Raw genomic sequence first — 72,089 nt, 5'->3', positions numbered from 1 at the left:
ACGCCTTTGTTTATATTATTATTTGAGTATGTTTCACTTTGCAGTTCTTATTATTTTTTTCTTGAAACTTATGTGAATTCTACTCTATGTTTGTTTGCTTGTAAAGCAAAGGAAAGAAGATTCAATCCCGAATTAATTTCTGTTAGAATGGTTCCTGGAATTGGTAGAATGAACTCAAACATTCTCTCTTGGGAGTTTGGTTTTAACATGTGATGACTGTATGTAAAGAAAAGATATTTCTTTCCAAAACTATAACGCTCAGTGGAGGATTTAGCTTATTTAGACTTTTTAGACCAAGCAGCTAAATTGGCTGCTTGTGTTGGAGCTAGATTGTAAACCGTTGCCTTGTCCATCTATCCTGAAAAGAACTTCAAAGTTCAGAAAAAATATGTTTTTGATTGCGAAGCTTACTCCAAGCTGTATTTGGAGAAAAGAAAAGTGAATTCTACGGCATAACCTTCCTTAAATAATGGATTTCACATTATTAGGCGCATGAAGAAGGGCTGCTTTGGTAGGTTAATATTTATTAAGTCTTGCCGCTGATGTAAGCCTTGTGAAATAACTTCTGAACAACACCATCTCGCTACTTTTTTTTTTTTTTGATAACTAAGAAGATATTTTATTGATATTGAAGTAGTCATAGTCCAAGTACATAGGAAGTATACATGAGATTACACCTAGTTAGGAACTTGAAACAGATACAAGGAAATCATGAAAGTTGAGACCATTAAAGTCTATAATGATGGCCTACATAAATAAAGACTTCTAGAAAAAACTCTTAAAACTCTTCTCTATCCTCAAAATCTCGGTCATTTATTTCCCTCCAAATGCACCACAGTAGACAAATGGGAGCCATCTTCCACACAACTGCAATCTGTGGTATCCCTTTGATCCGTCTCCAACTAGCTAGTAGGTCAACCACACTCCCCGGCATAACCCATGTGAATCCCATTTTGCTAAAAAGGTAATTCCATGAGGCCCTTGTAAGCTCACAATGCCATCTGGCTACTTAATATGAGAAGCACTTGGGCGGCCCACATGTACATGTATATTAATCACAAATTGGCAAGCAATTTCTTAGGCAAGTGATCATCTCTCTCTCTCTCTCTCTCTCTCTCTCTCTCTCTCTCTAACACGCGTGCTTTCTGGTGCATGAGGTAGACTTTTGTTGCTAAATAGTTAGCCAGTGCGCACAAACACACACTGTACATATAGATGTAGATAGAAAAATTCAAGCAGCTGCTGCTATTGCTTGTTTAATGATCAAGAAGAACCTCTTGGCGCACCAGCTTCTCATTCAATACAATATATTCATATAGTTGCTACCATGAAGCTGTGATTGGTCTGCATATAGATGTTAGTCCCACCCCGTTTGTGTTGTATAAAACATGCACAATGCGGGTTCCATGTGTGAGTCTTTGTTCATTCAACCATCAGCCATGTACACACATGTAGAGAGAGAGGGAGCAGTCAATATTTTTGCCAAATGATTTGTTGTTGCCTTTCCTTAGCAATTGTAAGTAATATTATGTCTACACTTGAAATTTGGATATCATGAAGCTTAATTGAAATACTATAGTCATTACAAACATTCTTTTTTTTTTTTGCTAGCTATTGGAGCCTTCATTGTTGTCGAAATGCTGTTTACCTCCAGTCTTCTTGCAATCGTTGGAGCTGGTGAACAGGTGCTTGGGCCATGTTACTTATAGAGGTCGTACTGTATCTGTTGTCTTACTTTCTTGTTACTTACTTTGGTTGTTTCTGACTTCAACAGCCATCTTTATCACCTCGTCGTCTTTGTTTGTTCAATATAACAACTGGAACTGCTCTCCGAGAATTGAATTTTTTAACTTCAATACTTGCTGTTCGCATGAATAAGGAAAGGTAAAAGATCTCAGATAGAATCTGAATTGTGTTGGAGATTATTGTTTTGATGTTCTGTTTCCATGTTTCATGGCAATAATTATTCTGATAATCTTTACTGATGTTAATTATTAAAAGAGGTTTTTCTGGGGGGGGTGCGGTGTTTGATATATGAAGCTAATGTGCTTGATAGTGGCCTGAATAACTTAGGGTTATTTTTAAACAACATAAATCATGGCTGTCACAGAGAATTGATCTTCTCCTTAGATGGACGACAAATAATGATGTGCTCAGATTTTCGAAATGGTTCTGCCTAATAAATTGGCATCTTAGACACTTCTTCACATCTATAACCTGTTAGGATTTATATGCCTTGTCAACGTCTCTTCAATACATGCTTGTACAGGAGCAATTCTATAGTGCCCTTTTTTTAGGAGTATAATTCCATATAGGTTTTTTCTTTGTTCTTTTGCTCTTTTGATTCTTCTTGATGCATAAAAAACATAGTAGATTAAGAAAGACACATTGATAAAAAAACATAAAGACAAGTCGATATTGCCTAAATACGCAATTTGTATGGGGGTATAGGTCTATTTGGATATATTTTTATGGTCTATTTGGATATATTCAATCCTTCTTTCAAACTGGAAACAAAAGTGGTTCCAATAATAATATTATGTGGTTATTCCCATTGGTTCACTCTGTTTCTGTCATGTTATCCGCACACTTTTGGACTCTAGCTCTGTGTGCTTCTTACTCGAGGATGCTTAACCTCAGTTGTATTTTCTTAGAATATCCCATTTATCTAATTTAGTCAGACTTAAACGGTGTATGAGTACAAAACAATGTCAGAAGTGATCTGTTTATGTTGTGTAACATTATTGTGTTCAAAGTTAGAATTTATTAGGTTATTGAGAGTCAGGACTCTTGTTTCTGATCTTTGCCATTAAACATTTTTTAGTTAATATAAATCTAGCCTTGCGATTAGATATTTTTACTCTTTTACGAAGAGAGCTCTTAATTTGTTTTGTTATTCATTATTTATATTGAGATGCAATCTTGGTAAATGCAGGCTCATTGTCATTTTGCAAGATAAAACGTATGTGTATGACATAAATAAAGTAAAAATATTGGACGCTATTGATACAGTGCCAAATCCAAAAGGTTGGTTGAAAATACTCTGTTGTTCCTATAACATCATTCATAAATTGTTCATGATTTATAATTGTTTTCATAGAATTCTGTTCATTGTTTATCTTTGTCTTCACTTTTTTTTTTAAAAAAAAAAAAAAAATCATTTTAGGAAAAGAATAACAAAAACGTTCTAATATTTGTTTGGTAACTAACCCCAAGGGGTTGGCCAAAGTGGTGAAGACCTTGGTCTTGGGGTATCACTCCCTTTGGGCTCACACCCCGTAGTGAAACTTCCGAGGTGTGGCCACACCCCTGGTGAAAAACCAGCGATTTAACTAGTTTTGTATAGGGAAACTTCTGAGGGTGCGGTGCATGAGTCAGGTTTTACTCTATAGGGGTGGGTCTGAAGGACCCTTGCCTTGGAGAGGCTCCCTGATGTCAAAAAAATAAAAAATAAAAAATTGTTTGGTAACTACAATCGAAGTGGAACCCAATCCAAAGGGTCTTTTGGAGGTGGAAATCAAAAGGTCCTCTGGGAATTAAAAATTGAAGGGTCTTTTATGCAACAAATGGCCGTTTAAGTTGTAGGGGGAGTGTAAGAGATGGGTAAGTGAATGATCACAAGGGGTGAAGTGAAAATCTTGGCATTGTCGTTAAGAGCATAATAAAATTATGTAACCGACATAAGGGTGAAAAAAATTAAGGTAATTAGGAAAATGATGAAGTGGCTCAATTAGAGTAAAAAAAATGCTTCAAAAACTATATAGGTCATAAACTCAAACAGTAGATAAAATCTGGAAATGATTTTTTTTATCGAATTACCATTAATTAGTTCTATAGGGATGAGAGTAATTTCTGTGGAGACTTGGAGAGAATCTTTATCTGTGGTATGTTTCACATGTTTCCTCTAACAATTCCTTCAATATTTATTTTGGAGTTGATTGAATATTGTATTGATTGAAAATATATGGGCTTATTCTGGTGTGCTGCATCTATCATGGAGCATATATAACACTTGTACTTTAGTGTTACTCTTCCTGTAAGCCTTCTTATTTTTAAAATAAGTCCTCCTGCCATGTGATACATTTTCTATGGTCATCAATTTAACTCCACCAAACTTGAGATCAAGATTTCATGACTATCAGGAACAAAGGCATACCTCTTCAATTTCTGACTTTCTTTCTTTTTAATAGAATTGATTTTGTAATTTCAGAAACAAAATCATACCTCTTCATCAAATACTTTTATTTCATAGCATATAATAGTCACAGTTTTTTTTATAAGTAAGTTAATGTAATTATTAAAGAAAAGCTATAAGGATGCTACCCAAATACACAGGAATGTATAGGAGATGCACCTAAAAGCATCTAATGGTCACATAAAATAGAATCTCTAGAACTTTCTATGTCGCTCTAAAATTTTGAGTTCTGCAGACCTGACATCATGTTAGATGCTTAAATTTCTAAATGTTGTTTTCCCACTTTTGTCTTATTTTGCAGGGCTCTGTGGGTTCTCTCCCAGTTTAGATGGTTGCTTCTTAGCTCTTCCTGCCAGCATCACCAAAGGTTCTGTGTTGTTGTACAATGTCATGGAGCTCCAATCACACTGTGAGGTTACAGAGCTAATATTTCTCCCTTATGAGTGATGAAATAAATTAAAAAACCTGAACTCCACCTCAGTATATTTATCTATCATGATCAAATGCTTTTTTTAGTTGTCATCATTCTCTCCTTTTTCACATGATGAGAGGGAACTTTCTAAAAGTGCAGCTTTTGTGTTTGTAGCCATGCAATGGGCAACATGATAATCTAGGATCTGCCTTTTAGTTGTTAACATAGAAAGTTCATCTCTCTCTCTCCCCCCTTTCTTCTGTCTCTTAATCCATACTTGTGCTATTGTTTTCAAAATTTTGAAAGTTCAGGAAAGCAGTCACAAGAATTAACACGAACTATTATAAGCCTTAGGACATGCAAGATCTTATTTTTGCAGTCTTGATGCATTTTAGGACTAGTGGGCCAGCCATATTAATTGCCTTTGAGGCATGAAATGTGGTGAGCTTTAGGAAAAATCTCTCATTGTAAGTTTGGATAATGATTTGAGTTAATCTTATTATATTCATGAAGGAGCAGATATTCTGGATTTTGTGCATTTATTTGCTTGTTATTATATTTGAAACAAACTTTTTTCCTTATGCACTATCTAGTTCATTTAATTTGTATTCTTAATCAAATTGAATTTCAGATAGATGCTCATCGTGCACCTCTGGCTGCAATTGTGCTATGTTCCAATGGGATGTACATAGCAACTGCTTCTGAACAGGGAACCATAATCAGAGTCCATTTGGTTTCTGATGCAACTAAGGTGGGAGTGGCACAGCATCCATTCATTAGGACTTCATACACGAGTATCTATGGTACTTGATTTATCTATTTAAAGCAGGTTTTCAGAGGCTGCCATTACAGATGGTCCACAAGAAAGGCAGAAAGCACTTTGAGTCTAATGTGACCCTCACTTTAAAACTCAAAAGAAAATTAACTACTGCAAATTCTTTAACCTAGAGAGGCTTTCGAGATTAAAATAATTATTTTGTTCCTGCTGTGAAATAGAATTTTCTAAATCAGAAAATAAATCTTAGAAGTGAATCCATCAAATGGGAAAACCAACTTTTTTGTGGCTGGATGCAGTCTCTCAATATTATTTATGACTTGTGATCAATTGTGCCTGAGATTTCCCTTTAGCCCTTTACTCAAAATAAACTAGATTCCTGGAAGCTATATAATACCACTATCACTAATTAATATCTTATGTTGGGTTGGAATCTAACTCGTCTTTCTTTGGCAGTCGTATAGTTTTCGAAGGGGGACATACCCATCAACAATATTTTCCTTGTCATTTGCACCATCTAAGCAAATTCCAGATATTCTTGTGGCCACAAGTTCGTCAGGTTCTCTTCATGTTTTCTCTCTGGGGTTTGCTTTAAATCAAAGGTGAGGACTACAACCTAGTGTTTTCTCCTTTCTACTTTTACGATTAGAAATGGAATATGTAAATAGCCAAATATTGTAGGACGTTAACTTTTAATATTTTGTTATACACGTGATCTATGAGATCAAACAGGCAGGAAGACTTCCATTTTTTTCGTCAGTGTGCTTTATGGTTGCTTTAAAAATAGTTTTTCTATTTCTTTTTAAAAATTTTTATGGGGTATTATGTTGCTAGAGGGAGAATCCAAACTATTGGGTCAAATGCCAACTAAAAAGTAGAGAGTTGATTGTCACAGTTACTAAAAGTGATTTGAGTGAGGGTTGACAAACAACTTAAATTTTACAACAGATTATATTGAGTTTTAGGACTTTGTCATCTGGATAGAAATTTTTTTTTTCATTTCATATTACAAATCTAGTAGGTATTTTTGCTTGATTAGTTTATGTAAAGGTCTATTTAGTATTTCTTCATCCAAAAAGAATCTTATTGTCTTGTTGGTGGAAGGATTATGCCTTTTATCGAAATTTTGCTTAGCAAAAAATAAAATCCAATTTCATTAATAAGTTTTCTGTCTGCTTACCACTATTAAGCAATAATACTTCAAAGCCCTGGAGTATCAAGGTTGGATGCAGATACAGCTCAAACCTGTTTTACCCAGACCCATTGGTCCTGACCTTTTGCCTGGCCTTAACTCAACCCAAAGGTCCTTTGCTTCTTTCTTTCTTCTCTTCTTTCTCTTAGCCCAACCAACCACCACTAGAGGTGGTTAATTATGAATATTCATGAGGTCCTAGTTATTTTCCATCATTTATGGATAGTCAACCAATGGAGGGATATCCAAATGAAGAATAAGCATTGAGGGAAATTCTGAAAACGTATAGGGAATGTCTTGCAATGGTTAGAAACTCTGGAAGGTAGCATATTTCCCTTATCTTCTAACGAACACAATCCTTCTCTTTCACAAAGTCTTGCTTGTTATATTATTTTAGTATTATGCTAGGAATGCATTCTTTTCTATTTGCAAAAATTCATGATCTTTTTTTCTATGGGACTCTCACTCTTAACAGAAGCAGGAAATCAAGTACTATTCTTGGATCAATAATTCCCAACTCCATTACTGATGCACTGGATCCAGCTCACCGTCATGTACTTCATAATGCTGTTACAGCAGGAGTCAAAAGGTGAAGCAGCTTGTAACCTATGTAATGTACACTTTAGTGGACTAGATGACTGACATGGCAAAATTATAGCATGATATAATTATTCAATTCTGATTTGAGACCCATGATGAGGCTTCTGCTTGGCCGAGATTCAACAAAATATGTTCTTTTTCATGTTCTACCTTTCCTTCTAATCAATATCTTCAGATAAACTAAATAAATAAGAATGAAAAATAAGTGGATTAGTAGGCCTATGACATTCTGATTTATATCTGATTTATTTCCATGAAAAAGAATAACAAACAAAAGAAAACTTTACCAGTAGATTTTTCGGATGTATTCATTTGCTAATGTCATTTTTATATAGAAATTTGTTTTTACAAGTTATATAATTCTTTTAGCCCATTTACTTATGCAATCAGTTTTATGGTTCAGCAATGCAGTAATTCGCAAAGTTGACAAGGTTGCCGATGCATCTACACCTGGAATTGCATTTTGCAAGTGAGTTTTCTGACATGCCAGTTCTTAAAAATGTCTCTTTAGGGTGTTTGTGTTTTTTTCTTCCCAAATGTTGGATTTTGTGCTTGTTTTTAGTTTTTTGAGCAAGATAGGATTAGTGCTGTTGCCTACGTATTTTAATATCATTTTTTCTGAATGAAAAAGGGCCTATGAAATTCATCAATTCCCCTAGCAAAAGGTGTGTACCTTGTGCTAAAAAACCTCCTTTATGGTTGTTGCCCTCACCATTGCTCAAAGCCCACCTCAAACTGATGCAAGTGGTTTCAGAGTATCATTTGTGATGAATGTTAAATGTGTCCCTTCGTGCCTTAAGCTGATACCTTCAACCCTATCACTTGATGCTTCTTGTGATTTCCTAGATCCATGTTATTGTGATTTTTCTGATGCTGCTGTTGACAACTTTTATGTTATCACAGTTCTGTTAGCAAGTTGATGCTGTATGTTGTTTTTTATGTCAATGTGTCCCCTTGACATCCCTTCACATTATTACCATACAGTGATTGTTGGTTTAAATGAATTGTTTTATATGTCGTCATTCTAAATTGCTTGCACTTGGTCATACAAGCGTGGTGTTGATGTCATGTGAGCTTATGTTTGTTTGTTTGTTTTATTTTGTTTTTATCAGTGTATGTTTGTTTTATGAAGGTCCATCCCTGCTCTAGATATATTCCTAGAGCAAGGATCGGTATATTTTTCACTCACCCCTTCCCCATGTAACCCTACCCAGCTCTTATACCCCATCCTACTCACTCCATACACTGATTGGGCACCAATGTTACCACTGCCCATTAATTTCGAAAGGAATTTTGAAATTGGATCTGAACATGCAGAGGTCATCTTTGTTAGTCTTACCATATTTCATCACCTTCATATCTATTGGTCTAATTTATCATAGCATGCAATTGTTATGTCAATTCTCTGTTTTAAATTAAGCAATGATCTTTTTTTTCCTGAGCCTATGAAATGATATCCAAAGAATTATCTTTAGTGAAGTCCATGATTATTTGTTTGCTATGAGCTTCCAAATGGATTTTGATGTAATAAAGATGAACAATTTCTCTAGCCTCCTGGATATACCGCAGAATTCTGTCTATAATCTGCTGAATTTATTGTAGGAATCATCCTATCGCCTTATGTTCTTTCTGCTTTGGATTCTCCAGGGCTACGATATCTATAATAACCTACAACGGGTACTTCCAGGAATACAGCTTTAGGCTGAACTATCAAAATGAGCCTTTGTGGACTTTGGAGCATGAATTTAATCTTTTATCACCAGTCTCAGATAATGCCAGCTCGTGAACAAATGTCACACAGACACATCCATGCTCAAAGCTTGGTAAAGTGCACACATGTTACCATATGCTATTCCCCCTTTATAGAATGAATGTTTCATCTTTCTTGTTTTTGTTTAATATCTACTCCTGCTTACATAACAAATACCATTCATTGTGACTGAATAGAAAGAACTGTTGCTAAAATTCTCCAGCAGTATAGTGAGAAACCGTGATGGACAACAAAGACTTCAAGAAACGATTATGCCACATATGTTGATATGGTTACATTGTAGTGCTCCTTTGGTTAAGATATTGGTCTGTTAGCCCTAACTTTGTGCGGAAGTAGGAATTCATATTAAAGATTGTCCATGTAAATATTACTCATTCTATGATAATTTACATGTTACTCACTCAATTCTATGATAATTTTATGTACCCTCGTTATCATTTACTTCTTATTCTTTGGCTTTTGTGAAATTGAAGCACTGTGTTATTGTCTTGTTATTGACTCTGTTCGGATTAAGAAAAAACAGAATGTGTCAGCTTATTCACATTCTAAATGGGCAATATTTGTAGCTATTTGGAATCTGAAAATTCAGAAATTATGAACAAGCAAGATTCCTGCAATATTATGGGATAGAAGCCTATTTCAACCCACAAATTAACACAATGACACACAATTACATTAAACATTAATTTTTAAAGGTTATCAAACAGTAGTTGTTATAACATAGCATTATATGAGTAATTATTAATATTTAGTAAAGGGAATCACATTCTTCAACTTATAGATGAGAGAGACTGCTTGTTATATGTATATGTACGTATATGTACCATTGGCCTTGGTGGTTGCCCCGAAAGTAATAAAAGAAAAAACTATGCCTTCGTGGATGATATATGTACCGTGCAAGAAAAGTTCAAAATATGGAAAATCCAAGGATGTACAGGAACTACTCGTTTTTGGCAAAAGTTAAACAGGGTTCCAGACATAACAGAAGCACCAAGGTATTATTTGTGTCGAGTCATACAATTGCCTTACTTGTATCGAGTCATTTTATCCATTCGCGCATTGAATGATAATAAATTTATATAATTTTACATTTAAGGGTGTTTTACGATACCATACATTGGAGTAAATTGCAAATATTTGGCGGAAATGTAATTGGTAAAACATAAAACAAGGCAGTTCAACACTCCAAATGTGAGGTATACATACGCATTACACAGACATTCTTGTCTATTACTAGTTCGGCAACAGAATCCGTTAAAAAAATAAAACCAAAACCAACAGTTCTTATCGTAATATCAGTTCTTGAACGTGATAAATACACAAGGCTAACATACAAATCATTTTGCTCATTCCCTTCTTCCCAGTTATCCATTTCTTCTCTTGTTTCTGATCTTGCAGCTGTTGTTTTGTTCAATCAATTTTTTGGGATCAATCTGCAGTCATTGGTTGGACCATACAACACCTAAAACGGGCCTTGCGGACTGTTGTCATGATCTCATTTTCTGCATTTTCAAGCATCCTGACAACGTCGGTGAAGGGTGGCCTGACATCGGGGTTGGCATCCCAGCATCTAGTCATGATCTCACTTAGAATGGGTAAGCAGTCATGTGGGATGACCGGTCGGACACCTTTGTTGACAACTGCAAATGCTGCCTGCACTGCAGTCATGTTCTGGAAAGGAAGCAGTCCAGTTATGAGTTCCCAGAGAACAATCCCAAAGCTATAGACATCTACTTTCTGTGTGTAAGGCCTATGCTGGATCATCTCCCTGCAGAGTCACATAAAAAAGGCAAGTAAACCACATTATAAATATGAATATTTAAAGAAGCAGAAATAAGAAATAATATATCATAATCAGCTCTGATACAACTAAGCTAGCATCCAACGGATCCCCCAATCGGCCAACCTGATCGATTGACATCTTTGGCATTCTAGGCTCACCAAACAACAATTAGGTTCTAAGCAGAGTACATTGTCTGCGGCTCTAAAATATGATAAAATCCTAACACAAGTTTGTTGTAGACTAAAATCATATCAATTATGAAAGCCAGATTGTCAAGAATTTCATAACGGTACATGATTTCAAACATAGCCAAGTTGAAAATCATGCTATAACATTAACAAACCCGCTATACTTTTCCAGACAAGATAGAAATTTGATTGGAAGAGTACAATTTCAGACCTTAATTGCCTAACCAAACCCAAGAACCTTAAAGTTTATGCATGGTTAAGAGTCAGCGACGCCACCTTCACACCAACGTTCCAAAACATATGAATGTGCGTGCTTTGCACTAATCTTGAAAAACCATATCTAACCAGCTATGAACAATGCTGTAATCTTAATGTTGTAATCAATGAAGAATGCATTAAGTTCTTTGTATGGTTCTCACAGAAAATCAGATCTAGCTCCAGGGCTATTGAGTGAATAATCTTACATAATTTCAAAGTTAAAACAATCACAACTAAACCAAAAAAAAATTCAGGCATCAGATCCCTATCAGCTGACCACAAACCTACATATGGCACCACGGAAAAAAAAACATATTTAAAAATCACAAGAATATGTATAACCATTTAGCTGTAGAAAATGTCAGACAGAGAGAGACCTTATATTGGTACCTATGGGTGTACTAATCAGAAGATGCACAGCATTTCTACCTCCAGAAAAGATGTGAAACTTTGATGGGTATTGGAAGTTGAAATATAGGATGACGATATTAATTATACAAACCTATCAGAATTGAGTGAGTAAAAAGTAAAAGGGAAAATAAACATTCATGTGACGGATGCCAATTAATTTATTACTGAAAAAGGTTATTACAATATTTATAGAAAATTGAACTAATGTTGATTTTTAAGTGCCAGAACACTTTAGAAGCATCATCTGATACAAGGATACAAAAATTAAAAATTACCAACGCAATGATACAACACCAACCAGAACACTAAGGAAGTCACAAACAGATTGATAAGTACCAGAGAGAGAGAGAGAGAGAGATTAGACAGCTAAAAGGTCAGAAGTCTTACGGAGCCATCCAGCGGTATGTCCCTGTCTCTGGTGTCATTCCTTCAGTCTGCACCTCAATCCGGGCAACTCCAAAATCTGCAATCTTAATGGATTTATCTGCATTAATCAACAGATTGTCAGATTTCAAATCCCTGTGAATCAATCCAAGCCGATGCACATATTCCATCCCCCTTGCAACATCCAAGGCCTGTTTGACTGCCAGTTTCAATGGAACAGCTCGATTATGGCGCTTTGTCAAAAACTGCCGGACAGAGCCCCCTTTTGCATACTCTGTCACAATACACCATACCATGGGTTTCCTACAGCCGCCAATAAATCGAACTATATTTGGATGCTTCAATGTGGCCAGCATCATAACCTCTTGCTGAAATTGTTGCTCCATCAACTGAGCCTTTTCTGGATTATTTTCTGGCCTCTCCAAGATCTTGATAGCAACATCCTCACCATTATAAGTACCTCGGTAGAGTTTACCAAAAGCCCCTTGAGCAAAAGGTGCTCCCATGTTGAGCATCCTTAAATCAATCGTCCACTCATCAAAGTTCTCAAGCCCCAAAGTAGGTGAATTGCTATCCATCAATGCTTGGGCCAGTGCATCGTCACTCAATGCATGTGTTACTCTTCCTCTTCGATTAACACTTAAAGCAACGGAATGATTGTCAGTAGCACGCCGCCGTAACCCTTGGTGGTTTAAAATGCGAGTGTGGGAGCCATTTGAACCTACACTGCTGTTATCTATAGACATAGCAACAGAGCCTCCACCGTTGCTTGTTTGCAGGCTTCCAGAACTGTCAATGGACATGTTGGAACCCTCACCAAGTTTATGGTAAAATCCTTGTGAAAAATCATCATAGTTATTGTCATGCTTGTTCAAGCCTATTATTCCAGTGAACTTTGGACCACCTTCCAACATTTTCCTTTCTGGGCAGCAAAACCTTCAAGTCTCTTATTTCTTCAACATTAGAAATCCCAAACTCAAAACACCCTCAGCAACACCTTAAAACTACAACATTCCACAAGATTTCAACATCAATCCATGATTTTAATAAACAAAACTCCTTACTTCATGTGGGACTTACAGTTTAAAGGTTTTCTAAATTATTGCTGTCTACAGAAAATTTAAATTTCCACAAAACAAAGAACACTTCATTTGATTGCTGGACAGGGAAAAAAAAAAGGAGGAAAAACAAAAATACAAAAGTTCGGATAAAGCACCTCCACCTAACATTCGAACTGCGCTTACTAAATTTGGTTTGAGAAGATCAGCTGTGAGTTCTTGATAAACAAAACAACATAAAGCATAAGAGTCAAACTTCCATATTCCCTTCCTATAATTGGTTTCCTTAGCAATTTATAAGTATATAGCTAGAAAATAATTAAATAAATAAATAACAGAATGGAACAATTACTTGTTAAAAAGGGGGAACAAATTGCTCAAAACAAACAATCACCTACAGAACGGCCAGATTTTAGCCACATGTTTTGCTCAACTGAATTTTCCCACTAAATTCTCAAAACACGAAACGAAAACCGAAACTACTCATATGGAAATAAATATATAAACCCTAAAGAGATGAGACATCTGAAAGCCCCAAAACGAAGCCGAATTCTCAGCAAACCCCAACGAAATCACACATCGGAGTATTGACATTTATTTGAATTAAACTTCAACTCACCGACTATGACGGAAATTACATAGCCCAAAAAAGTATATCCCCAAAAAAAATGCGACAATTTTGTTCAACCAAAGCACCCGAGAAACAGGAAAGAACAAAAATTGAGATTTTAAAAAACCCCAAAAACCAAAGATTTATTTTTTTTCTTCTTCTTTTTGTTGTCCCTATTTAACTTAGAGCTTCAATCGAAGAATACTCGCGAAACTTACCTCGATCAAGAGCGCTGGGCCTTGCGACTCCGATTCCGATCGAATCGGAGAGAGAGAGCCCAACGATGGACGGTCAAGAGTGCGCCTTAGACCCTCTCTAGCTCTGTCTCTATCTATATCTGCGTGTGGGAATGTAGAAAACGAAGACCGAGACGACCAACAGGAAAACAAAGAGGGGGGTGAGGGGTTTTATCACTTCTAATTTTAATTAATTAATGACTTTTTGTTTAGCCATTGGCCATTGCTTTCCTCCGCTTCTGTTTTTACTGCTCCAACTCCTTTCTTCTTACTTAATTCCCTTTTCTTTTCTTTTCTTAAATTCACATAATTTAGACATTTTTATCATCCTTCAATTGTTTAACAAAATAAAATACCCAACTTGGAATTCTATTGGAATGGGAGAAATTAGACTTATTTTTTCTTGTCCACAGTGGTAAAGTTCAACACAAAAGCCAATTTGTGGGACATGGATGAGATTTCACAATTCATTCTCTTTAACGTGTAGTTTTGATAATAAAATGAGATAAGATAAAATAATTTTAAATATAAATTAAAAAAGTATAATTATTTATTATATTTTGTACAGAATTTAAAAAAATTATAATGATAAAATGAGATAAGATGAAACTGTTTCTATTTTCAAATGGGCAAAGAATACTTCATATATTTCCATAGTCATTTTGGGTATCAAATATTAGGTCTGATCTTATTAATTAATTGCATGGATTAGCTATGTTTATCAAGCCATTGATTCCAAGATCCATAAAGAAAAGCAAATTGGACTAAGGATGTTTCAGGCCAATTCTGAACTTCTTTGTTGGTTTAGATCTATCCAAATTTGATTGAGCTTAGCTACTTTGAGGATTAGATCAAAGGTTAGTAAGATAAGTTAGTACTGGATATAGTTTTAAGATCTGCAGGTTTTATTTATGTTTTTTTAAAAAGTGTACAGTCTATTATTAAAAAATTAATTTTTTATATAAGTATTAGACTTACCTACTTTTTTCAAAATGGCGACTGGACTTGAATACATTAAAACTATAAATATCATTTATTAAATACACATTGATTCAAATAAACTACAATATTTTATGTTATTTAAAGAGTTCATGGTTAAAAAAAATCACTTAAGCACAAATCTCTCTACTCTTCTTCTCAATACTCATAAATTCATATAAAATTCATGACTTGAATACTCATACCATTTATGAAATATATTCTCGTACAAAACTTTCCTTGTTTGTTTGTTTATGTATATACTATGTAGGTATAATTATTAAGGATGTATATTATACATATGAGTTGTATAATATATAATTATTTTTATATATTTCTTGCACACTTCACTAATGTGATTAATCAATATATTTTTTTTTATATTAAAAAAAATGATGCAACCAATCACATTAGTAAAATGCGTAAAAGAGTATACAAAAGTGACTAGATATAGAATTTTTGTATATAAAAAATTATATTTACAGTTATTGGATATGCAAATATTGTGCACTCATTTTGAAAAAAGTGACTAAATCTGGCGCGTACATAAAAAAATTATTATTTTTAATTATAGATTCAATTTTTTTTTTTTTTGTCAAAATGAATGCAATTTAGGTATTTTAAAACTATATCTAACATTAATTGAGTAAATAAATATAAACCTCACGACTTTTGAATGTCACATAACAACTTGACTCTATTCATTTGGCTCTCGTGCCCAATTACTTTAATTATTTATGAGAAATTTGTATTGTTTTAAATATAATGAGCCTATCCTCCCTTCTATTCATATTGAAAAAATATCAAAACTGATCACTAATATAAGACCAGAATATTCATAGGACTCCCCTGACCAAACAAATAATTGTCAGCAACGTTGTGTTTTTTTTTTTTTTTTTTTTTTTAAACCCAAAGAATTATTATTAATTTATACGTAAGCCATCGATTCAGCATTAGATAAAAAAGAGGGATTGAAAATACTAATAATTTTTTTTAATAAATAAATTGAAAAAATAAAAATATCAAAATAAAGGGTTCAAATCATTTCATCGATAGGATTGAATAACAACAATTGCATGACTTATAATTTAGTTTAAAATTATATGCATGACTCCTACCTAATTTGTTCAAAAAATTCATGATCATGTAGAAATCCTTACAAATCGTATGACTCATGCCTCTAAAATCAGTGAATTCTGTCGCTATGCCTTATAATTTTCACCTTTAGTTTTTCTTGTTGATCTTCTAGCTAGCTTGAACTCCATGGCAGAGCCAAGTGATCACACATGGACCTTGAAAGAAATTAAAGTTTTTGAGAATGCTCTTGGAACGTACTCGGAGTACCTTGATACCGAACAACTACAGGAAGAACTATGGGAGAAAATTGCTTTATTAATCCCAACCAAAACCACTGCCCAAATAAGCTTACACTACAGACAACTTGTCGAGGACCTCGAGTTAATCGAATCCGGTCGTCCACCACTCCGAAATTATTCGAAGAAGTATGCAGAAAAAAAAGAACCGAACGAGGATGATCAAGATGATGATGATGATGATGATGATGATGATGATGATGATGATGATGATGATAATCAAGATGATGATGATGATAATCACAACGGGGGAGGGGGCCAATCTTCTACAACAATTAAATAAATGTTACGAACTTAAATTAAGTAGCATGATTTTCTTACTAGAATATCTAATTTCTGCAAAATAATTGTCATATGGTTATTGCTCTTGTAAGAGTTTCTCAAGGAGTCAAAAATTTAATTTCAATGCAAAATTTGCTACAATATTTCATGGAATTATGTATCAGCCTTTAGGTTATGGAGGTCCACCAACATATTTAAATCTCTTCAAGTTTTCTGCATTCTCATAGAAATATTTCTTTAGACTCTTTTTATCTGCAGATCCTCTTAAGCTTTCAATCTGGACAGTCTTCAGGCAATGCCGCCAACATGGAAATGGTAGAAGTTTGCAACAGTTGGTATTCTCCACTTTATATATAGGCTTTTTATAGGAGAACTGTAAGAAGAGCACATGTACAGTTAATTGTTTACACCAAGTTTTAGATTGTAGGGATTTATCAAAATGAGAAATGATATTTACAGTCTTATAATGTGCAAGTCTCGTGCACTCTCATCGAGAAAAATAAATAAATTTGAGACTCACATGAAAAAATTATTTTTTTAATAGTGGATCTCACTTTTTTCTAAAGGGAATGCACGAGACTTACATACTCTAGGATTGTATCTATTATATAATACCTTGAAAGATATGTTGTCCATGCAGCTTGTTACCGGACCAAGCCCCCACTCTATAATTAAACCATCAAGATGAGGAGAAATCCAAAGCAATACATCCACAAGTTTGTTCATTCCTGACATAATAGGTGGCTCGTTTAGTTGCAGCTTCAGTTGCTTGACATTATATGATGGGGAAGGTAGGGTTTGCCTCAGTTCTTTTGGAATAATTGCATCCTAATTGGCACATTAAACATAAAAAATTTAGTATGTTAGAAAGAACAAAACAAGAAAAAAAAAAGGGACAAATTAAAGAAATCAATGAGAGAATCACATAAAGGGAACCAGAAGACACCTCGGCAGTGCTAATATCCAATGTCAATGATTTTGGATCACTTGATTTTCTGAGGAACTCGATCATTTTATCATGCGAGGCTGTCTCAGGGAATGAACCAACAAAAGTGAGGCAAACTTTCAATACTTTCAAAGCCTTCAAAGAGAATGATATAATCTGGCCATTATAGGAAAGATTGTCTAAATTAGGAGTGTCAATGTCAACTTCAACAAGATTCTGGCAGCTGTAAAAAGACAAGCTCTTCATACAATGACCTGAAATCTTAATCCTTTCCAACATGAAGCAACGAAGTAGGCACAGTTCTTCAACCAGTAGAAGTTCAGAAAGAAGTTTATGCAACCACCTATCTGTTACAGCATTTGTTGAATATAGCAGTAACTTCTTTAGATTTTTACAAGTCACCATGTTGAAGATCCGCCATGGTTCAGGATACTTGAGACTGCTCTTGATTTTCAAAGATTGAAGACTTGATGCTTGAAGCACAACAGTCTTAAGTTTACGATTAAATCCTAGCTCAAGAGCCATTAGTTTAGAAATCCCAGATAATTTAATGCTTTCTAAACCATCACAAGATGAAAATCTCACATCTTCCACCACAGGACAACCATCAACTAGATTTTGGATTATTTGATCATTTACAGGAATTGTGTCAAATACCAGCTTTTTCAAATTGGGTAAGTTGATATCTCCAGAGTTAATTAACTTTAAGTTGCACCCATATAAACACAACTCAGTTATGGATTTTGAAACTAGAACATTCTGGTGCAAGCTATAGTGAGAAAAATGCCCTGATTCAGTGTAAAGGTTCAACTCTTTGACATTAAGCTCGATCGCATAGCCAATGCAACTGTTCACAAGAGCCAAGAGTCCTTGCTGATGTAAGGTTTGTAAGGGTATGTAAAGTTCAAACTTTTGTATATATAGCTCCTGTCTATGGCGGTTGAGTACAATTCTCTCAATAAAATTATATAATTCATTGATTCTCTGTTGCTTGGGCTCTGTGTCATGAAAGAATTCTCTGTCAAATTTCAGAAATGGGAATGAAGTCCAGGCCATGTTCCATGTCTTGGACACTATACTAGATTGAGCTATTTGCTTAAAAGGAATGAATGAGAGAATGTGCTGCAGAATAGGTTCCGGCAATGCGGATATTCTATCATCGAGTTCCTGCTCCATTATGATAATTTATAACAACATTTGCTTCCCTGCACAATGACTATTGCTCATCAGTCTCTCCATTTACTTAATGCCTCTCTAAATTTATAATTTTCAATATATCATACACAGAGAGATAGTCTCCAACATTTTTTTATGCCCTCTTTTTATAAGAGACAAACGTTTCTAAGATTCCATATTAATGATATGAGAAATGATATTTGAGTCTTAAAGTATATAAGTCTTACGCATTCTCATTGAAAAAAGTAGATAAATATGAACCCACATGAAAATTTTATTTTTTTAAACAGTGGACAACATTTAAAAAAAAAAATGCTCGGAATTTACAAACCCTAAAACCGTACCTAACATTACTCAATAGGATATATTCTATGATGACACCAACAACAATGAAGCCAGGAAGAAACAAAACGAGAGAGGAGACCAAAAAGTACAGAATTTAGAACAAAAAGTGGAGAAACGTTCTATGTGATTTGATTTTATAGGATCGATGATTATGAAACTCTTTTTACTAAGTACCACATCAAAACATGCAAACTTTCTTTTGGTAATTCTCTTTACAGACGCAGCACTCTTCAAGATTAGATGGGAGGCCAAAAGTACTGAACTTAGGAACCAAAAGGGAACCAAAAAAAAAAAACATTCTACTAATATTATATAGGAACAAAGAGTAAGCTTTTAGGTTGTAGGATAGGTAAATAACAAACAAAAGTACCTTGGAGAACAGGACCATGAACCAGCAGCAGGAACAGTACACGGTTTTGTGAAATTCTCGGAATGGTGGCAAAACCCAAAAGAAATTTGCTTCTTTCTAATAATACTTCTAGAGCTTATATATATAGGGTGAGAAAGAGAGTTCCTTTTGCAATAGAATTCTATGACATCAGAATCCTTGTTGAATAGTGGGATTTTTTCCGGTAGAAATCCTTGTTGATATCAGAATCCGATTACTTAGCATTGAGATACATTCACGTTTTCCTTATTAATAGTGCTATATTTACTATTTTACTCACAATATGATACTATATGTACTACTAATAGTCACATTCTATTAGTATTTTTTTTTCTCAATCAAGGTTACATAAATAAAATCATATTTATATATAGCATTTTTTTTTTCTTCTTTTTGAATCTATATTTGAGTAGTGTTACATATACATATAATTTTATATAAAATATTATACGTATTGAGTATCATTTCAAGAGTTGATACCTGCGTATCATTGTGTTATGTTAGTAAAATTATAAGTATGTATAGATAGTATTTTTTTTTTTTATATACTTTTTCACATTCCACTCTTTATATATATAATCAACTAGAAAATTAGATTTGAAGTTAAACAGCAAATAACCGAAACTGTTTGCATCGTAAATTTCAAAAACTAATATACATTTATTTAACTAATAATCCTATTTAAAAGTTTTTATACCACGTACCATCAGCCATACATGACTATATATATACATGTACACACATAAATATATAAATATACATATACATATATATATATATATATATACTAGTAATTGGGCAATGTCTAAGGGACGTTCGCCCATTGTATAGAAATATTATTTTTAAGAATTAATATTATTTTTATAAAGGAAAAAATTTTGATTAATAATGTAATGCTTTTAGAAAAAAAAATATATAATTTCTAACATCAAATAGTAAGAGAGACTTAAATCGGTTTTAAAGAATTTAGAATTAAAATTTTATTATTTACTACTGCATGTGCTCATTGGTATAACTGGAAACAATAAATATGTGGAAAAAAAAAAGAACCTTGAACCAAAACTGTGCAGTGCAGGAGACAAACCGTTCACAATAAATCAACGTGCAGAGCACGTTTTCTTAGTTTAATAAAGTGATTATTTTTAAAAAGTGATATAATTTTTATGAAGAAATAAAATACTAAGGTTTTTATAAGATAATATTATTTGATTTTAATGTTTTATAATGAATTTAAATTGATAAATAAATAATATTTTATTAGAATAATTGTATTCGTAAATGTAGTTGGTAAATAGATTTAAACTTAACTATTTTACATTTCTCTTTGTTTATATAAGGAATGAATAGAAATTTTAAATCACATATAAATTATAATTTATATAAAATATCATATATATATATAATAGAATATAGAATATATAAAATTTACATAGACATATATAATAGAATATATATATATCTAATATACCTCATAAATAAATGATCATCAATACATGGATTCCATAATCGATACATGCTGCATAAACTTTGATAATTATGAATTTATTCATAAGTGATTGTAGAGAGAGAGATTAAAAAAATAAGAACTTTTAGGAAGAGAGAGAGGGGTGGGCCTGTGATTACCGAAATCACGCAAGAAAATAATTAACTTTATTATAATTCATGTAACTAACGGTGTTAATTTTAACGGTAAAACAATAAAAACTTTTAAACCAACAAAATTCCGTTTGATAGCTACTTTATATATATAAAGATATATATATATATAGAGAGAGAGAGAGAGAGAGAGAGAGAGAGAGAGAGAGAGAGAGAGAGAGAGAGAGAGAGAGAGTTTCTTTTTCAATAGAATTCTATGATGAGAACCGCTTTGAAGTAGTACCATCCGCTTTTGTGGTGAAACTAGCAGCCAATAGACAACTGCCACATCAACAATGTAGTAAAAATTTCTATGAGGACCACTCGATCATATTTTTCTCCAAAATATCCTAAACCTATTCTCACTCTAGCATTTCATTCCAACATTTTCAAGTTCATCCATCTTAGATTTTGTTTCACTGTGTGCTTCAATTACTCCTCTTTCGCTACTCTTCAAGATGCTAGTGCAAGAGTTCCAGCAACTTTTCACTTCTCGACCTTTTCACAATCATAAGGAGTAGACTACTTATATCGGGAACAAACTTAGATCTGGTAGAGCGGTAAATTTTTTAAGTCTTTGCAGACTTAAAAGAATGGAGACCACATGTTGGACTCTTCTCCTGACAGCTTGTCAACAAATTGCCAAATGGTTACTCATTTTCATGCTTTGATTTCAATCCCACCACTTTAGCCATTAAAGAATATGCTTTTGACTAACATGCCAAGAAAAAGGGAAAAAAAAATACCTGATGATGCGTCAAATCAATAGGAGTTCGGAGCCCAGGAGGGTGAGGATGTAGAAGTCCAATGAAGGCATCAATGAAGTTTTGGGATTTGGGGCGAGGGAGTGAGGATCTGGTCTTTTTCGGTGAGAGAGAGACGAGGGTGAGGGAGGTGAGGGATCTGGCTTTGGCGAGAGAGAGAGAGACAAGGGTGGGAGAAAGTGTTGGCTTCGGTGCAGTGCGGACGCATGCTAGCTCTAATCAATGGGCTACGTGGCAGGAGCATATTGGTGGTTGATTTCAGCCCTTTAATAGATGTACTGGTTAGAAGTTAATATTAGGAATCCTTGTTGAAGAGGAGGACTTCTACCTAACTAATCGGGTTGAGATACATGCACATTTTTCTTACTAGTAGTGATATATCTACGATTTTATGCACAATATGATACTATATGTACTACTAACAGTCACAAGAAAAACATATTAGTCTTTAATTGCCTTTATTAGTCTTTAATATTGTATCTTTAAAAAGAATTTGTTCGAAATCCGTTGACTGTACTTAGTCAACCCATGAGTTATCATTTTACTTTAATCACTCCAGAGTGGACATGAAAGTTCTACTAAGATATTCCTCTATCGTAGTATTGGAGGTCATGTCAAAACGTGTTAAATGAACAACTAGAAACATGGGATGTAATCATGGTGTGGCATGTGAACTTAACTTATAATCATGGCATGACATATGATCATAGCATATAATCATACTCAATATTCAGTAAATGCAACATGTGAATGGCTTGAAATAATTAGAACATTCAGACATATAACACATGGGCAAAACATATGATGATTCAATATGACACTTAACAAAATTTAAAATGGCCAAACATATTATATAGGCAAAATTCCAGCAAGCATATAATCAAACATATAATGACAATCAAACATAAGCATACATTAATATGACATGAAATTGAACATACAATGTAACATTTAAGGACTTATAATCATGAATCAATACAAACAACACATGCAACGTTTACACAAAAATATGATAATATTATATAAGGGTAAGTTAGAGACTAACTTACAAAACTCTGAAATTTAATAATAATGCCAACAAACAAGCAAGTTATAACATATGTTCCAAGGGTTAGGTTCTTGAAGGAGAATTTTTTATTTATTTTTTAAATATAAGCATTTAGCCCGTACACTAAGGGGATAAAAAATCTTAACCCTAGTTCGGTTTTAGGGGCCATCTGACCTTTCAATATCATCTCTTGTTATTGCTTTTATTTTTAATTCACATAAATACTTACCCACAATAAGAGGCCTTAATGGGGCCAAATGAAAATGAACTTGTCACCAAGCTTTATCTTCATAATGGACAAAATCCTAATAGCTGAATGTGTAACAAATCATACTTGTGTAACCCTAGTGGTAGATGTACTAGGAGTGTACCCATCATTCTAGGTCTTGTATTCTCACTTGGTAACTCAATGACAATATTCCATGAAACCCTAGTGATGGTCGACTATCACTCATGCATGCAAAGCGTTTTCTCCAAACCATTTTTTTTTTCAAGTGGTTTTAAGAAACCCTAATTCAAGACCATACTTAAATTGGTTTCAAGCATGACCCATTTTTTCATGGCTGAAGCCACACTATCCTTCATTTCTCCTTTCATGCTTCTTACAACACATGAAAGCACACCAACCACTTCTTACTCTCATAATGCGAGACCTCCAGACTTATTCCCCCTTGAATTTTTCTGATGTGCACTAGAAGAAGGAGTAGGGTTTTGAGTTTCCTTATCGTACTAGGCTCCACAAGATGCTTGGATCTTCCTACACCGATTCTTTTAGGAAGTGAGGCATGTGTGTCAGTTGGATGGGTGGAATAATCAATTAGGATTCTCCCTTTAGAGGTTGACGTGAGAGTGGAGGAGGATACGAGAAAAATCTTAGGGATGACACAATGATTTTTCGATTTCTCCTTAGGTGGTGCAACCAGGTGCCATAAATATTCCCCCTTAAATACCCTCTCACCCACCATTTCTCACTCTCTTACATCCTCGTGATTACTTATATAGGGAATACTAAGAGTTTCATTGCATGTGTGCCATGTGTCATCATGCCTTCTCTCTTACTTAGTGTTGGATATTTTCGGAACCCCAAGCCCTTCCACCAAAAGTCTCATTTGTCTCTTATTTTTCCCTCCTCATTTCTATTTTAAATGCTAGGAACCATGGCATGGATGCCATGTGGTGTGACCTTAATCCAAAACGTGCACCTCTTATTCTTCTTCCTATGACTGTCTTCTAAAAACCTTAAAAGTATTTTTGCATGAATGCCAAATAACGTTGGGCTTACCAAAACCTTTTTTTTTTTCCTGCGCATGATTGCATTCTAGAATCCTTAAAAGTCTTCTTGCATGAATGCCAAGTGGCGTGGACTTTTAAGAAACTAAATCTCACTTCCTCTTCCTCATAATTATTCTTCTTTGGGAACTAAAGAGTCATCTTGCATGTATGCCAAGTGGCACTAGCCGAAACTTTCTTATGTCATCTTTTAGATTATTCCTTTGGGAACACAAGAGTCTCTTATGCAAATGGCGCCAAGTAACAAATCCTTGCCATTACCAAAACTCTAATTCTCCCTTCTAGGATTGAGCTCCGAATCCAAAAGAGTTGAAATGCCCAACTCCGATTCGGACCAAAATTGAAGGCCAAATTGAATTTCGAATTGAAGCAAATTTTGACTCCAATCAGAGTTGCCAGAGTTGGAGTTGGCATCAAAGCCACATAAAGAGAGCAGTAGAGAGAGATAGGAAGTTTAGCGGGAGTTAAAATTCCTCAAATATTAATCTGAAATCCAAACAATGCCCAGATCATATGTATAATGTGGGGAATCTTCTATGGCTAAGGTTTCTTTGTTTTCAAACTTTTCATTATGTAGCTTACTTGAATCTAGGCCCCCTCCATTTAAGCATACCCCGTAATAAATACTAGTGACTCTCTCATTCTCTCCTTTCATCAACCAAATAAAAAAATTCAAGTTGTTTCTCAAGACCACCCGTGCCCCCAACTCCCTTTTCCAAATGCCGAATCTTTTAATCTGTGACAGGTGTGGTAGTATTTTTCATCATGAAGAAGATCAAGGCAAACCATGGACCAATAGTTCTTGTTCATTAACAACAAAATCAAGAAAGAACATGAGTGATTAGAAGAACAACAAGAACCCATATTCCACTTGTGGGCTTGACAAATTTTTTGCACATTTGAATGATCTTGAAGAGAAGAGGAACAAGATTTACTCACAAGTGAACTCCCTAGAAATCTCTATGGTGCCTTTGTGTACTTGAACTCAAACGATTGCGTTCCGATTCCGATGAAGTCCAAGAACAACAAGAAAACTAGAATTAGGGATGGAAAAAATGACAAAGACACACTTTGTGAAATCTTTAACGTAGATTCGAAAGAAGAAGTGAGTAGAAGAAGAAGAGGAAGAGATTGAGGAGAATGAAATGAGTAAGGTTAGGATTAGCAAAAAGGAAAAAGATGAATATAAAAGAAGAGAAAAATGACATCGTTTTGATGACTTTCTTAAAAAAGGCTAAATGAATTCGGTCTTGTCGCCATGGGGGCTCGAATGCATCATGTGGGGTTTACAAAATAATACCCCAACCATTAGGTTACTCAACCTTCTATTATTTATATTACAATATAAAATATATCAAGTATATTAATCGGAGTCTTGTTCAACTTTAAACTACAACTCTGAATTTTGAATTTTCTGACTCTGTCGGAGTTGGAGCGGGTATCGACCATAGTTTTTGCCCACCTCTAGTCCCTTCATCATTGTTTCCTTGAAACTCAAGAGACACCCCATGTGTGGGTGCCATGTGGCACCATCCCTACGTTAGTCTAATCACTCCTTCCTCTCACTTATCATTATTTGCTGCTGGGATCTCAAAGTGTCACTGACCCACTAGTGCATGGTTGCCAAGTGGTGTAGACCATGAGGGTGGCGTGTGCCTTTTTTTTCCCCACTCAATCAAAACTCACATCATCTTGTCATTAAGGAGTGGGTTGGTCGAAACCCTAATATGATGGCTCCTCCTTGTGACATGAGTGGGTCTCCTTCCATAGATCTCATCATTCGTTTATTGGGACCCTAAGTAACTTGTAGTACGCCATGTGTCCTTCTTTTCTAGATTGCTGAAAATCACACGCGGCTAAAGCCTTGATGTTGGGTGACTACCTTCTTCCTAATGTAGGGTAAATAAACCTATTTTCAAACAAGGTTTTGACTATAAGGGCCCTAGGTCCAATAGCTCTACATTCACCCAGGCCCAATAGTGACCTAACATTACCTCCAAGTCCTAGCCTTAAGTTGGGGTGTCACATAAGATGTATAAATCTCATGTACTTTTTTTGAAAAAGGTGAATAAATCTAAAATCCATATGAAAAATTTTACTTTTTTTTTTTATTTTTTATTTTTTTTTATTTATTTTTTAACGATGGATCCAGTTTTTTTTTTTTTTTCAAAGGAATGTGTGAGACTTGCGCACTCTAGGATTTATTTAGCATTACTAAAAAAATTCAATTTCTCTTTTCTTAATGGTGGATGGTCCATCTATGGTTTTCGAGATTCTAAAGAGCTTCCCAAGATTCTAAAGAGCTTCCTATACTCTACCATTGTCTTCACTAGTTGCTGATTTACCATAAGCCGCTTATGTTCCATAAAGTTATGCATGGGCCTTACGTCTCATGGTTGCTGCCCACGTATTGCTTGGGATCTATGTGGGATCTACGTGCCACTGCACCTTTGTCGCTCCATTGCCCATACCCACCTCACTCTTGTGTTCCTTGGTTATCGATCTACCCATTTCAACCATCATCGTCCCATAATCTCCAGCATGAAGTAATTTTACATACAATTATGAAGTGCGTAAACGTCGCGTAATCATTTTGAAAAAGAGTGAGATCTACTATTAAAAAATTAATTTTTTTCATATGAATCCTATATGTTATTCACTTTTTTTAAAATAATTACATAACGATTACATAATTTCCAGTTGAAAATATCTTTTCTCTTTTACTAAAGATGAAGAAAGAGAGTTCCATGTAGCAGACAAACTACGGCTTCCATAATACTTTAGTTAGACAATTAAATCAACTATTTTAACAATGATCCTTTTTTTGATACCTAATCAGATAAGAAAATGTAGGACGAAACCATTAATTTCGCTTCATTTTTATTTTATTTTATTTTTCAGTAATGCTATTATACCCTCTAATTTATATTACTTATTTTGTCCCTCAACATGGCATCACACGTGGCTTATTAAAAATATTTAAATATATATATATATATAAATATATATATATATATATATATCTTAAAAACAAAATGGCGTTTAAAAACACAAAAAGATGAATGTTAAAAGTTAAAACTCCATATTCCCAATACCGTTTTATGTTGATGTTTTATTTTACTTTTTAATTTTTTGATGTCAAATCAAGTGAGCAAAATGAGTAGCATTAACTAGGAGGAATAATAGCATCATCCTTTATTTTTCTTTATGCACTTATGTGTGGTATTGTAATGTGGTTATTGTTGGGCTCCCACTGTTAACTCTTTTAATTAATACAAATTTACCTTAAAAAAACAAAGCAATGTCTTCAATTCTCAGGTCATTCTATAAGCTAACTGGAGTCAATTTTTTTTTAATCAAATTTTTTTGGAGCTTATGCAAGCATTTTATTATTACTTTAGGGCTTCTTATTATATCATGCAAATCCTTTATTAGATGTGTTCTATACACCGACTTGATAATAAAATTTGGCATGTAAGCATTTTATTATTACTTTAGGGCTTCTTATTATATCATGCAAACCCTTTATTAGATGTGTTCTATACACCGACTTGATAATAAAATTTGGCATGTAAGCATTTTATTATTACTTTAACTTATGCAAGCATCAATTAAAAGAATTTTGCCATGCAAATATTTTATTAGGTATGCTCTAAATTTCGGCTTGGGAATAGAATTATATATAAGTTGAAATTATATTTCCTTATAGTTTTTAATTTATTGACACCGAATGTTTAAGAACAATATCCCAACTAATTTCATTGGTACACGGACCCTCGGCATATATTTCTAGATAGTTAAGTGTTAACGTTGTGTGTATTTATTTTTTAATTTTTTGTGTTTGTGGCCTGATTGACATTATCCCAAGTCTCCAAATTAATGGAGGTCTGGAGTTTGAAACCTACCTCCCCTAAATGTATTTAAAAAAAAAAATGTTGTGTTTTTTTCCTTGCTACATTGTTTTACATTTTATTTCAAAATTAATGATGAAGTAAAGGAAAATTCTTCTTATCATCCTCACACTTCACACACTACACTTATTTTAATTTTTTTTTCATTTTTTCTATAATAAATATATAGTGTGTAGATGATAAATAGAATAATTTAATTAGTTTAATAAGAATAAAATGAAATAAAAAATAAAAATAATAAAAAATATTATTTTAATATATAAAGTGTGTGGTGTGGGATGATGTGTAGCATTTCTCTTAAGTAAATTGATCCGAAATTAATTTAGTTTTAAACAATAATAATTAAAAACTCAAAACGACGTTCGTTTACAAACAAAACGATTTTTTTAATGCTCGAGAAATTGCCGTTGGCAGAAAATGGTTGTTCTTGTTCATTCCTCTCCGCTTGACTGCTTACCCACAGACATATAATAGATCCTTCCTTTTCTCCGATCACAAGTTCTCACAGAGAACTACTATGGCGGTAATTAGCTTCCTCAGATCCCAAAATCCTATTCCCATTTCTCTGTTTTAGAGAATTTTATATTTTACTTTGATCTGCCGTTGTGGCAGGATTCGACGGGGATGACGCTGATGGATCTGATAACGGCGGACCCTACTCCTGCTCTGGCGTCTTCCAGTGCGTCAGCTGCTCCGACTCCGGGTCCTTCTTCGGCTCCGCCCACAGCGCTGGGGAAGCCGGCCACGGAGAAGAAGTCCAAAAGAGCCACGCTCATGCAGATCCACAACGACACCGTTTCCGTTGCCAAGGCCGCCCTTAATCCGGTCCGCACCAACATCATGCCCCAGAAGCAGAAGAAAAAGGTGCTCCCTTTTTCATATCTCTTACTCTTGCCCTCGCTGGTAGCTGAGGAAGTGTGGAAAATCGGGATGTGTCATAGTTTATGCCGAATTCCGTGGAACGTTGAATGCTCTTGTTTAAATTCTATCTTTCTTTGCCTATTATGTACTTTTATGCTCTGTTTAATCACTGACAAAACGCTGGATAACTGGATTTCTTGTGCTTGTTACTTATCGGAAAAAAGAAGATCTTTGAAATATCACAGGTTAAATGATTGCAGATTTATCTTGTTAGTAAAATTTTCTTTTTGGTTGGATTGAATTGGTGCTTAATGCAGTTTGCTTCATCTTTATAGCCTGTTTCGTATTCACAACTGGCGAGGAGTATTCACGAATTGGCTGCAACATCTGATCAAGTAAATATCACCCTCCTAATATTTCTTAAGCTGATTTTTCTTTGGCTTGGAAATTCCTGAGTTTTTTATTGTTTTCTTCGTTTACCGTGACAAATTTGTGCGTAGAAAAGCTCTCAGAAGCAGTTGGTGCATCATGTATTTCCTAAACTTGCAGTTTACAACTCAGTGGACCCTTCATTGGCACCATCTCTTCTCATGGTATGAGTGATTCCTTGTTAGATTTCATTTCTTGTTTCTTTCTGTTGCAATTATTTTTTTCAAGCATATCATTTTTATCTTTTAGCATAACTTAGGTCTATTACAGTTTCTTCAATTGCCTGTTCCATCTTTTGTTGCGTGATGTGATATTGTTGAAACATATGATTCACAATGAACCACAGTTTTAGGTGTCTTGGTACGTTTGACCATTTATTAGTTTGGATATCTCTATATGACATTTTTTTTTTGATAAGTAAAAATATTACATATATATTAATAGTAGTAACCAAGTACACTGGACGTATACAAGAAAACACTTGCCCATCTTAGAGTGCCCCGAATCACCCAAAAGCCCATGAAAACTACCTTAAATACACCAAACCCGAATTGGAATGGAACACACCTCCCCAACTCCAGCCCCTTGTTTCCCATACAACGAATTCAAATCCCTCTACAAGACCGTCTTGACAATGCCCTCCCTTTAGTTTTCCTTCGACTTGAACTATCTCCCTTAGCATCGTAGTTAATTGCCCATGAAAGACACTTTAACTCCCTGCTTTTCTTGAAACTTGATTTGGTTTCAAGTGCGTGGCTTGCCTCAATCAAGTGAATAGAGCTTTAATTTGGTCTTCATATGTATCATTTGAAATCCCCATGATTTCCTTAAACCTGTTAACTTTATTAAGAACCCAATCCGATGGTGAAAATGCTATATTATTCAATGGAGGAAGAGAAACTTAGGGAGCAACATTATCCCCATACACAGTACCCAACTGCACTCCCAACTTTAAGCCTTCCTCCACACTAGGCACCAATGACAAATCCCGAGTCTCCTCGACAGCTAGAAGGTGGTTGTCCATTGTTTCTGTCACCATAAAAGGTTCCTCCCCTCCATCAATGATGGCATTGTTGAAATTTGCTTCACCCCCCGACAACCCTTGTAGTTCCGCTTTGTCAGACCCTACTGCTCCCTTAAGAAAAGAATAGATAGGGGATGCACTACCTTTTGTTACTGCATTTTTGTCTTATGAAAGAGGCTCGTTTGATTCTTCCGAAGTACTTAGGACCTTGGAGGGACCCGCATCTTCAACTGAAAGTGAATCCTTGACAACAATACCAGCCCCATCTTGAGGGCCTACTGCTCGCTCAGGAGGCTTAGTTGACAAGTTGCCAATGTCCTGAGTGATACTGGCATGGACGATGCTGACGTCTGGACCTATTTGTGACGACGAAGAAACACCCTTTGCTGGCACACTTGAGGCCTTCATCTTTGACCCACCTCTGAAACCCGCGACTAGCTCCAGCCCCTTATCCACTTTAATCATCAAATCTCTCACATACTCCATAATTCCCATCAATTGAGTTTTGACATCCCACAAGACCCCTTCTACATCTCCCCATGTCATTTGACATGCTTTGTCACCTACAAGAGCTTTACCCTTTTCTTTGGCGGTGAAACTAATCTAGGCCGAACTACCCGCTAATGACTTCAACACCTCAGCATACGAGGCACCTTTCACTGGGGAAGGCCTTCCCTTTGACTTTCTATCAACAAACTTCCCATTGTTTACATGCTTCAGAATAGTGGCTTTAGCCCCAGTAACACTTCGAATGGAATACAGAAAGACTTTCCATCCAATGCCATTTGCGCCTTTTGGAATTACCAACAAGCCTTTCTTTATTCCATTTTGAAATTCTGAGAGTTGAAGAAGCTACCCCTTGCGTTACTAAGATGTTGAATGATGAATATTCCATTACCCATCCTTAGCTCTCTGAAGAATCCTTCATGACAGTTGAGAACAAGACAATCCTCAAATCCCCTTAGCCACCCACTTAAGTTTTTGATTCCACCTTCAGCTCCCTCTTGCCTTCCAACTGAGACAAATCCACATCGCGTGTCTTCATCTTTGAATCGCAAATCCCAAATCAGAGGTCCCTACTGCTCCCACTTCGTCATCTTAAGGAAAAATACCCACGATGACCAGATCTGTGCCCACGAAATCAAAGGTAACCCTTAATTGCAGTTACAAAAAAAAAAGAACAAATACCCTGTCGCCAGAGGATGATCAACGTCGGAGGCCGCTTCGTAGTCGTCGGAGTCCTTCGATCAAGTCTATGGCATACCCAGAGTTAGAGACACAGGTCGCAATACCCAGCAAATTGTGCTAACGGAACAACATAAGCAAAATCCCAATTGCCGGAGAAGGATTGACATCGAAGGCCCCTCAAAGGAGTCACTGGAGTCCGTCGGTCAGGTCTGTGGCGGTGGTAGGCCCAGGCGACGGTCGTTGATGCCTACGAGAAAAGAGAAATTGAAAAATTGAAAAAACCCACTCGCCGGAGGGAGGACCGACGTCGGCCTCGTTTGTGATGGAAGAGACAAGTCACTCACCGGTCGGCGGTGGTGTGGGGTGGGGGCGGGATGGAGTTCTTAGGGTTTATCCTCTATATGACATTTATGGAATGGATAATTGTAATACCTTGAGTTTGCCTTTGCATTAATCTCATGACATTTGGTTTGCTAGTTGTTTTAATTCAATAGCTTTGGGAATTGGGGTGCTGGTGATTAAATGGACATAGAGATGAGGTCATACTCCTTTATTCTATTCTACCTCAGCTTGCATGGAGGGTACTCAGGACATCAACTTCTATAGATCCCAAATTGTTATTTTTTATGTTGAAAATAACCAACTGTGCACCATGTATCTTAGTTTGAGATTATTTGGGAGTGAAGACTTTGTTGTTATATCTTGTTACTGTATGTCTAGGGAGATTCTATTTCCATTGTAGGGCTTTTAATTATAGTTAGCATGCATCTTAAAGTGACTGTTTTAACATCTTTTCTTCATAGCTTCTTTGAGCATATTAAGCTTGGTGGAGGCTGTGTAGGTATTGATACGAGTGTATGCCGCACTAGTTGTAGATCTTTTTATTGAGTTTATATAGTAACAACTAACAACTTTAACATTTTGCATTTATGATTTATGTATTTATCTCTCTTTTTGTAATTTTCCTTCTCTGCAGCTCAATCAGCAGTGTGAAGATAGGAGTGTTCTACGGTACGTATATTATTATTTGGCCAGAATTTTATCGGACACTGGAGCGCAAGGTTTAGGCACAGGTGGTGGGATCCCTACTCCAAATTGGGATGCTCTAGCTGACATTGATGCGGTTGGAGGGGTGACGAGAGCTGATGTTGTACCACGAATAGTTGAACAGCTTACAGCAGAGGCATCCAGTGTTGATGCTGAATGTAAAATCATTTCTTAGTTTACATTTCATATGAATTCATTTCCAGCTTCTGGTTTCCCTAACCATTACATCTCCATTTTATTACTTTTTATAAGATTCTTTGAAAACTTAACACCTGTATAGTTCTGTCTAGAGAGGATTTAGTTTTTGTCATTTCCTAAGAACAAATTTTTCTTTATAAGTAACTTCGCAAGAAAAAATTAGTTTGTTATAATCTTCCTTTCTGTGCTTGGTTAGAGATTTATCTGTGCTAAATGCAAAATAATATAATGAATTAATCATTAGATGTTGGGGTTTGATTTGAACTTTGTCTAATGAGGATTTTATTATCAGTAAAACAAGGATTTTATTGATGAGATATATAAGCATAGCCCAAGTACACGGGGCATATACAAGAGTGACACCTAAGCACTTTTTCTATTTAGGAATTATGCTTAATTTAGGAATTATGCTTACAACTTACAAATATAATAGACACCAGCTGAAACTGTTCATGTTTCTATTTTTTACTTAAAATTTATTACTTAAAGGCCTGGAGGATAGGGTGATTGCAACTGCCAAGTCTTGTCTTTAAATGATTGTTGGTAGAATCATGCTTGTGCATGTTTTGAATCTGAAAGTGTCCTTGTGAATCTCCGTGTTTGCCCACTTATCTCAGTTAATAGTAATTTAAGTGTAATTTTATTTTACAGTTTGAGATAAGAAATTGCTGCCTAAAAGGAAATAAAATGATTTATTCCCCCCCATCTAGTCTCTTTCCGTGCAGAGTAATTGGTTGCTACTTTTATGGTTGAAATTTGAGTCCTGTTTGAAGTGGCTGTAGATAATGATTTGCATTTATTGCTTCATCATTTCTGTAGTTCATGCACGGAGATTGCAGGCTTTAAAGGCTCTTACATATGCTCCTTCAAGCAACTCTGGCATGTTGTCAAGATTGTATGAAATTGTATTTGGCATACTTGATAAGGTTTGTCCCATTTTTTTCTTCTATAAATATGTACCGAGAATGCTACTCTCTTTACCATTCTCTGTAGACTTGTAATTACTAGAGACTTATATGTTGTATTATCTTAAAAGTTTTTCTTTTATAAAAATATTCTTATTCTTGTGTTGGAAGAACATAGTTTGGCACTTAGCAAGGTTGGCCTCTTCCCTGGGTGCAACTCACCCAACTGCTCATGGAGCCTAGAGCAAAACCTACAATCATGATCCTGAATGACTGGAACAAAGGAGAGAAAAGGGGGGGGGGGGGGGTGCTTTAAAACCTTGTTGGATAACTGATTGTTTGAAAAGCTTAAGGTTATGGGAACATCTATCATGCTCCACACAAACTCTGCTTTTGGTTGTTGGGGATGATTTTTAGGTCTTGTGGTTTGATCTAGCTTGAGGCGACTTAGAGACTTTTGATGAGTGTCAAGGTGATGGTAACCCAATGATTAAATGAATTTGATTTTTTCATTGAGAAATCGTAGAAGCTTTTGAGTTGAGAACTTAAGATTTATATGATCAGTTGGTATATTCTCATTGCTAAGATTTGTTATGATCAGGTGGATATTTAAAATCATTGCTAAAATTTATATGAAAAAGGAGCACACTTTAGTTTTCTTTTGAAAACAGAATAAAGTTTAAGAAGATCAAGTGGTTGGTGGATTCAGTCGCTGCTGGATAAATATAAGGTGAATGACTTAGGTGTCTGATGTGATCAGAGGAAGTTCAATGCTTAATTAGGTCTGTCTATTACTTACAACAATGAATGGCATCTTGTAATTGCAGAAAATGAAAGCACCACGATAACTTTGTGATGTACTATGTTTTTCAATCGAGAATGCCGAAATGCATTCTAATGCCAGAAGGTATAAGAATGGAGTACAATTTGGAATAGGTAGCAGCAGTAAATACATATTAAAAAGGGTAGCAGCAGCAGCAAATAAAAAACCTCTACTTGCCCTCTAGTGACAATAGGAAAGGCTCTCCAGATGGTTTTAGGGCTTTTTTTCTTTCATAGATTTTTGCTTTGGGCTTCTTCTATTGTATTGAATGGAATGGGTTTTAATGACTTTTACGCTACTTTCTGTAGTGCGTAGTTTTTGTAATTAGACTCTTTCTTGTATACTTCCTGTGTACTCGGGTTTTGCCTTTTTTCGTGGATTAATAAATTCTCTTTTTACCTATAAAAAAAAAAAATCTTGTGCTTCTGTATCAATAGTGTCCTCATCTATTGTGTGCACTATGAGTTTAAATCGATTGTTTAGGAAACCCTAGGAGGTTCTGGTTATAATTTGTTTGATGCCATGCTTTGGATTTCAGGAGTTATGTTAGGTAGTTACGATGGGTGTTTAATTCAGGAAACTTCCATTTGTCTCTAGCATGGATGTGAAGAAGGTGACACTATTGACAATTGGTGTTACTATACATGTGAATGAGTTGCACGTTGGATGGATAATTATTTGACATTGATATAATCTCACCTTTGACATAAGTTAGACATTTTAATTGTGTTCCTGTTCATTAAGTTAGTTTTTTTCCTTGACGTATTATTATGTTCATTTCATTATTGTAGTGTCATGGAAATTATGCTTCAAGTTTTCTTGTTTTTAGTGTTAACATATGGATTTTCAGGTAGCTGATGGCACACAAAAACGTAAGAAAGGCGTGTTTGGGGCAAAAGGTGGTGATAAGGAGGTAATAATTCATCATAAGTTTCTCTATTTGCTGTGTGTTTTATCATGTCATTGGATTGCTTTTTTTATTTTTATTTTTTATTTTCTAAGTACCTCAATGATTAATATGATATCTTGCCAGCAAAAAAGTATAATGATGGTATCTTGAGATTTCTAGCACCAAGTCTGGGAACCAGTTTCTGTTCATTTTTGTTTCTGATGATGCTTATGATCATTGGGAAGGGGTTACTAATGATAGTGTGTTAATTCAACAATAAGTTAGCAAAGGTGTTGGACTTCTACTGGCAGAATTTTGCTATAAGTGTGTGGATAGCGGATTTTGGTTTGGTTTAGTCAGTTACATTTTTTCTGCTAATCTTACCAGCCGTGTTTTTGCATGCATGCATGTCTGATTGTCTCACAGACTTGTTCATTGGCATCCTATGCTTTCAATTTATTCTCTATACTTTTCTTTAGATGATATGCTCTTATCTGTTTGGTTTTCGTAGATGATCACTGGATGCTATTTTATGCACTTCTTTTAATTTTTAGTTTGTCATTCGGAGTAATTTGCAATATGCTGCACTAAGTGCTTTGAGAAGACTTCCTCTGGATCCTGGAAATCCCGCATTTCTTCATCGTGCTATACAGGGGTAAGTTCTTCATTCTTTCACAGATTGTTTTTAAGGTGTTGGATTTCCTGTTGCAAGGTTATGGTGGGATACGTGAAGCAGTGACTTAGTGGGTTTTGATGGTGAATGGAAGTTTTTCTGTGGATTTTGTTCTTTCGTGAAACTCTAGGATTTGATTTATGTTGTGATTTCCCCCCTTTCTTTTTGGTCTTTCAGAGTTGCACTAGCTTTTTGGGTTCTCTCTTATAAATATTATTGGATCTTTGTTCTTTGTTTTTATAATAAATTCTTGTAACGTCCTCCCAAAAAAAGAAAAAAAAAATGCAGTATTAATCCTAAAAAGGAACTAATTCAATGCTTGTTGAGTAAGTAAGATAAGTTTTATTAATGATAAAAAAGGCACAATCGGCCATCAAAGTGCACCGGGAGTGTACATCAGATACACCTAACTAGAGAAAGCAAAGAAATTAAGAAAATATAGGAAGTTAAAGTTACAGAAATATAAGTGGGAAGCTTTCCATCCAATAAAAATGTGTACTAAAAAGAAAGCTTGGAGTTCTTACATTGTACCTATACTATTTTCAAAACTCTGATTGTTTCTTTCTCACCATGTGCACCATAGTGAAGAGATTAGAATCATTATCCACAAGAGCCTGCTGTGAACACTATCAAGTCTTCATTTACAACTTGCTAACAAATTATCACCAGTCTAAGCATCACCTAGTCTAAGCAAAAGTTAAAAAAAACTGCTTGTATAATAGTGCTAGCTATCTCACTACGGGGGTCAATTATAACATTGAATAATCCTTTTGGAGTATAGGCCCATAAGGCTTGAGTTTTTATTGGGTTATTACAAATGGATCAGAGACAATCTTAGTTAGAATTGTGGGACTTAGTTGCGCCACATACAACAAAATGACTTGACGAGGATGTAGAAACTTAAGGGGGAGGATTATAATATAATACCTTGGATTGAGATCCTAGATTTTCTAGGAGGGAGAAGTTCTTTTATTTATTTTTTGATATGCAAGAAGTAAATTATATTGATATGAATAAAATAGGCATAGTCTATGTACACAGGGAGTATACAAAAGAACACCTAAATACATTCTAAATTAAAGACAAAAAGTCATGAGCATTGTTTTCATCAAGTACAATGGCTGAAAACCAAAGCATTAAAGTGTGCATAAAAAAATTCTGAAGCTCCGTCATTGTGTGCTCCCTATCTTCAAAACATCGCTCATTTCTTTCTGACCATGTAAATCACATGATACACAAGGGGATCGTCTTCCACACTATCGCCACCTGAGGTAGGGGTGAAAACTGGAACCGATATGAATTTCAGGGGAAGATATCGACTGAAATCGATGGATGGAGAGTGGTAAAATCGGCCGGCATAGTTTTGGCTGGTTGCCGTCGGTTCATTCGTGTGAACATCGGTTCCAATGAGTCATACAAATTTCTCAACACTCAACAATATAGATTCAACAATAAACATCAACTATCCCATGAGAGAGAGAGAGAGAGAGTGAGTCTGAGATGGAGGCTTTGAGAGCCTGAGAGGGAGATGAGAGTGAGAGGGAGATGGCATCGCTGCATCAAAGAGGGAGTAATCATCGCATCGGAGAGGGAGGTTGGGGGGGTGGCTGCCGCTTGGGAGAATCTCTAAGTTCCAAATGGTGAGGGAGAAATTTTGTAGGAAAAATGGTTGCATTTATATATGCATTTTTTACAACCTGTGTCCTCGAAACGACACTATTTCACTTATTTAAGTGAAACGGCGTCGTTTTCATATAAATATATTTGAAAAAAAATATATATAAGCTGACTTCGGCCGGTTCAGCGGTTTTTCTTGGGTTGAACCGTGAACTGAACCAGCCGACGTCGGTTTGGCTTAAATCCTACCGCCGGCCGACTGGTTCTTTGCCGGTTTCAGAAGGTTCCCTGCTTCAATGGCAGGTCTGATCGGTTTTGGTCGGTTTTCTCTGTTTTCTACAGCCCAACTTGAGGACAGCCTTGAATTTTCTTCCAACAGGCCAATAAATCCACTACTCTCAATGCCATCACCCAAGCAACATCCACCCTTCTAAAGATCTCACTTCACAGCCCCCTTGTCACCTCACAATACAAAAGTAGATGATCCACAGATTCTTCGTGCTTTTTACACAAATAGCACCAATCCATCACGATGAGTCCCCTCTTTCTAAGATTGTCCGTGGTCAAAATCTTCCCAAGAGCGACAGTCCATAAAGAAAGCTACCTTAGAGGGCACACGAGACCTCCAGATCCTCTTCCAAGGGAATGAAACATGGTCATGTGCTGTCAAGATCTTGTAGGATCCCCTAACTATACATTTCTTGGTACCATTGACCCTCCACTATATCTTATCCTCCTACGATGTAGTGTTCCCCAAGGAGTATAACAACCTGAAAAATTCTGATACAATGTGCAGTTCCCAGCCATAAATGTCCCTGTTGAAGAGAACATTCCACTGGTAAGAGCCATGGGAAAAAACTCATCTCTGCGATTGAAGCCTTGCGATTAGCTGCAATACGATATAGTGCTGACAATGCCTTGTGAAGAGCGCAATCACCGCACCAAACATCATGCCAAAACTTGACTCGTGACCCCTCTCCAACCACAAACCGGATTTGATCCTTGAAGCTTTGCCATCCCCTTTGAATAAATTTCCATAAACCCACACCATACCCCCCCTAACTATATTGGAACACCAACCCCCCAGGCACTTCCATGTCTAGCATTAATAGTCTCCTTCCAAAGCGAGTCCCGGGAGGGAGAAGTTCTTTTATGATGGATTTCGATTCTAATATAGGCCCAAAAGTGACATGGGCTTTCCCCTGGTCATTACATAGAACCAACTCACCTCATTAGAGCTCCAACCACCCAAAGCACTAGAATATTTCATGTCGATCACTATCCATTGGCTATCTCTTTCATTGGCATACAACCATAGCCACTTCCCTAGAGGATTCTGTTGATCTTCCATGGCAGGATTGATCTTGTAACCCCACAATACTTGTTTAATTTGTTCAAGATGTGCTCTACTTCTTTTCTTCCCTGTTTTTTGATAAGTAAATTTTCTTCCCATGTCCCTTGAAAATAAAAAACCATTTCAGTTTGTATACAGCTATTGCTTCATGCTCGCATTTTGAGGCTTTATTTACAGTCCGTAGAATCTTTAAAATTTGACCATATGAGTATGGGGGTCAATATATGTATGCACATGTTACTCTTACTTTTGTTTTCATGTTTAGGTTCTGCCAAAATATGGATATTTTTTGTATTTGCCTCATTTTTGTCCACTGATAGAACTTTTAGATTGAAACATCTGTTATTTTTTTCTAGTCCATTAAAATCTCTTCCGATTCATTCATGGCACAAGTTTATAATTGCAATTCACTTCTCCCTTTTATGAAGCCTTTCTGTCCTTTCTTTTATATGATATAATTTATGTATATTGTGCACTGTATATAAATAATTGTTTTTAATCCTCTACAGATCTTTTGATATAAGTTTGGAAATCCTGATTTTTTTTATTCTGGTAATGCTTTGTATTTTTGCTTAATCTATATATACGTAGATTGGTGGCTGCAAGTCCTATGGATAATTATCTCTTGCTCAAGGAACCCTAGTTTCATTGATCTGCTTTTGTTTGTTCCACTTGCAAGCCTATGTTTGAATATCTTTATTATGCTTATTGTGCTGCTTTTAATTTTTAACCAATTTCATCATGGTTATGGTACATCTACTATTCCTGTTTTGTTATGTTTTGTCTATTGTCAATAACTAGTGGTGTCAAATTGGCAGGGTTTCATTTGCCGATCCTGTTGCTGTAAGGCATGCATTGGAAATTCTCTCGGAGTTAGCTACAAGAGATACTTATGCAGTTGCGATGGCCTTAGGTTACTTGACTTGACTATTAAACTCTCTCATTCTCAAGGCATCTGTTGTCATGAAAATATATTTGTTTCCATGATGCTGGAAGTAAGGTTTGGTGGTTATAATGTATTCTGACTCTGTACGGTTATAATCTCTCTGCAGGAAAGCTTGCACAACCTGGAGGTATTTTTCCTATTCTTTGTTGTCTTTTGGCATCCTCTTCTTACCATTGTTGTGGATTAGTGTTGGTTTTTGAAGTTACATATGGTAATACCTCATTAGATTTTTAAAGTTTCTGGTTTTTGAGTCTGTGCAATTCAAATCAATAGCAAACATGATACAAATAAAAAGATCTCTTCCTTGTTTGAGTTCTATGCATCTTTCTCTCACTTTTAATCATGTGTCGAGTGTAAGATTGCGAAGAAGAAACTCTTTCATGACTATTTTGCCCTTGGCTTCAGCACTTTGTGTCAGTTCTGTATAGATTTAGAAAATTCATCAAATTGCTCGTTAACAGAAAGGGATCTGAATATGACAATTAAATGAGAATCAATATCTTTGCCCTGATGTTATGGCTAATTCAACATTTTTTCTCAATGTTGATCCGTGCATATGAACTTTGGGGAGAGAGAGGGAGTAATCAGATCTGCAATGCTGTTGAGCTTTTATGTCAACTTGGTCAAATTATTCCTTTAATTGATACTATGATTGGCTGGGTGCATATGACAGTATTGGTCTGTCTCTCTTTAATTTTATTTTGTAATTTTTTCCTTTTGTATTTTTTTTGTATACGCCCAGTGCAATGAGACTTCTTGTATTTTGATATTACTTCTTGTTACATAAAAAACGCACTTTTTAAACACTACCTCCTTTAGTTTATTCCTAGTATTGATAATTTGGACGATGACTCTTATGCTCTTTGAAGTTTCTGAGACTCGAGAAATTGATGCTTCAATGAATTGATTGTTCTGCTAGGGGCTTGGTCTATTCTAAGATGTGTCACAGCTACTTTTGCAGTAAATGGATTTCTGGTCTTAATTGGAGTCTGCAAACTATCTCTATTTCATGTTTTACTTGAGTTGTTATTTGGTCCAGCTTCTTGTGAAACCTTACCATTTTTGGATGTTGTACAAAGCAGGTGCTTTGCAGGATGTTTTGCATTTGCATGACGTTCTTGCTAGAGTTTCACTAGCCAAATTGTGCCATACAATAGCAAGAGCTCGGGCACTAGATGGTAAGTAATGGTAAATTGTTATATCTCAATTATTGTTTCTGTCCAATATGTATGAGATGATAGGTTTATTGAAATATTGTCAATAGAGAGGCCAGATATAAAATCTCAGTTCAACTCAGTACTATATCAACTCCTCCTGGATCCTAGCGAGAAAGTCTGCTTTGAAGCAATATTATGTGTATTGGGAAAGTACGATAACACAGAAAGGTTTGTTTTATTATCTTAAAGCATTATTCTTCCTGCATTTCCATTTTATACATTTTCATCTTTCATGGGGTTAGAACAGCATTGCATGCAGTTTTGTCACACTGCTTTAGTATTTACTGGGATATGTTTTACTTAGAGAGTCACTCCTAGTGAAAATTTTGTAATTTGTTTCCCTGGCATTTGCTTAATGTAGGACTGAAGAGCGAGCTGCTGGTTGGTACCGTTTAACCAGGGAGATCCTCAAATTGCCAGAAGCTCCATCTGTGTCATCAAAGGAAAAAGATAAATCTCAAAAGACAAGGCGTCCACAACCGCTTATAAAACTTGTAATGAGAAGGTAGAAACATCTCTCCCTTTCTATCTGATATGAGAAATTTTATCTTGCAAGGTTCTAAAGGAGGTGTTCTCAAATTTAGCAAAATAGCTTGTCAGTGGCTACTTTTATGTGCATGGGCGTTTTAATTGAAGTTCATTTATTTTTTGGTTCCTGCCATGATTCAGATTGGAGAGTTCTTTCCGTAGTTTCTCTAGGCCAGTACTTCATGCAGCATCCAGAGTTGTGCAGGAGATGGGAAAAAGTCGGGCTGCTGCTTTTGCTCTAGGTTTGCAGGATATTGATGAAGGAGTTCATGTTAATACATTTGCAGATACTGTTGACTCGCATGATTCAGATACTAATGGGAACTCACACCCTGAAAGTAATTTTTTATTATTTGCTTTCTGGTCCATCTCTTCTATAGCTATTATGTATATAAAGTGACAATGGATCCTGATTATTAACCTGTGAAAGCTGTATATGGCGTCTTGGGTTATTATTAGGCATAGTTTATTATTGTAAGTATTTTAGGTTGGTTTTATATGGATTACTTGGTTTGTCCCCCATAGTGGTTGACATTACTACTGAAATTTGTTTAATTCTATCCTACTCATGGTAGTTTGATGTCACTAACTGTACACAAGTGACGCAGATGGTATATCATGGAGGTGGGGAAAATACTGAGGCTGATCCTCTTTTCTCCACCTCCATTACATGATTTCATTGAGCCTATGTGCAATTTAGTATGCACTTGGGTTGTGTTATTTTTAGTTTAGATTTGTCTTTAGTTCAGTATTTTTTTATATTACACATGATTAGATGAAAATTATATGGAGCAACTGATTGGATCACCTTAGATGATATATATTTGGCATAATTTGTTATTGATAAATGAGCAGGACTTGTGCAGTTTGAATTATTCTTTCTGCAATCTGCATATGCACTATTAAATAGTTAGATATATAGTTCTGAATGGACTTATCAAAACAAATATATGTAGTTCTGAATGGGCTTTCAGTATCAAGGTTAAATAGGATCCATATTTTTCTATTTATTGGGGTTTAAAGGAAATGTACTGTTATCTTTGTGGTAACTCAGTGTCCATTGGGGTACTATTATCTATGCCAGTGACTTTGTGGTAACTCAGTGTCCATTTGGGTACTGTTATCTATACCAGTGACTTAGTATTGTTCATCTTTTCAGGTTTCATAATTGCTGTTACAGTTTCTTAAAAATTGTGATAGTTTCAGTCTCTTAGCTATTTAAAATGGTGCAATCTTTCAGTTCCAACAAATGTTGGTTTATGTTGATTAAATATTTTTTTATGATAATTTATTTTGAATTACAAGTTTGAACCTGTAGGGGTTGGTTTAAGTGGTGAAGACCTTAGTCTTGGTAGTATGCTCTCCCTCGAAGGTTTAATATTCGAATCCCCTTGGGTGCAAACAATCTGTTGGGGCCATCAAACTGGGGATTTTTCTCTTGAATTACCCGAGGTGCACTTGTGGAAAACTTTTTGCCGAGGGCCCGTGCACTCCAGTGATTAGTCGGAACGTGTTTTCGGACACCTGGTGCCAATAGAAAAAAAAAAGAATTACAAGTTTGACCCATAGTCTGCATTCATTTTGAAATAGTTATATTTGAATAATATATATATTTTTAAAATGGCCTTGTTTAGGCTATTTGGTGGATAATTGTCTAATTGCATTTCATTCTTACTCGCTTGTAGATACCCGAAAACCATCTTCTCTATCAAATGGAACAGGTGGCAAGGATACAGTTGCAGGCTTATTAGCTTCATTAATGGAAGTAGTGCGTACAACTGTAGCATGCGAATGTGTTTATGTTCGAGCTATGGTAATCAAGGCATTGATCTGGATGCAAAGCCCGCATGATTCCTTTGATGAACTGGAATCAATTATTGCATCGGAGCTCTCTGATCCAGCTTGGCCAGCAACACTATTGAATGATATTTTACTTACATTGCATGCTCGTTTTAAGGTATGTAATGGGTGTAAGTCATTCTTATTATCTTAATGTATGAAAATTTCATTTCAAAGCCATTATTCTTTGCATTTTCTTTGATATTATTAAGTTTAGATTTCTATGAAATTTTCTGCTATTGTACATTTATCGAGGGGTAGAAACTTGGAACAAAGTTATAAATATATTCTACAGAAGTACTAGTTGTTGTAGGAGGCCGGTTATGAATAACGTGTTTGAGTAATTTCTTCTGTTGCACAATCAATGGGGCATGCTCTTTGTATACCACTAGTGTACTTGGGCTTTGTCTCTTATATCACTAAAATTTATTTTTACCTATAAAAAAAAAAATAATAAAAATAAAAAAAATCAATGGTTCTCAAAGAATTTTTTATCCCTTTATTTGTGTTGTGCACTGAGGTGAAGCTATGTTCCCACTTGTTATAAGATTTATTTTGTAATAAGATTCATTGTTGCTTCATCAGGCAACTCCAGATATGGCTGTCACTCTTCTTGAGATCGCAAGGGTTTTTGCTACTAAAGTTCCTGGGAAGATTGATGCTGATGTGTTACAACTACTATGGAAAGTAGGTTTTCGTGCGTTCTTCACCTAAAATAATACAGTCCCTGTCTTTGTGACTTCATTCTCTTTTCACTTTTCTATTTTTTTATGTGTTTATGATATATATTCCTGCACTTGTGTTGTTTGAGAATAATTTTGGATAACGTTGACAAAAATTTGATGAAAGATATCAATGATGCAACCTATTGTTTATCCTGCATGCTTGAAAACCTTGTTCCTGAGAACTTTTTAATCAAGAATTTTGTTTGGTTGAGGCAAATGATCATGCATTTACTTTTATTCTCCTTTTTTTTGCCTACTGAGTGGGGGTAGGGTTAAGGTGTTTACTTGACCAAGCAACACTAAAAGAAGTAGGCTTGAAAATTTCTGAATGAGGATAGAGTTGTCCTCATCGTGAAGCAGTAGAACTCTCAGTTTTCAGAACAGCCAAATACAATTGAAAATTTTCCACTGCTAAATTTTGCATTTTGGTACAGTTGGTTCTTCAAAATCCCATCTTGTCCTTGCATTTGCAATTGCCACTAATAAATGGATCAAGATTTATGTGACAGAGGGCAGAATTAGTGAATCTCTATTTCTTCCCCTCAAAACTCGTCGTTGGTGGTGTTGTTATAATCATAACCATCATCACTATGACATACAATTAAATTGAAGCCGAGTATGCAGATCACTTTATTGGGTCAGATGCACATGTAATGCAACTAGTCATCCAGATGCCTTGGTGTATTCTAGTCTTTTTTTAGAAAGAGGACAGAACCTCTAATTTTATTAAAAATAATCACACTTGTGGTGAAGGAAAACCTTGGTAAATTCTAGTTACACCAGTGGTTTCTCTTGTTCTTTGTTGTTATTATTCTTCCTTTTTACAATTTGCATGCCTTCTTACTTGCCTCATGTCTTTTGCTAAAATAGTAGTTCCCTTGAAATTATCCAGAAATGACATTCATATACTTAATGATTTCATTTCCAGACATGCCTTGTTGGGGCTGGTCCCGATGGAAAACACACAGCTTTGGAGGCTGTCACTATTGTACTTGATCTACCACCGCCACAACCTGGGTCAATGTTGGGGCTTACATCAGTGGACAGTGTTTCTGCATCTGATCCAAAGTCGGCACTGGCATTACAGAGGCTAGTACAAGCAGCAGTAAGCTTCCTATTTGACCAATAAACTTCTTCAGCTATCTTTAATCCTATCATCATAGGGCTATAGTTCTTGCATGTTATTACTTATATGCTTGGAAACAAATATACTTGCAGGTATGGTTTCTTGGAGAAAATGCAAATTATGCTGCGTCTGAATATGCTTGGGAATCTGCAACCCCACCTGGTACAGCGTTAATGATGTTAGATGCAGATAAAATGGTTGCTGCTGCCAGTTCCCGTAACCCTACTCTAGCTGGTGCATTGACTCGGCTTCAAAGGTGTGCTTTCAGTGGCAGTTGGGAGGTATAAACTCAAACTTGAGTAATCATCCAATGGTGGCTTTCTTTCATGTATCTTGGGACCACAATTGAGTATTCTAAACATGGTTGGTGGGGTGTTAGAACTCACCACCCTTCTAATATGGGCTCACATGATCAAAGATTGAGGGTTATAATAATTCATGGAGGGTTTCTGCTGTTGTTAACATGCTAATTGATTTTAGATCATTAATCTGCTATGAGGGTCATGCCTATTATATTCTGAGTAATAATATTTATCTTATAAAAAAAAAAAAAAAATATCATTAATCTGCCATGCCTTAATTTGCTGTGCTATATAGATGATTGTGCACCAAGAATGTAGTGAGGCTTTCATTAACTAGTTTTCCCATAGGTGTTGCCTATCATTTTATCCAAAGGTATAAATTCAAAAAAAAGATGTCAATATGTTTCAATTTGTTTCTTTTAGGAAACATGAAACCCCAAGGGGTTGGTCCAGGTGGTGAAGGTCTTGGTCTTGGGGTATCACTCCCCTCAAGGACTAAGATTCAACATCTCATGGGTGCAAACAATCCTTTGGGGCTACACCCTGTGGTGGAAATCCAGCGATTTAACATGTTCCGTGTAGGGAAATTTCTGAGGATGTGGTGCATGGGACCGGGGTTTACTCTATAGGGGGGTGGGTTTGAAGGGTCCTGCCTTGGAGTGGTTCCTTGACCCAAAAAAAAAAAAAAAAAAAAAAAAAAAAAAAAATCTTTTAGCAAACTTGACTTGCACTATTCTGAACTGGTGCCCAATAAACTTTAATTGCAATGTTAACTTCCCTAACTGCATAAGTTTTTTATGTTCTAGATCAGTTTCATATTTGTTACCAAGATCTTTTTTGAAATAGAAGATGATGTTTATTGCTGCTTTTCTTTTCCTTTTTCTTATGTGAACTGGTTAAATGGACCCTCGCAGATTCGAATCATTGCTGCTCAAGCTCTTACAACCATGGCTATCAGGTCTGGTGAGCCTTTTAGGCTACAGATCTATGAATTCTTACATACTTTGGCACAGGGTGGGTTGCAGTCTCAATTTTCAGAGATGCATCTCAGTAATGGGGAAGATCAAGGAGCCAGTGGCACTGGCCTTGGAGTTCTAATAAGTCCTATGATAAAGGTTCTTGATGAAATGTACAGAGCACAAGATGATTTGATAAAGTAAGAAATGAAGTTTTGTATTTTTTCTTTTATGACTTTTTTAGCTGTTTAGTTAAAAAATATCTTTCCTTTTTACTCATACAAATTCTTTGGTGGAAAAACAGGGAAATACGGAATCATGACAACACAAAAAAAGAATGGACAGATGAAGAACTTAAGAAACTGTATGAAACCCATGAGAAGTTGCTGGATCTTGTTTCCATGTTTTGTTACGTCCCAAGAACAAAGTATCTACCTTTGGGGCCAATAAGGTACTACATTTATCCTGTTTTATGCTATGTTCACAAGAATGAGTTATAGTGATGAACTTTTCCAAACACCATTAAAAAATGGTCTCTCTACAAGCTCTGGGGATAGATTTTGTTATGGAATTTGTGATGAGAACTTCAAATTGATTTAGTTGTATTTCATTTTTTCTGGTCTTTCTGTAATTATATGCTTAATATGGTTTCTAATATTTTATTTTCATTATTGTCTTTGCTTCTTCCTCCCTCTCCCTTCTTTTGTGAAATCTTATGACAGTGCAAAACTTATTGACATCTATCGCACACGGCACAATATAAGCGCATCAGCCGGTTTCAATGATCCTGCTGTTGCCACCGGAATTTCTGATCTTATCTATGAATCTAAACCAGCTGCTACTGAGCCTGATACTCTCGATGATGACCTAGTAAATGCTTGGGCTGCAAATCTTGGTGATGATGACTTGTTGGGAAACAATGCACCGGCAATGAACAGGGTAAGAATTTAGCGTCTGGTTATTAAACATAAATTGGGCAATTTGAGCCTTGTGTAGTATTGTATATCTCTTTCATTTTGCTCATTCTTCAACACACTCCCACGTGTTTTGCTTCTGGCCCTCTCTGCTTAAGTGATTTTCCCTTATTTGGAAATAGACATGAATTTTCTCTTTATGATTATTATTAACAGTTAGAAAGCCAAACGTGGTCACTGTATTATCTCTAAAATACTAATGCCTATGTACTTATAATTTATTTTAAAAGATACAAATGCCTAAACATCAGAGTTGAGCATTCTGTTCTTAGCTTCCTCTCCTAAGAAGAATTTTTACGTGTTTCTCAGCATTGTAATGGGAACTTTACATACGTTTCACACAGACACAGACACATAAACACATGATATCATGGGGATAATCTTTCATGGAGCTCTGCCATCCTAAGATTGACATCACCAATATATGCATGAAGTCATGTGTCATTAGTCAATAGATTAAGGACCTTTTACTTGCTAGATAATAAAGTCAAAAGGACCAAATTAAGTGTTTAGTTGCATAAAAAATTTCCTCTACCTTTACGGTTTGTCGATGTGTTAGATCGGTGTGGAGTTTGTTTGATGTATTTGTCTTTCATCCTGGCATGGGAAAACTTTGTTAAATCGGTTTTAATGAATAGTTATTGAGCCTAAAAGAAATTTTACAGTGCTAAACTTGTCAGTGATTGGAACGACAATCTGAACATAAACTTGTGAGTGGAATATGGATTCTAGTAGTCTTTAAATTTTGTATATTTAATTTAGCATCTTCTGATAAATATTTGTAAGTACGTCTTTATCATTTGATTTCAATCTGCTTAGCAAGAGGATCATTCTATCTCTACTTTGTGCTAGGTTAATGAATTTCTTGCCGGTGTGGGAGCCGATGCTCCTGATGTTGAGGAGGAGAACATCATCTCTAGACCTTCAGTTAGTTATGATGATATGTGGGCAAAGACACTTTTAGAGACCTCAGAACTAGAGGTAAGGGTTCTCTCTTAACTTGTCAAAAGGGAGGTATGTGTTCTCCCAAATCTTACCGAAGTTGGGCTTAGCATGCAATTGGTTTAGAGCTTGGTAGACAAGGACTGCTCAATGGCAGCCATTGTTATCAAAGATCTATATCCGTATCACTTATATAACTAATCTTTTTCTTGGATCACAGGAAGATGATGCAAGGTCATCTGGGACATCTTCACCGGAGTCAACAGGATCAGTTGAATCTTCCATATCATCCCACTTTGGTGGAATGAGCTACCCTTCATTGTTCAGTTCACGGCCAAACACATATGGGGCTTCACAAACTACAGTATGACTAATAATGATTTTGATGCAGTCTCTGTTTCTTTCTTTTTTTCTTCTTGCATTTTAACTGTTTTCTAATACCAAGCTGGTTTCTACTTCGAGCATATTGTTCCTCAATTTTACATTTGTTCAATTGAAAGTGGAGAATGAAAGTAAATGAATATGGACAGATAAGTTTCGGAAGATTGAGCCTAAACTGAAATTGTACTTGGGAGGGACCAAGACCCATCTTATTAGATTCTGTTTAAGACGGACGTGACATCTCTGGTTGACAGCCACCAGATCGATATGGGACATTTTTTAGACGCCTCCTTCAGTTTAAAAACTTTTTTTTTTCATGATTAATAAATTCTCCTGGTTTAAAAGCTACTTTGAGTTGTGACTCCCACAATTATCTATAACAGGAGAGGTCAACGGCAAGCAGGTTTAGCAATCCATCCACTGGTGGTGCCTCAATGTATGAGGGTATAGGTTCTCCGGTTAGTCTTATTTCCTTTCTCTTTCTTGTTCTGTACTTTTTTTTTGATAAGTTCTTGTTCTATACTAATTGAGAGAAAAAACATGTATCTAGTTGTTGATTGTACAATGTGATTTAAATCGCTAAACTTCATGTTTTTTGTACGTTGATTTCCATCCCATCAGATAAGAGAAGAACCTTCGTCATATGCATTTGAGTCGTTTGAGAACCCCTTAGCTGGGCGTGGATCACAAAGTTTTGGGTCCCGAGAAGAGGAGCGCAGATCATCTGGAAATCCAAAGTTTGGAACGGCGCTCTATGACTTCACTGCAGGTGGAGATGATGAGGTTAGTTGACCACTGCTGATTTAATTTACAAATAGTTTTTAGATGAAATTTCTAGGTGAATGAGTAATAATTGTGGTTGTCATTGCAGTTAAATTTAACAGCTGGAGAAGAGGTAGAGATTGAGGACGAAGTGGATGGCTGGTTTTATGTAAGTGTAGAGAGTTTGAAGATCAAAATTGAAAAAGAAAACCAACTTTTATACCAAGAAATTTACAAATAATTGAATATGATTGGAATGTGTTGCTGACGTTGCGATTTTCTGGAGATAAGAAGGTAGTTCTACTAGTATTAGTCTTTCTGCCTAATGTACTGCTGCTCATGTTGCAGGTGAAAAAGAAACGCCCTGGGAGGGATGGCAAGATGGCCGGGCTGGTACCGGTCCTATACGTCAATCAATCTTGAGTGCAGCATTAATCTTGTGTCCAGCAATATATCTACCAACTAGGTTACATTGGTTGTTTCTCCTTCTGCGCCATTTTAGGAGACGATACTACGGCATTAAGTCTTTATTGAGATTATCTGCAGCAATTTAATCCACAACCTTCTTCATTGATGGTGCATCTTGGTGGAGCTTTATTTGAGTGGTGATCTTGTGCATGCTTCCTGAAAGTTTCATACCAGCTTTTTGCTATATAAAATTTCCGAGACGCCAAAACATCCAGACCCTTTTTTCAGCTGTGGAATTTCCTGAGAGAATGAGTTAGTGTGTTGTTCCTTTGTTCATAGTGGTTATTTGTACCATATACAGTAATTTCCAACGGCATTCAGATTTGCAGCATATATTTACAGGTTTTGATGGTGTAACTACAAATGAGTATCCATGATTTTCTAGTCAATGAATTGTAGGTTTCTTTTCTTGCTTGCTTGATTCTCTCATTTGACTATATATATATATATAATTCAATCATTGGAAGAATCCCTACAATATTAGAGTGATTGGTAAGAATGAAACATGAAACTTGGAAATTCTTTTTGGTCATAATTAGTTGGAAAATGATTAACTTAAAACTCTATATTAAATGAAAGATAATTTTATAAAATTGAAATTCGTTTTAATGAAATGTCATGCCTATGTTAACATGAAACGAATTGTAAAGGAGTTGTATGGGTATCGTTATCTTAATTATTTTGGATCCTATGTTCATCATCATCAGTCTTTTTTTTTTCCTTTGTTGACAAAAGCATCTTGAATTCATTAATAACAGATATTATAAATTTGACCTGAAACATATATTATAAGCTAATTACAATATTAATAGCTCTCCAGTATATACTGTACTGATATGGTCTAATTCAAGCTGCGTGTCTCTACAGACCCACAGTTTGAGATACAACAATCATCATCACAGTCAAATTCTTAAAGCAAGTGACAGAAATTCCATCTTAATAAACAGCATGTGGGTCTGAGAGACAGCAATCATCATCACAGTCAAATCCTTAAAGCAAGTGACAGAAATTCCATCTTAATAAACACCATTCGGAATTCAATAATTCTGAGAATAATTCTTAAATGATTTCATAATTTTTGACCACGACAATTAGTTTAATTCATTAGAAGAATATGATGACACGAGCTGATACTTTCTGTTTAATCGAGTAGGGAATTGAATTCACATGCGAGTGCCCTGGGCCCTGGCTTCTTATGGAAGATAGAGACTTGCAATAAATAAATAAAAAAAAAATTGTTTGCACTATGCTTGGGGGTCATCCTCAAACAATGGTTATAATATTGATTATTCAGTATAATTCCTTCCACGTAGCAGTCAGAAAATTCATTTTGTACTGCTTTTCCAAGTCCAAGCTTGAGGTAGAACGTACAGTTATTCCTCATGAGTTGTCAAAGTTCAAAGATGCAATCATATTCAAAGGTGATAGCAATCGACAAGCGAAATCATTTTATATGTATCTTGTTCTTATAGTGGAGATTTGACTCGCAAAATATATGTATCAAGAGATGAAAGTGGGAAGCTGCCAATTTCTTACACGTTTGCCATGATATCTAGTATTCTTAATTGGCATGTCATGTCAAAACCTTGAACCTTGTACCAAAAGACAAAATGGAAGTCTTTTGAAATGCAATTATTCTCTGTCCATTATACATTTTCTTTATATCTTTCATACGTCTAGTGAAAAATATAAGGCTGATGTAAATCCACCAAACAACACAACACAGAAACCAATACAAAAAGAAAACATATATATATATATATATATATATACACACACACACATAAAAGTAGGTAGGTAGAACGTGACCTAAAATATTGAGTTTTTGACCCAACAGATCCTCAAGCTTTGTGAGGGAAAAGGCGAACAGGTAGACCCTTTGCAGGAATAGGCATGGGATCAACTACGATTTTCTCATCAGGAATGAGTTTATCCCACTTGAACCTTTTCACCAAATGGTGAATGAAAACAAGTATTTCGAAACGGGCGTACTCTTTTCCAGGGCACATCCTTGGTCCTCCTCCAAATGGAACATATACGTAAGGAGCAGGTCCACGTCCTTCAAACCTGCTGGGATCGAACTTCTGAGGTTCAGGGAAGTAGTCCGGATTCTTGTGTGTAGAGTTTGCACTCCAGTACAACTGCATGAAGAAAATTTAATTAAAGCATATATTAAATAATTTAAAGATTATATTATAATATTTGTTAATTTGAAAATTATGTTTATTGGTTATTATATATATATTATTAATAAAATAATATTATAAGTACCTTCCAGCCCTTTGGAATGGAGAAGCCATTGAAGGTGAAGCTATCTCCATTTGTTCTATGGGGAGTTTGGTAGGTCTGGTCTGGTCTTGAGAGTTTTTATGGACCAAACTGGATTTATTCGGTTTAGGATTTTTCTGCCTTTGACCGGACCGAACAACCTAAGGATCGGGCTGGCCCGTTTGGTCTAACCTTATTCTAAACGGGCCAATAACCCAATTTTTATATCTCATATTTTTTGGTCCAACAATGAAAATTCACTAACAATTTATCTAATTTTAAGCAAGAAATACTAAAAAAGAACTTGAAAGAAAAATAAACTATTTAATGTAGATCATTTAATCAACTTATTAAAAAATAACTTATTAAAATTATATTGATGATGTTAATTGCTATTTTGTTACTAACTTAAGAGTATATCAATGTACTATGATAGTTAATGCATAATGAGCATTTTTTTAATACTTATATAATTATATTGTGATATATTAAATAATTTAATATATATACATATGGTATACTATGATATATATTAATATATATATATATATATATCAGTATAAATATAACACTATTAGTGTATTAGTATATAGTAATTGTTATTAACTTATTTACTATAACTATATTAACTAATAACTATACTAGTAGTATTACTAAAATACTATATGTTAGTGATAAATTGGTAATACTATATTAAATAATATTAATACTTTTATTACTAATAATCTATGTAGTTATAGTGATTTAATACTAACATATTAAGTTAACTATACTAATACTATTATAAATTTATACATATATTATAATTTATACAATAACTCTTATAATATGTTAATATATTAATATATACTAGTACTGTATATTATAGTTATATATTAAAGAATATAATAATACATTGATACTAAATATATATAGTCATAAACTTATAGTGATTTAATTGTTATGATTAGTATAACTATATAATAGTATTAGTATTATACTATTAGTATAGCTATATATTAGTAATATTAGTTATGGTGAATCAATGATTTAGTATAACTATATTCTCCATGACTATATTAGAGACTAGAGTATTATTATTAAATAAATATTAGTATTAGTTATAGCTATATAGCATACATTAGAATTTAGATTATATAATAGACTAATAGTATTAATACAATTGTATAAGTATAAATATAGTCTATATTAGACTATTAGTGTTTTTTTTGAGATACCATATTTGACTATTAGTATTAGTATAAATACTAGTACCAATATATAATTAAATATTAGTATTAGTTAATAATTATATAATAAATTTATACAATTATTTGTATAAATAATATATGTATAAAAATTATAATTTTTTTTTTAATTTTTCATTCGGTCCGGTCTGGGGTGAATAACCCCTAGACCGGGACCGGATCGAATGAATTCGGTTCTCCCAAAATTGGACAGGACTGAATTGGGTCTGGTCTATTCTGGTAAAAAAATGGCAGGTTTCACTACAACAATTTGAGGTTTTTGCCATGAATTTTTTTTCCATGACACAAGAGGGTGGCAAACATCCACTAATTGTCTCCAAAACCATTCGTGGGAAGGAAACATACCCTTTAACCATGAGTTTAGTTCGGTGTGAATAATTTAGTGGGAAAAGGAATTTTTGTCACTAGCAAATATATTTTTTGCCACCACTTGTATTAGTAGGGAAAAAAACTAAAATAACCCCTTGGTCCTCATGGGTTATATCTTTTAATGTAGAACTTTTTTTTTTTGCCATGATAAGGACTTAATCGCAAAAGGTTATTTTGTCTCACATTAATGTATCCGTCGGTAGTTATTTATTTGCCACGATGATGTATGCTTTTTGTGACGACTGAAAGTGGCCAGTATTGATAGAAAATAAAAGAAACACCTGGCATAATCCCCGCGATACCCCACGAGACCCTTTTTCCCTTTCTTGGTTCATCCTACCAGCCCTTTCCTTTCTTCCCCAACCATCCCCCCACCCAACCTCGCGATAATTACCATGACCCTCTCCCTATAGACGACGGCGACTTCGCAAGGAGCATAGGATCCGCCCCACCTCGCAACCTCACCAACGTTGCCCATTAAATCCGTGTTCATGCCCTAGACTCCAGAACCCTCTCTTCAGGCGGAAATCAGTGGGTGTGTCCCCCCTCTCTCTCAATTCATATACACAGTAAGCCTCTCTCTCTTCTCCCTCCGTGTTCTCTATCTATTGGTTGTATGATTGTGTACCATTATAGAAACTTTTGTATGATTGTATAAGATTAGTGGGAAAATATAAGTTCAAGGTTGTCACAACAGCTTTGAGTGGTAATTGATGCTTCGAATCTAGATTTCTAGAATTAATTTTCTGCATATGCCCGCTATTTAGACAGGAAAAAAAGCTGAAGAGCTACCTCTGATTTTGGTGCACTGTTTTTTAGTTTTAACGAAATGGTAGAACAGCCCTCTGTTCTGGAAATACCCCTATAGAAGATTTAGCATTTTGATTTATAATAAATGAAATTAGTTGCTTAAAATGTCATTAATTCAGCATATTAATGGGTTTGTATGGAATTTATAAACAATATTGAACAATTGCAATATTAATCATCATTTTAGCCTTCAATGAATAAAACTTAGTTTTTTTTTTTTTGGACATTCTTTGTAATGAAAAAGCATACGAACAAAGAACATGATTGAAGTATTGAATAAGACTAGGTAAGATGTTGACGTTTCATGAGCAGCCCCAAACCTTTATATTTGCCTCGAGATCTTTATTGCTCTTGTTTCCCAATTATACACAATCTCATTGTGTTAATTTTTTTTGCAAAAGTACCTATGGTCTGAAAGCATAAATACAGTTAGGGTGTGTGATGACCCGCTTTTGAGTGTATTTTCACTGAAATAATTATTTTTATTTTAATTAATATATCAGCTATTTATTTTAATTTATTTGAGGTTGTGTTTTATTTCTTTAAGTTGTTTTGTGGTTTTTAGTCCCTTTTCGGCGGTTTGTTTTGTTTTCCCGGAGTGAGGATTGGACCTCATTTCTTTTTGCAACTCTTTTCCTTTTTTCTCTTTTTCTTCTTTTCTTTTTCTTTTCTTTTTCTTTTCTTTTCCTTTTCTTCTTTTTCTTTTTTTTTTTCTTTTTCTTTTCCTGCTTCCCGCTCGACCGAACCCCCCCTGTGCTCTCTCTCTCTCTCTCTCTCTCTCTCTCTCTCTCTCTCTCTCTCTCTCTCTCTCTCTCTCCTCCCTCTCCCTCACGCCGGCGTCCCTTCTCTCTACCAGACCGCCGCCGTCCGGCCACCAATCGACCCCCCACCGGTCCCATTCTCTTCCTCTCCCTCCGGTGCACCACCCCACCCAAGCTCACCCCCAACCGGCCGGCCATTTGGCCGGAAAAAGCCCAACAAAGCCGCACGGTTTTGGCTCCGATCCGCCGCCGTCGCTCCACCTCCGGCCACCACTTCTTCACCACTTCATCACCGACTCCTTGCCGTCCTAACCCACCCATTTCCGGCCTCCAACGACCACCGGAACAGCTCCTACGAGCTTAGTTTCCGTTTTGGATAATCCGGCCATTTCCGGCGATTCCGCCGCCACCCACGGCCGTTCATCACTTCCAATAGCTTCACAACCATCCCTAGACCATTCCCTATCAATTTCGTGTCCTAGTTTGTCCCCGTTCAAAAGTGGGTTTTTCAAACCCACGACCACAGTGAATTTTCACTGTGACGTTGCTGTTTTTCCGCCGTTTGCAACGCCGCTTGTTTTCTAAAATTGCCATATAGCACTGTAAGTATTTTCCAAACCCTATTTTCAGATTTAAATATATATCGCTCATTCAATTTATTTACTGTTGTTGGTTGTTGATTCCGGACTGAGTCCGAGGAGTTTCGGGGGTCGGATGGATGGAGGACGGAGTTGCCTGTTTATGTGATTTATGTTTGTTGGATTATTTTATTATGCATTGTTATGGCATTACATGGTGCATGCACGTGTGTTTGTGGATTTATGTGAAAAGCCTGTGTTTTGGCGTAAGTGTATTGCGGGTGCGTGTGTATCACGAGCCCAAGCCGGGATGAGTTATTATCTCAGTGGAGCTCCTCTGGTCACTCGGGAGCGGAATAAACTGAGTGATGTCCCCTGAGTTGTCGAGAGAGATGACGGGAGCGGGGCTAGGGGATGCTTGGCTACGAACGCGCCGGGCGCGGAACCGGGCATCGCCCTACTCACCGAATCCGTGGCCCTTCGCTGGCGAGGGCTAGAGGATGCTTGGCTACGCACGCGCGGGGCGCGGAACTGGGCATCGCTCGTTAGGTGTCACATGCGTGGTGGTACTCTACGGTGTGACACTGGAGCCAGGGTGTGCGGATGACCCCTAGGGGAGGTCATGGTGCATACGGTTAAAATTGGATAATGGTTTATGAGGCCAAATGGGATTTTTGGCGTGGGCCAGATGGACTTCTGGCGAGATATTGGGCCGGATGGACTTCTGGCGAGATATTGGGCCAAATGGACTTTTGGCGGCCAAATGTGACTTTTGGTGTGTTTTTTTGGAAATGATATGTGTTTTTGGGCCAAATGGGTTTTTGGCGTGTGTGGAAAACTGGTGTTTTACGGGCTTTGTGCATTGGGCATGGTTCATGCATCTTGTTTGAGTTTTATGTGTTTTTATCTGGTAGTGTTTGGGTTTTACTTACCTGCGGTACCATTCGTGGTTCCGTAGCTTTTGGTGCAGAGTTAGAGGACGATGAGGAGGAGGCTGAGCCCGAGGATGCGGCTCCGCCGGGTTGCTGATGCTATCTTTTTTATTTGTTAAAACTGTATTTGTGTTTTGTAATATTTCATCTATGTATGTTTTAAACAGCTTGTATTACGTTAAGAAAAATTCTGGTACTTAGTTATGACTTTCGTTATCCGCTGCGTGTTTCTCTGTACACATCTGTTGCCTTGCACACACTCGGCACCCGTCGATGGGATGGTGACCCGGGTTGTCACCATCCGGACGTCTCAATTTCCCCGTGTTCGGGCGTGGGGATTTGGGGGCGTCACAGGGTGTCACATATGCACAATTGTGATTGTATCTAACCAGCTGGCTCATGATAAGCTAGTACTATTTGGTTCTTTGCACACTTATTGTCTGAATCCACACATGATTTTTTTGTCTATCAGACATGCATGCATACATGCCTAGCTACTCACAATAGCTTAGTGTACGTGGAAATGCAGAATATAGGTATTCTGGCTAGGGGCCTATATTGTGTATGGTTGCATCAACCCTTAACAGAAATGTAAATGGTGCTGTTATAATGGTAATGGGTGAAGTCCAGACTCTGGCAGAATTTCCTTTAACCCATACTCTATTGATTGGAAGGTGGAATTGGTTTTTAGTGTTTGTTCTCATGATGTAGTAAAGCTGAAATCAGTTCAAATAGCCTTTTCCCAACTAGTATTCCCAATGCACTAGATTGTTGTCATGAAGGTGCACTGCTAATGGTCAATTTTCACTTGACCACTATTATGATTGGTTTCTTTAACTCCTAAATTCTATGAATCAGTGATGAGATCTTAGAATTTAGGAGATGGGCTTAGGCATCTTTAATAAGGGCAATCTTCTAAGGCTGGTTCTCTGGAGCAAAGATTGCCCTTATTGTTGGAAGCTCAATGTGCCTTAATTCACATTGAGTTGATGTGCTTTGCTTTTCTAGACTCACATCTCCACTATAATCACAATTATAGTGGGATTTGCTGCAATGATCCACGATAACATCTTGTAGTGGGGTTTGCTTTAAATGGTATTTTCTTTGGTTCTGAACTTGGTATCAGACAATTTTTCTGATACGTTGCAGTCCCTCCAAGTTCTGATTATTGTTGGTTAAAATAAACGGTTAGCTTAATAGTGCAGGGTTGATTAGATTCGATGTGAAACAACATCTCTCTTCTTTTGTATGTTGGTATGTTAAGTCAGCTATAGATATATATTCTAATTGGGGCTGCTCATACACTAGGGTAGGAACTCTTATTGGATTAGTAAAGCATGTGGTTGATATGGAATATTACCCTTCTTGTATTCATCGAAAGCACCTCAACCGACTTCTCAACCCTATATTGGAAGGTACTCCCTTTAAGAAAATTTGGATGCACGTACTTCATACACAACTTGTTATACAAAAGGTTAGTATTATGTGGACTGGCCCAGATTAACATAGCTCTTATAATATAATAAGAGCTATTTCTCCCCCCATATATCATGTATGTGGAGAGATTCATTACTCTACATGTTCATGAAACATTAAGTGAAGCGCATCTGTTTTTCTGCATTACTATGCCGGCTCATTTCTCAATTACCTTGCTGGATCATTTCTGCATTACCCTAAACCATTTTGTAATTTTACACTTTATGGTTAGTATAATTTGAACCTGCTACCTAATCTATAATTGGGGAATGGTCATCCAACCACCACACACACACACATAAACCCACTCCTCTACCTATATATAATATTATATGGAAAAACAGAGGGCAAAAGTGTTGGTTTCGGTTTCACCCCTTTAATGGATTGATTCCCCCCAAGGTCAAGGGGCTGTCCACTCTAGATATCCTCTCCTACTTAGTGTCTCATGTCATGTCCTAATATAGTGTGGTTTGTTATCTTGATCAAGTCTGATCTTCTTATTGGTTGTTCTCAACCATACTTTTGAGATTCTTCAATGTTTATTTACACTTTTTTGGTTTTTATACCATGGACTTCTGTCTTTCATCGTATATATGGGTCCTTATATACAAACGTAAAGCTTTTCCTTATTTAGCTAGGAAATAATGTCTGACAAACACATCTAATATGGTACAGACACAATGTATGTGTTAGCAATAACAAGTTTTGTGCTAATCTGATTTACCTAACTATGAAAAATCGCTTTTATGCTTTCCCTTGTGCATAAATAAACCCAAATGCAGCAGGGCAACTGCAGCTTTGCCATATGTATTGTTTTTTCTGTGTTTCATAAGCATTAAACAGATGTTCAGTGGAAAATATGTCTCTGAACGACATATGTAGATTCAGCTATATATGTGCACATCAGATAATTGGTCTGAATTTATAAAATAAAGTTTATAAACCATTGTTTGTTATATCCACATAACAATTGAGCAGAATATTAACTAGATGTGTGTAATTGAGTTGTATATGGTATATACAACTCAATATTTAGCAACTACACAGGATTCTACTCACTGTGATTGACCATTCTAGTGACAAGTGTAGGAAAAACTGATGCTGGTACCCTTTTCCAATAAGATATTTTAGTATTTATCACTTAACCTTTATGTATATACTGATATGCATACCTCTTCTGGAATGCCAACTGGTACATTAACTGACTACAAATGAAACAGCCCCGATAGCACCCAGTAGACTTGCATATGCCAACCTACATCCTCATAGATGGTGAGAGTGCAACCAATCCTAACTAACAACAATGCTTTTCATCTTCAAAGTCAAAATTATATATTAAAGTTCAGCTTGTTTTCTTGGATATGCAAATGGAATTGTGGGGTGATGTAAACCTTAAACTTTCTATTCTTTTTGCTAACCTTATTGATGTATCATTAATCACTATCATGTCTATACTGTAGCAAGGAAAATGGAGATTAGTTACTGTTTCTGTAGATGGAATTATTAAGGGTTGATCATGTCAATTGGGCAATAGTACCAGTAAAAAAAGTTTAAGATATATTCTCTTCTCCTTCCACTTCCTTGGTCAGATATCATCAATACAGCTTATAAACCGTTTTATTTTTTGATGTTTTCATTTCTATGCCATTTGTATCATAGAAATGAGATTATCCCCTATTACTTATTAGGTAACCTCAGCAGCTCATAAATCTGAATACATGATTGAATTGTCTATTATCCCCACCTGAGCAATACATGAAGTGATTTTCCTGTCACTTTTAGGTAGAGGCCGTGTGTCACAAACAATTTAATTCACATTTCTCATTCTTTTGACTTCAAACAGGTTTCAGTTCTCAACATAGACGTAAGGATATAGATGTAGTGTGTTTAAATTTCAATACCAATGATTGAAATTTAGACTGTGAATTCAATCCCATATTTCACAGTATATTATGTGGTTCATCACTCATATTGATATTCATGAAGCATCGGAGTGGATAAACTGTTTAATCTTTATTGGATTCATGCATGTAGAGCACTCCGACCAGTTTCTCTATCCTATCCTTAAACATACATCACCCGAAGGAATTAGTTTATTTTTTGTGTTATTTTTTTTGTTTTTTTCCCACATACTGACTTTTGCCCTTGAGTTATACATCATCTTATTAATTCAAAAGTCGATTTTTTTTTGTAATATTATGACTTTGTAATATTACAAAACATGCCAATACTATTTTCTCTAACAGCCCAGGTTTCCTCATATATTTAGAGTTGTAATGACATCTCCCCGTATACATTCCTGTGCGATGTGCCTTACATAGTGATTAATTTTATTTGAGGTGTATATTTCTCAAATATACTTGCTGTTGGACCATATTGGTCAACAGACTGCCTCAACCTTCCTAGCATTCCCTCACCCTTCCTGGCTGCTTCAATGATCCAACAACTATATCCGAAAAAAAAATGCATCGTACAGATAATCTATATACATAGATGCTAAAAAAAGGTTTATAGTTATCCATATGTAAACCTTCGATATGGATCCACCTAATTTGCAGCTAATCACCTTAAATTTAATTTAAGGTGTAACGAAAATCTTTACTAAGTTAGAGGGTAGGACACTCCAATTCTGATGCTAGCTTCTAATCCTTTGGGAAAGATACCTTACATGGGTTGAAAACATATGGACTACACATTGGAGTGTAGACATTGATTTGGTCCCAAGCTCCATGTTAATCACAATGGATTTTGTGAAATAACTATCTCCCTATCTGCAACCTCTCCCTAAACAACAATCTATGCATTCCAGCTTGTAATTGGGGCGATCATTACATTGTCAATCTCTTCATGTAGGCCACACACCACACTAATGTGTAGCTATTAACTGCCCTAACCATAGGAGTTGTGCATATATTCATGTATGTGATCTTTGACCTTATACATTACACTATTGGATGATTTTGAGTTGTGAATGTTGGATATTTAGTTTGAGGTCCCCAAGGTCTAAATACTTGTAGGTCTCCAAGTATACACAATATCCAGCTTTCAGTTTCATAGCGAATTGCATTCTGAAATTCAATGTGCCAATTTCAGAAATATCCTAATATGATGTTTGCTTCCATTTGGTCAGCTTCATACTATGGATAAGTCTTGGATGCATATCGAAGATAGATTGCATTCCAGTGAGTATGCTGAAGGGGTTAGACAATTCGTCGCTATGGCCATTTCCCACATTGCTAATACTGATCAGATTAGGTGTCCATGTAGAAGATGCCGGAATAGAGCTTTCCACTCCATTCATACAATTGAAGATCATTTGTTCTTTAGAGGGATTGATCCAACTTATACTCCATGGATATTCCATGGAGAAGATGATCCATTCTGGAATGCGACTTTTTCCGACGAAGAAGAAGATGATACATTGGCTCATAGTGATTATATTGATGATCTCGATGAGCTTTTAGATGACATCCATCATGGGTCGTTTATGGATCATCATATCAGAAATGACGGTGAATCTGATGGTGGCGATCAACCCTCCACCTCTAATCCTCCTGTCAACTATAATTTCGAGGACTTGGTAGCTGATGCACGACGACCACTTTATCCTTCATGTACTAAGTTCTCAAAGCTATCCTTCATCGTTAAGCTGCTTCACATCAAGAGCATAGGTGGGTGGACCGTGAAGTCCTTTGATATGGTCATAAAGCTTTTGCAAGAGGCATTTCCTGATGCTCTATTCCCTAACTCATATAATGATGCCCGTCGCTTGGAGCGGGGATTGGGCTTTAGTTACGAAAAGATTCATGTCTGCCCAAATGATTGTGCCTTGTTTTGGAAAGAAAATGCATCGTACAATGAATGCCCTAAATGTGGAGCATCTAGGTGGGAGCAGAGCACAATTCAGGGACAAAGGATACCACAAAAAGTACTCCGACATTTTCCCCTTAATCCGCGCTTGCAGAGGCTATATATGTCAAAGAAGACAGCCCAAGACATGAGATGGCATGTAGATGGACATGTTGATGATCCGACGTGCATGCGACACCCATCAGATTCGAAGGCTTGGAAGGACTTTGATAAGAAACATATGCCATTTTCCACAGATCCTCGCAATGTTAGACTTGGTTTGGCTAGTGATGGGTTTAACCCATTCAACAACATGAGTAGACCGTATAACATTTGGCCAGTACTGCTTGTGCCGTACAACTTGCCTCCCTGTCTATGCATGAAAGAACCATACACTATGCTCTCATTGTTAATACCTGGCCCTAAGTCACCAGGTAATGATATTGATGTCTTTCTGCGTCCTCTACTCGATGAGTTGAAGGAGTTATGGGAAGAGGGTATTCGTACCTATGATGCATACAGCAAGCAACACTTTATGTTGCATACAGCGCTACTCTAGACAATCAATGATTTCCCCGCATATGCCAATCTTTCTGAGTGGAGTACAAAGGGCAAGAAGGCATGCCCCCATTGCATGACTGACACAAATTCACAATGGTTGGTATATGGCCGCAAGCATTGCTATTTGGGTCATCGACGATAGTTGGCCCCAGGTCACAGTTGGAGACGGAAAAAAAATGCTTTTAATGGACATGAAGAGCACAATCTCCAACCATCAAGGGTCCAGGAAGAGCAATTGCTACAACAATTAACTCAAGTGTCACATGTTCAGTTTGGTAAATTTTCTACGAAAAGGAAACGAACTCTGGACAATCATCTTAATTGGACGAAAAAATCCATATTTTTTGAGCTTCCTTACTGGTTATCCTTAGGTTTGAAACATAATCTGGATGTCATGCATATAGAGAAAAACATATGCGATAATGTTGTCGGAACATTGTTGAATACTGAAGGTAAAAGTAAGGACTCTGCCAATGCACGTAAAGATTTGGCCAATCTTGGAATAAGGAAAGAATTGCATTTACAACAATATGGCGAGTCTATAACCATGGGTCTTGGATGCTACATGTTAAATTTAAATGAGCAAAGGGCTTTTTGTGAGTGGTTGTCAAAAGTTAAATTCCCTGATGGGTTTGCATCGAATATTGCCCGGTGTGTCAATGTTCGTGAGGGAAAGATCAGTGGAATGAAGAGCCATGATTGTCACATATTTATGCAAGCACTGTTGCCGGTCGTGATTGGTGGGTTCTTACGGGCCGACGTGCGTCAAGCCTTACTAGAGTTGTCTTTGTTCTTTAAAGAATTATGTTCCCGAACTTTGAACTTACCAGTGTTGCATCGTCTTCAAGCTAATATTCCATTGATTCTCTGCAAACTAGGAATGATATTCCCTCCAGCTTTTTTTGATATCATGGTACACCTTTCTATTCACTTGCTAGAGGAGGCTCTACTTGCAGGACCCGTGCAATACAGATGGATGTATCCTTTTGAGAGGTACTTAGGAAAGTTCAAGCGGTACGTCCGCAACAGAGCCCGTCCTGAAGGCTCAATTGCTGAGGTATACGTGCATCTCGAGTGCCTTACATTCTGCTCTATGTACCTCCATGATATAGAAACTAAGTTTAATCGAGAGGAACACAATAGTGATGTACTTACGGGTTCCATTGAGGAGGGGAATAGGCCAAGTTTATCGGTTTTCTCACAGAAAGTTAGACCATTGGGGACAGGGTACTCCCACAAATTAGTCGACATACTAATGGTCAAGGCCCGATGGTATGTTCTTAATAATTGCGTGGAGGTTGAGCAATAAATTGAGTACGTCCATCATTCTATTGTTCAATACTTTAGGTTATCAACAGCAATTGCTGATACCTTCTAACAAAATACTTGTATTGACAGGGAGCACTATAACAAGATGAAAGAAGAGAACCCTGATAACATCGATCGTAGGCACCAGAGTCAATTTCCATCGTGGTTCAGGGCACGGGTAAGAGAATGTTTCCTTCCGGCCGCATATAGTTAACGTCGATTTTCCATAATTAAGTAATCATTTACACTTTTGCTTTCCTCTTGTCTGGTAGATTCGAGAGCTGCGTGCAGTTAGGCCAACAGAGGTATCCGACGACATATATGCATTAGCATGTGGTCCAGATCCATGTGTCGCATCTTACGCCGGATGCATAATGAATGGTGTTCGATTCCATACAATGGAGCGTGAAAGGTGTCACCGCACTCAAAACAGCGGGGTTGCCTTGCATGGCGAGCATCGGGGATCCCTTGTTGACTTCTACGGGGTGTTGCATGATATTATAGAAATACGCTACATGGGTTGGCGTAAGGTTTATCTATTTCAATGCATTTGGTATGATGTTGGCGACCCGAGAAGGGGGATACGTGTCAGGGACCACTTAACGTTGGTGAATACTGCTAGGCAGTGGTATAAAGATGAGCCTTTTGCCCTTGCGTGCCAAGCAAGTCAAGTATTTTATTTGTCTGATCCAATTTTGGGTGGAAGTTGGCAGGTCGTCCATAAGGTAACAAGTAGAAATGTTTACAACCTTCGTGCAATGACGCCTGTTGGGGATGCGCTTGATGATGGTGAGTCATCATGGGATGACTCAGACGATGACGATCGTAATAATTTGGACAACTATCCCCCTACTCTTGATGTCGATGAAGCCATGCCCGATCCATTGAATAGACTCGACGAAGAGCATTTGCTAGTTGAGACAACAAATATCTTGCGTCCAGACCCGGCCCAACCAGTCGCCAATGATGTCAATGATGCTCCTGACCCAGGTGACGATGAAATGGGAATGGAGGACATAAGTGTCGATGACAACTCGGACAACGAGTCCAGCCATACTCTGACTAGGGAGGATGATGATTAGTGCAGTAAGATTTGATTATAGTGAGTTTATTTGTTGATGTGCAAAAGAAAATTTAGGAGTACGTCTAATATTGCCTGTCTAGTAGTTTTACCAAGACCAACAATCTAATATAGGTATAGGTACCATTTTGTTCAGATCACATGCTCACCTGTAGTTGTTGCTAATAAACTATAGGTGATTAGTTAAGCTAATGTACTTGCTGACTACTTGTATGTGTGTTATGCGTAGACAATGAATGACGACCGGGTATCGACTGCATTTTGCTAGAAGATCAATGGGAAGCAAGCATGCGAATGCATATGGTATGTTCTTGGAGTACATTTCCTCATAGGCCATATTTGGTGGCCACATGTAGTTTTTCAATTGATTCTTGGATGTCGATATTCCTGGTAGGTGTCCATAATTATAGATCGAGTCTATGCATTTACAATACTTTTTATAATTTGTAGGAGAACTTGTTGGGATATATGGTTAAAATGAAAACATATATAATGTGGGAAGCTAACAATGTTAATTTGTTCAAAGATGAACAAATTAAGTAAAACATGCGGTCATTGGTTTCCCAGGACCATTAAATTGATTTTTAATGGTTGGGTTAGGTTGTGAAAGGTTGCTGTTTGAAAAACTTAAGGTAGAGCTCAATTGGTGAATGGACAGAAGAATGGTCTTTATAACATAGGGAAGTCAATGTGTGTGATAGTAAATTCAGCTTCGTATAATGACCAAAGTGCTTTGGAAAAATTATAATGCATGGAATATCAAAATTTGAGTTGTAAATATATGAGTTCCATTGTGGATACTTGTCGTACACCATAAATAAAAGTCATGGAAAATGATGTACAAAAGTGTGTATTATTTAATAGGCATATTATCTATGTGCCTATAAAATGATACGAATGGACATGGTATGAGGTTTTGTTTACATAACAAGGCAAAATATACATGATAAGTTAGCATAATCTTTGTTAACTTACAAATATAAGTTGCTTAGTTACTCATAGATGGTCATTACATATTTTGTGCAGCTTTCGGGGATTGCACATTAAAGCTAACGTTGTGCTTGGTCTACCTACATCAAATGTCGATGGAAAGTTAGTATATTCTGTGATAGTGTGTTGGGATTTAAATGGTACAAATTACTAGGCTATGGTTAAAGTTGAATGTTAGGTTGATATAGAAATGGGAACAATTTGACCTTAAAGCGTAATTTCTCTCAACTGAATTCTATATTCCACTGATATGCATGTGGTTGTCCTGGCTCATGTGGATTTAGTATGGAAAAATTGAATGCAAAACCTACAAGATGTGTCCATATAAGATGAAATAAAGCACGTTGCATGGATGACATAGGGTATAATGCATCCGAATGGGGGAGTGATATTAAATATTAATCCATTGGGGTGAAATAACAATTGGTCATTGCTGCAAAGTTAACTATAATAGGCGTACATGCGGCTAGTTATGCTTATCTAGGGTATATATGTACTAAGATGTTTGAAGGACATTAGTCAGGTTCACACACCATGGTGAATGCAAGTTTAAGCATATTCGTTTACGTAAACGACAACGCTTTTATGAAAGCCATATGGATGAATCAGAGGTGTAAAACCTGTTTCACACAATATTAATCCAACTTAAGGGGTTAAGTAGAAACCAATGCAAAAAGTTACGTTGCAAGTTTGATATGGGTAAGTATTACTACTGACCTTGTCTGATAGGACAATGAAATCATAGATTCGAGAGCTGCGGCAGTTATACAAACTTAATTGGTCATTGCAAGATGTGTGGGAAATTAAGTGATTTACTTTCGCACACCCTCCACCTCCAATTTGTGATGGAGGTGCCATGATCATTAAGTTAGCACAATCCAGATAAATGAATATCAAAATGATGTACAATTGTTGGTTGATTTTATTGAGGGGTCTCCCTTCGAGAATATTTCTTCTTCAATTGTGCAAGTTAAAAGTAGATGAACCAGTAAATTTCCATGCATTAAATGATTCAGCAATGTGTTTCTTTATGATTGAATTGTCTGAAACAATGTCCAGCTAGCTTATGTTCCTGACTAGGTGCAAATTGACCTTTAATGAATTGATTAAGTATAATAAAGGTTTAGCATTGTTCATTTCATCCACAAGCTAGCTAAGATCCCGGGATGATTATTACAAATGATATGGGTTCCACAAGTTACTAAATTAATGAGGCCAGGAAAGAAAAGAGGAGGCTCTACCAATTCTGCTGGCACAAGATTCAGAAATGACTAGCAGGCATCACTCATAATTGGAATATGTAACCAACTTTAAACCCAAATTACATCCGCAATATATAACTATAACAGGGCAGTGGTGTAAAGAACTAAGTAGTTATTGATCCCCTAGCTATTTTTGATGATCATTTTTTCCTTTAACAAGCAATATTTAGTATTTCGTCAAAATCAGCTTTCAATTTAATAATATGTAAGGATATACATATATACTTATATGTATTGCAATGTCAGCATATATATTGTGGAGGGCAACTATCGGGTGTATTTCCAGAATCCACCTATTCTTGGAGAGGCTTTTATGCCTGATTAATAACCCCCAAGTCCAGTGAGTATAAAATCAGAATGCAAGCAAAATAAATTTAACTAGTGCAGAATAAATTATAACAAAGAATTGGTGTATGAGGAATAATTAATTATTGCTCACCTAGCTACCTATATATATTAATTTCTAGTTTCCATAGGAAGCAATGGTGAATTCAGCGCATATACAAGTGCACTCCGTTCGTATATTGCACAGTCTGTATAGCAAGATTGCATATTTGCAACTGAACATAAATAGCATTTTACAAGGCATCCAACACAGATTAATAACCCAAAATATAAAACTGAGAAAAGTGGTGGACATAGATAGTTTAAGTCAAAATACAGAGCGGGAGAATTGCAAGATAAAGGGTGGGATATTTTAATTGTGATGATGTCTGTTGGCTGGGAAATGGCGCTAGTGATGGGGTCCACAGCAAAGCTGAACTGCAGGGTGGATTTATGAGGGATTGACAGCAGGGGAGTTGGTGGCATTGTACAACAAGTTGAGAGGTTTGAAGTAAAGTCTTTCTATTCTCTTGGGTGCCTCAGTTCACGTAAAGATTGCATATTCCAGTTGAGAAAAAGCTGAGAGTTTTTCTCAACCTCTTCCTTCAGGGCACGGGTTCACCTGGACTCCCTTCTGAGCTGCTGGCCATTTCCTCCATATCTCTTCACAACCCCACAGCTTCCCTATCAGCACAAACATCTGCCAGGCAAGCCATTTCAAAAAACCAGGTACACTTTGCTATGGTACATAATGATATTTGTGCAACTCCTTCTCGAAAGTTCTCTATTTTTTAGCGTGTAATATCACTTTCCAACCACCTGTTCATGTAAAGCATAGATTTTCCTTCTTCTTAGGCTTAGGCAAAATTGTGGTAGGTTAAATTTAAGAACACATGTTGATTACATATCGGGTTGCATAAAAAAAGTTCATGCACTATACATCACAAGCATGTTATATTTCGTAAAAAAATCAGGGTTGTATACATACTTCGAACAGTGAATCTTATGGGTGTGTTGTAAACTATTGTAGTACCTGTGGTAAACCAGATACCCAAAGCGATCATCCGCAATACATAAACTGTACTAGTATGCAATGAACTCTCTTCTTGAAGTAATTGATTTACAGTATATTTTTATAGACATTTATGTTTAGTTCCCTCGTGTATTACTTGACTCAATTTACAGAACATGTGAAATAATGTTGTTGCTATTTTTACATATCAATGTAGTATTAGGGTGATAAAAGTTAAATGCTTTTTATCTTTCTAAAACATAATAGCCTCCACCTATGTGCACATCACAGTTGAAGATTAGCACACCACTTCAATACTAGTTAAGTAATAGGGTAGGTATAGATAATTTTATCATTTCAGTATTACAATTTAGCTATAAATTGTAGAATAATGAAAATAGAAGATGCAAAGTATTTAATGACTTCTTATTGATGAAGACATTCCAGCAGGTTCAGTTTGGTAAATTTGAGCCCTAGGATAGTTAGTATATTATGTTAAAATGACAATCCAAGAGTTATGATGAAAGAAGACATATTAAAGTAACATGGGGACTGGTTAGTCTGACACCCCACTAACTTAGAATAGCCTTACATGTGATGTTTTGTGAAACCAGCTGGCCTGCTACTTAGTGTTTTTTACATTAAAAACATAGGGCAATAATTAACTATGGGGTCAAAGTTGGAGCAAAAACTATCTTTTTTATGCCAATCATTTTGCTATATCCTGTTAGTATGATATGAAATAGTTAATTATAATGTGGCAAACATAACAATTACAGGCTTATTTATCATTTAATTAAGTGTTGATACTGTTTTGTGTGGCAAATATGTACTTAATGCTGTAAATATTTTCCTGGTTGGATGCAGCAAAAACAATATTGATATCCACCCAATAGCAAAGCCAAGGATGGTGAGAAGTATAAAGTTTCGGGGGGGTCGAGTCCGACATGGTAGAGTTGAGCTATGTAGTAGTCAAGTACGAGACACATTGCCTCCGAGAACCGTGTTGCGGGATGAGCCGAACTCAAATGATTCAACTCAGGATGTAGGAGGTGCGGGCGCAATAGAGGTGTTGGGTGGTAACCAGGCTGGGGATTCAATCACTAATACAGGTATGTCATCCTTGTTATAGCATTTACTAAGTTCTACTCAATTGATATACAATCAAATAGTACAGAATGCAATCTTGGTTCATGGTAGCTATATATATAATATATAGTTATAACAATTTTCTGTATTGATGTAGATCCATCCCCTAAGAAAAGAGGAAGAGGGCCAGCGAAGGGCACGCTATTTGAAAGGATGAGAAAAGTGGGGAAAATACCACTTGTTATACAAGATGGACATAGAGGGCCATCTTGCGAGAATGCAGCAATATTCACTGGGCGACTAACAGAGATCATTAAAGTACATGCTGACATGAGGCATGCTAGTTGGAGTTGTGTACCTGATGGTGAAAAGCAAGAACTGATTGACCATGTTAGGGTAGGACTCTGTTTTTTTTTATAAACATCTGAATTTAAATGGTACATATCCAACCCACAAGCTGGATCATGTTTGGCATTACTTTATGTAACAAATTGCATTTGATATTGCAGGCAGATTTTGTTCTAGATTGGAATAGAGACAACCATCGTGAGATGGTTGAGACACATTTGGCCGACAAGTATAATACATATCATTATACATTACACAAAGTGTATCTAAAATATGCTTCACATGAAGAGGCCCTACGTGGTGGGACGGAGAAGGTGGAGAAAGCTGTATGGGAAAAGCTATGTGAACGGTGGGCAAGTGCAACTTTCAAGGTATTTCCTATGGACATTAAGTTTCTGCATTGTATTTACCTTTATAACAAGGTCTGCAAAATCAGTTATAGTATTTTAGCTACATAGTATAGGCACCTCCCATTTAATTAGAGTTCATATTAGGGGTTTTCTCGCACATGTTAAATAATACATCCATATGTAATTTATAAATCAGAAGGCTTTAATAAATTGGAAACTGATGCAGGAGAAATCCAGAAGGAACAGTTCAAACAGGCAAAAACTAAAGGTCAAACATACTGGTGGCCGAAAATCCTTCATACGGATACTAGAGGAAAAGGTTTGTGATATGCATATTTCTAATAATATAAGTCAGATTATGAGTATAGGGTTCAATAAAGTTACTCTTATTTGTGTGTTTCAGTGGGAGAAAGCGTCTAATATGGTGGAATTCTACAAGGAAACACATTGGTCAACACAGAAGGGTAAATTCATCAATGCAGCGACCGAACACAATTACGTAAGAGTGTTTACATTTAATTTTATAACTTTTAAAGCTCTTATAAGTAAGTTTAACAACCCCCTGATTTTCCTTTGATAACTCAAATCAGAATATGATGATGGAAAGGTTAGCTGAAAAAGATCCTGAAGACGATGTAGAAGAAGCTGCTGACACAATCTTCAAAAAAGTTTTGGGAAACAGACCTGGATATGCAGTAGGCTTGGGGCACATGGTGATTCCAGACCCCTCTCCTTCAATGAAGAATAGTAGGGCCTTTATCCGTCTATTGGAGGAGAATGAACGGAACAAAAGTGAAGCGGAAATGTATAAGAGCAAACTCGATGCAATGATGGGCAATATTGTGGAGTTGAGAATGAATTTTTCTGAGCATGAGAAGGTCTTAATGAGCTATAGGAGCACTGATCAGCAACTTTATGGTAGTGAGTCTCATGGAGAGACTCAACGAGATGCTTAGGCATCTCACTTGATATCCAGGATTTTTGTCGAGGGAAATATTTTGTGGGAATGCCATTTTTTGTGACTTGTTTATAACATTTGTAACAATCCAATGGCCAAAGACTTATGTCCCTCACTTGTATTTTGGTACTTTAGTATTATAGTTAGGATCAATATCTATTAATAGTGCAGGAAATGTAAAGCTGAAGGGTTTACTTTTTGAGTTGTAGTTATGTTGTTGTTATGAAAGGGTAAGTTCTGTTTGAGATAAGCTAGTAAAGATATGATTAATTGCTTGTTCAGATTTGATTAAATTGACAGCAAAACTCCAAATCAGAAGGCTGATTTAAGTGT

The 72,089-nt window shown here is 36.1% G+C and overlaps 5 protein-coding genes across 10 annotated transcripts in view; 2 read left to right on the top strand and 3 right to left on the bottom strand.

The window, feature by feature from the left end:
- Nucleotides 1-9,386, top strand: part of LOC122297316 (autophagy-related protein 18b) — a 9,879-nt gene extending 493 nt beyond the window's left edge. Inside the window, exons 3-12 of one of the 6 annotated variants that reach the window (XR_006238711.1) lie at nt 1,612-1,685; nt 1,775-1,884; nt 2,936-3,027; nt 4,497-4,609; nt 5,239-5,358; nt 5,839-5,984; nt 7,050-7,163; nt 7,578-7,643; nt 8,862-8,997; nt 9,148-9,386. Coding sequence is in view for 4 of the 6 variants with exons in the window: in XM_043107349.1 (XP_042963283.1) it covers nt 1,612-1,685; nt 1,775-1,884; nt 2,936-3,027; nt 4,497-4,609; nt 5,239-5,358; nt 5,839-5,984; nt 7,050-7,163; nt 7,578-7,643; nt 8,822-8,960 (974 nt within the window). In the remaining 2 variants the exon portion in view is untranslated. Of the gene's footprint in view, nt 1-1,611; nt 1,686-1,774; nt 1,885-2,935; nt 3,028-4,496; nt 4,610-5,238; nt 5,359-5,838; nt 5,985-7,049; nt 7,164-7,577; nt 7,644-8,821 lie in introns of all 6 variants that reach the window. The other 5 variants (XR_006238710.1, XM_043107349.1, XM_043107348.1 and 2 more) reach the window with 5 other exon arrangements.
- A 695-nt stretch (nt 9,387-10,081) lies between these two features.
- LOC122297315 (serine/threonine-protein kinase STY13-like) lies at nt 10,082-14,053 on the bottom strand. The gene is made up of 3 exons (XM_043107346.1): nt 13,856-14,053; nt 11,973-12,973; nt 10,082-10,713 (listed from the first exon to the last, which is right to left on the bottom strand). The coding sequence occupies exons 2-3, from the start codon at nt 12,881-12,883 to the stop codon at nt 10,374-10,376; spliced, it is 1,251 nt and encodes a 416-aa protein (XP_042963280.1). The 5' UTR covers nt 12,884-12,973; nt 13,856-14,053; the 3' UTR covers nt 10,082-10,373.
- Nucleotides 14,054-16,546: 2,493 nt separating this feature from the next.
- Nucleotides 16,547-19,626, bottom strand: LOC122297412 (F-box/LRR-repeat protein At3g03360-like). Its single transcript, XM_043107462.1, has 4 exons — nt 19,344-19,626; nt 17,453-18,657; nt 17,122-17,334; nt 16,547-16,879 (listed from the first exon to the last, which is right to left on the bottom strand). The coding sequence occupies exons 2-4, from the start codon at nt 18,626-18,628 to the stop codon at nt 16,679-16,681; spliced, it is 1,590 nt and encodes a 529-aa protein (XP_042963396.1). The 5' UTR covers nt 18,629-18,657; nt 19,344-19,626; the 3' UTR covers nt 16,547-16,678.
- An 8,745-nt stretch (nt 19,627-28,371) lies between these two features.
- Nucleotides 28,372-50,591, top strand: LOC122296116. Its single transcript, XM_043105555.1, has 27 exons — nt 28,372-28,532; nt 28,622-28,873; nt 29,206-29,265; nt 29,371-29,463; nt 32,488-32,716; nt 33,576-33,682; nt 35,335-35,397; nt 35,928-36,028; nt 39,836-39,930; nt 40,070-40,090; nt 41,046-41,141; nt 41,228-41,348; nt 41,542-41,685; nt 41,850-42,046; nt 43,394-43,665; nt 44,133-44,234; nt 45,201-45,377; nt 45,491-45,679; nt 46,615-46,856; nt 46,961-47,107; nt 47,379-47,595; nt 48,483-48,611; nt 48,793-48,936; nt 49,337-49,411; nt 49,575-49,736; nt 49,825-49,884; nt 50,064-50,591. The coding sequence occupies exons 1-27, from the start codon at nt 28,527-28,529 to the stop codon at nt 50,136-50,138; spliced, it is 3,576 nt and encodes a 1,191-aa protein (XP_042961489.1). The 5' UTR covers nt 28,372-28,526; the 3' UTR covers nt 50,139-50,591.
- Nucleotides 50,592-52,013: 1,422 nt separating this feature from the next.
- On the bottom strand, nt 52,014-61,679 carry LOC122296955 (beta-amyrin 28-monooxygenase-like). Its single transcript, XM_043106749.1, has 4 exons — nt 61,636-61,679; nt 60,985-61,070; nt 52,455-52,534; nt 52,014-52,324 (listed from the first exon to the last, which is right to left on the bottom strand). The coding sequence occupies exons 1-4, from the start codon at nt 61,677-61,679 to the stop codon at nt 52,025-52,027; spliced, it is 510 nt and encodes a 169-aa protein (XP_042962683.1). The 3' UTR covers nt 52,014-52,024.
- Nucleotides 61,680-72,089: the final 10,410 nt, after the last annotated feature.

This window comes from Carya illinoinensis, chromosome 15 (assembly GCF_018687715.1).
Source record: "Carya illinoinensis cultivar Pawnee chromosome 15, C.illinoinensisPawnee_v1, whole genome shotgun sequence".
Classification (NCBI taxonomy): domain Eukaryota; kingdom Viridiplantae; phylum Streptophyta; class Magnoliopsida; order Fagales; family Juglandaceae; genus Carya; species Carya illinoinensis.
Note: the sequence above shows the minus strand (reverse complement) of the source record. Positions and strands in the feature narration are given on the sequence as shown.

Excerpts from the sequence above, each read along its gene's own strand:
- LOC122297412 (XM_043107462.1), bottom strand. The coding sequence starts at position 18,628 with ATGGAGCAGGAACTCGATGATAGAATATCCGCATTGCCGGAACCTATT. Across the intron at positions 17,335-17,452 it reads TGGATATTAGCACTGCCGAG|GATGCAATTATTCCAAAAGA; the intron begins GTGTCTTCTGGT and ends TGTGCCAATTAG. Across the intron at positions 16,880-17,121 it reads TGGACAACATATCTTTCAAG|TTCTCCTATAAAAAGCCTAT; the intron begins GTATTATATAAT and ends CTCTTCTTACAG.
- LOC122296116 (XM_043105555.1), top strand. Across the intron at positions 29,266-29,370 it reads TGGCTGCAACATCTGATCAA|AAAAGCTCTCAGAAGCAGTT; the intron begins GTAAATATCACC and ends ATTTGTGCGTAG. Across the intron at positions 44,235-45,200 it reads TGTTACAACTACTATGGAAA|ACATGCCTTGTTGGGGCTGG; the intron begins GTAGGTTTTCGT and ends TTTCATTTCCAG.
- LOC122296955 (XM_043106749.1), bottom strand. The coding sequence starts at position 61,679 with ATGAAACTGAAAGCTGGATATTGTGTATACTTGGAGACCTACAA. Across the intron at positions 61,071-61,635 it reads GTATACTTGGAGACCTACAA|TTGTTGGATCATTGAAGCAG; the intron begins GTATTTAGACCT and ends TTTCGGATATAG. Across the intron at positions 52,535-60,984 it reads CCAATATGGTCCAACAGCAA|ACCAGACCTACCAAACTCCC; the intron begins GTATATTTGAGA and ends TCTCAAGACCAG.
- LOC122297315 (XM_043107346.1), bottom strand. The coding sequence starts at position 12,883 with ATGTTGGAAGGTGGTCCAAAGTTCACTGGAATAATAGGCTTGAACAAG. Across the intron at positions 10,714-11,972 it reads ACATACCGCTGGATGGCTCC|GGAGATGATCCAGCATAGGC; the intron begins GTAAGACTTCTG and ends GTGACTCTGCAG.